The sequence below is a fragment of the Malus sylvestris genome, chromosome 5 (genome assembly GCF_916048215.2).
Source record: "Malus sylvestris chromosome 5, drMalSylv7.2, whole genome shotgun sequence".
NCBI classification, from domain to species: Eukaryota; Viridiplantae; Streptophyta; class Magnoliopsida; order Rosales; family Rosaceae; genus Malus; species Malus sylvestris.
This window is the reverse complement of record NC_062264.1, coordinates 24,861,327-24,933,415: the sequence shown is the minus strand read 5'-3', so window position 1 is coordinate 24,933,415 and position 72,089 is coordinate 24,861,327. Positions and strand designations below refer to the sequence as shown.

The following is a 72,089-nucleotide window of genomic DNA, read 5'->3' as shown; positions in this document are numbered from 1 at the left end:
TCAACGCTGGGAAGTGAGCTCTCCAAAAGCTGTCCAGACAATCAACCCTATTTACCTCCAACGCTTTCAACCTGTCGTTCCATGCATGCCCTCGATCCCTTTACGTACTGTGTGTGATTAACTTGCAGGCAGCTGCCTATTTCATTCTAGTTGAGGTTCTTGTTCGATGAGCCCAATCCAAGGCCCATCATATTACTGCCTCTCAAGGAATGTTTGATAGTATTAGCCATGCATATGGGTAATTTCATTTCAACTTTATTTTTTCATGTGTCGGTCTCACAATTTTCGAATGATCTTACAAAAGATATGGTGTTTTGCAGGTGTGCATGTTAACTAGTACACGGTTTTGCAGCTTTGCTGGTGCATGTTGTGCATTTTCGACAGGAAAACATCCGATAGATTGATTTGCTTTTACAGTTCATCACATGGATGTTCGCTTCTTTATTTGCCACTAGATAGTCCAAGAGTGGCAAAGTCACACAAAAGATTTTTCTTTTATTAATCTTAAATGAATTTGCAATTTGATCTCAATATCTTCTGAAAGTGTAACGTATTTGATGAAATATGTTGAAGAAGTGCCTTTCATAAGCTAGCAAATTCTGGGATACACATATTGGTTATTTTGGTACATTTATTTCAAATTTTTACAATGACAAATTTCTGATTCAGCCACAATTGCAAGTATATGTTATAATTATACGTGAATTGATATAATCAACTATTTAATATAGGGTGAATTTTTTTTAAACATATTTGCGCTATATACCAAGCCAAAAGAATTAGAAAAAAAAATACCTTTTTCTTTTATATTAGAGGGTTTGAACCCTTAGCATAGTTCACTCCTACTCATTATCCTACCTACCTATCACTAGCTAGGCTAATCCAAATACATAGCATAAAGAAATAAAGTACAACACCAAACTAGGAATGGCTACTTCATCACACATTCAAAGTTGAAACTGAATTTCATATTCCAAGTGAGTAGGACCTTTTTGTTACGATGGTTCAAGTCTTACTCTTCGAGGGTGGTCCCATAGAAATAGTTGAATTTCAACCATTTTCTGTTGCTCTAGTCAAATTACCACTCTTGTTTTTTGACATGAACCAACTCTTCTATGTAGAGTAGGATTTTCTCCCTTCCTATTCTCATTCTTTTCTCTCTTCTCCTCTCACACATTGATTTTTGTCTTATTGTTTCTATAAAAAATTAATATAAAATGTTGACGTGACTTAACCGTGATCATTCAAATAATAGAAGGAAAAAGAAAGGGAAAGAGATTATGAGGGGAGAGAATCCCCCTCCCTTCCTAGGAGATGGGCGCTTTAGTGAATGAGACTTAGGGATGGGCTGGAAATTTAGAATGATGGAGTAGTAGTGGCGTTCACAGTTTACGTACCCAACTTTGGCTGGAAATTTAGAATGATGGAGTAGTAGTGGCGTTCACAGTTTACGTACCCAACTTTTCAAAGTAGGAACATCAACTTGAAAAGATACCTAGCTAGCTTTTGCAAGTACACATCAACTCTTTTACTGTCATGAACCATTAGAAATTTGTTTCATTAACCACTAAAAATGGAGGCATGTGGACAAATGTATGCTAATAAATAGTTGGTGTTTTTCTTATACCAAATGCAATGTTTGGTTAAAGCTTAAATTTTAAGCTTAAATATAGAGTATTTTCAATCATTAGGTTAAATTACATCATGGGAGAAAAATTGGTTTTGGGCTTGATTCCGCACAAAAATTGAATTAGCAATAAAGGGTTGGCCCACCACTGTGTGTGAACGTGTTGGCTTTTATTTCATATGTGGCGCATTGACAAAGCCTTACCGTTGGGTTCCAACGATGACGGCCTTGTCAGCCACTTCTGACGAGCCCAACGTCTCTTTTTTTGATCCAACAGTTGACGACTTTGGACCATTGGTTGATCCAACAGTTTAGATTCAATTTATTTTTATTTTTGTTATAATTACATTACATTAAACGATTGAGATTGAATATGAGCAAATTTAATGGTAAAAAAAATTGCCGGCCCTAAATTAAACCCAACGGTTAAAACAGTTTAAAATAGTTAAATTAAAATTCATCAAAAAACTCTATAAATACTTAAGTATTTGTTCAAACATCCACACAAAATTTACCATAAATACTCTATAAATGACTAATTTAAACTCCACCGGTGTACTATTAAGGCATCCAAAGATTCAACTATACACAAACCTCCGAGCAATGAATTTAATACCGGAAGAAAAAAAAAAACTACTTATATCAAGACGACTATTCTGACTGAGCAATAATGTTAAAGAGAAAATATATTTTTGTATTATATTTGTATACCATATGATGTGATAAATGATGCACATAATCAACATCTAATAAGATAAATTTATTAACTAATATTATATGTATACATCACTCGTTATATCATATAATACAAACATACGATACACAAATATATTCTTCTGATATTTTTTTTTTCGAAAACATTGCTGATTCAGGTTCATGAAAGTTTCACAAAGGACAAAAAGAGATGTAGAACTTGAGAAATAGCATATTCAGTGGAGTCAATTCCTAATTTGACTGATTCAAAGATGCCATATAAGTATGATTTATTTGGCTACCTACCTCTAAAGCTCTAATCACGTATTAAACATAAGGTAAGTATAGGTCACAATTGTCCTGCCACACCTAACTGTAACTTTCAGCTGCCACCCATCCATCCATCCTAACTTAGAACTGTCTCATTACAGAGAGTCTCCATGTCTCTTTCGTTTTCAACTTTGACTGTTTTAGGCATGTCTTGTGCCATGTACGTGACAAATACAAAACCAAACCCTATGACACATTTTACACAGTGCTTTACAACAGTTATGTCCAATGGTTACGCACTACCACAAAGATGAACAAGTAATTATCTATTCTAAACTTGAGGAGTGAATTGACTGTAGCTTAGCTACAGTCATAGGTTTGACCCTTGATTGTGCTTTATTTACAGCACTACCATCAAATTAAGGGTGGGTTGGGGTTTGGGCCAGTCACATTTTGTGTGGTGGGCTTAGTTCATTTCTTGATATAAGCCCAGCCCTTAAGGAGTGAAAATGACGAGGCTGCCCCATCAAGGGTTAAAATTTGATAGTCAAGATGGTAAGTTAGTAAGGGCAATTTTGTCCTATGGGTTTGGGATGGGTTGGTCGTGTCATTCAGGGAGGGTTTGGGGATGGGAGCCATGCTACGTTTGAGAGAGAGAGAGAGAGAGTTGATTGCGGGATTGACGGATTGAGGGATTTTTCCTACTTTTCTACTTTTCGAATCTTTTCAAATTTTTATGTCAATCGATTTCGTCTTCTTCACTTTACTTTTCAGTTTGGTTTTGTCCCTCACAAATCTCCGCTTCTGCCTGTCTTCATTTCACTCTCTTCCTCTTAAATCATGTGTTCTTTGTTTTTTTTTTTTCATAGAATAGTCATGAGCAAATTTGGCTTTGGTATATTTAGAGATTTTGTCCTATGGGTTTGGGATGGGTTGGTCGTGTCATTCAGGGAGGGTTTGGGGATGGGAGCCATGCTGCGTTTGAGAGAGAAAGAGAGAGAGAGAGAGAGAGAGAGAGAGAGAGAGTTGATTGCGGGATTGACGGATTGCGGGATTTTTCCTACTTTTTTACATTTTGAATCTTTTCAAATTTTTATGTCAATCGATTTCGTCTTCTTCACTTTACTTTTCAGTTTGGTTTTGTCCCTCACAAATCTCCGCTTCTGCTTGTCTTCATTTCGCTCTCTTCCTCTTAAATCATGTGTTTTTTTTTTTTTTTTTTTTTTTTTCACAGAATAGTCATGAGCAAATTTGGCTTTGGTTTATTTAGAGATTTTGTTTCCAGTCTCCATTAGGTGCCTTGCTCCTATTGGCTATGCACTCATCATCAGTGACTTCGCTTGCTCAAATTGAATAATATTTTTCATATATGATCTTTAGATGATAATAAAGAGAATGAACACTTCCGACTATGATGTACAAACGATAAATATTCATTAATCGTAAGTGATTAGACACGTAAGTCCATGGAGCATTATTCATAATTTTCCTTACAGGTGCTGCATATATACCTGAATTTTGAGGTTGATTTTGTTTTCCCACAAATTTCCCCTTGTATTCTTTGCAGAAAAGATGGAGGATCAGTAGTAATCTTTACAAGAAATAGTCTAGATTCAATTTCTCCAAAGAGCAAGCTTGCCATGGTGTATTTGAGAGCACAAGATCTTTATTTTAAATAAGGGGATTCCCATGTGAAGAACCAAGTATACAACCCTTCATTCCTTGGCCTAGTTGTCTTAAACTGTTATACTAAAGCAATTATAGATTCAAGAATGTAGGGGTAGGGCCGACCACATAATAGTCGTCTATGACTTGAATGGTCGTCGAGTAAAACCCATTCGGAAGGCATTCTATCTTATCAAGAATACACTTGTTTCCATATTCATAGAAAATTATGCAAAGATAATCTGCTCCATTCTATTCAATGGTTTCAACATGATGACCATTATCTCGAGTATCCTTAAAGCTCAATAATGTTCTTCCAAAACATGGAGAATATAGGGTCCTTTTTACAGTGAACTCAATACCAATGGACAAAAGAGCAGTGCCAAGTCCCTCAATCAGGTTAAAAAGGTCGTACCCAGTGCACAAGGCTCCCGCGTTACGCATGGTCTGGGAGAGGTGTATGTCGGCTAGCCTTACCCCCATTTTATGGAGAGGCTGCTCCCAAGTCTCGAACCCGAGACCTACCGCTTAGATGGACATAAAATCGTTGTCATATGTGTCAACTTAGGTATGAATTTAGTAAAGTACTCATGCTCATGCAATGTGGTATGCGTCGTAGCACTATCAACTAGACAACTAATTTCCCCATAAGACATACCTAAGGATAAATTAATTGAATCGGTCACATATACAAAGAACTAAAACTTTGATATTCAATCAATCACATATTCGAGAAAAATATCCATTCATTTAAATATCCAAATTTACAACCAAAAGAAACAAACACCAATTCAAAATCCAAAAACATAAATTTGTTCATAAATTAAATAAAAACAACTTGGTAGTTTTGGCCACTATAGGCTTTATGTCCTAACTACGCAACTTCACGCATTCGCCACTAACGCTAGAAGTCAGATGTCTCCAATGCCACTCGACTCGGGCATAGTTTGTCTCATGTGCAAAGTTAGCCTCTCTAGCTTTTTTCGTCACTTAATAGTCATTGATGACCTTCTTGGGAGCGACACACCCGGGTATGGTGATTTGGCGCCCCACAACAGTAGCACATGTCAAGGTCGAAACAATCTTTGGTACCTTTAGGTCTACTCTTAAAGTTATGGGCTTTGGGAGAAAAGGGATCCCGCCTAGGGTGATTATCTCCCTTTTTTTGGCCGAAGTTTTGTCTCTCCCTGATCGCAGGCTTAGATTTGAGATCCTTGACGTATCCCTTATGTCTTTGATAGTGTTTCTGGCTATGAGTAACGATTGCATGTGCTTTTGGATATCTTTAGTGCCAGTGGGTCGGGACTGATGGTCATTCATCAACATTTTATTGTTCTTCTCAGTAATCAATAAGACAAATATGAGATCTAAGAATTTATGCTCAATATTGTTGTTGCAAGACAATATTCGTTGCATGGAAGGTCGAAAATGTCTATCAAAGAGATCCTATTTAGTCACTCTTCCTCACAATATTCAGCAGTGATCGAATTCTACATACTTTAGAGATATATTCTTTCACAAACTTATAGTCATGGAATATCATATTGATCCAATCGTGCCTAACTTCAGGCAAAGTGATCAACTTATGTCGACCAAATTGATCGACTAATGCTTGCTAGAGAGTTTAGGGATATTCCTCCGACAGATATCTAGTCTGTAATGCATTATGTATGTGGCAATGGATAAAGATAATAGTGGTTGCCTTATCAACTTCACTTGTTTGGTTCTTATTATTGAAGGTTTCTTCAATGGCACACCCAAAACTTTGGGTTCAAGATTGGAACGAACCTTAACTTCACTCAGCATGGATTCAAAACAATCGTACGGGAATACACACATATACATATACAACATAAAACAAATATAACATTACAATAGTATATGAAAGGACATACAGTATTAAAACACGAGTATGTGTGGTGTGGACTTCAAGCCCATTCCAAAACCATAGGGGTACAGAGTTAAACATGAGTTTGGAGAGTGCCTAGCCAAAACTAGGAGGGGCCGTCTATCAATACTCTATTGCCGAAGCACGGAGATCAAGTTTGGTACACCTAAGCAAGGTTCTAAAAGACGCTAGGTGCTAATCAAGTGACGGATTGGGGCCTAACGCCTATGCGGATTTAAGTAAATCTATTATATTTCGTGTAAATAAGTGTTTGTTTATGCTTAATATATATATATAATTTCATCATAAATTATAAAATAGAATGACATATATATTATAAAGTATTGGAACATAATGAAAATATGGAGAACAGACATATAATGTGTGTTCATTTAAGAATTCAACAAGTCTCTTACAATTTATTGAAAAAAATAAAATGCAAAATGAAAGTTATCTATTTTTTATCTAAGTTAGTCGTAACCTAGACGGATATCTAGGCGGTCTAGGCGAGTGTCTCAGCAGGTCTAGGCACCATTTCTTAATTTTCAAACGCGGAAACATTAATCGGGGCGACTAGACGGCGTTAGATGAAGATTTTTAGAACAGTGCACCTAAGCCAAAGGCTGGGCATGTAATTCGGTAGGCTCAAAGCAGGGCACTATGATTGTTATATCCCTACCAAAGCAGAGCATGTCATTCGATATCACAGCCAAAGCTGTCAAAGGTCCTTCCACCTTTGGGTTTTCGATGAAACCCAAAATCCTCTGGGACTAAGTAATCTCGATGTTGGGGGTAACGTGTAGTCCATGCTTTATAATTCTAAGATCTATAGACCTAGCTATCCCCGATGTCGTCATCGTCTATGATGGACGACGTTGGTGTTTAGACAGAATTTAGGTCGAAGATTTTGAGGACATTCTCGAAGAATCTCCTTGATTTTGTCACCGGGGTAATCCCCCATCACAACCTCAACGACTACATGCATCGGAGATAGGTGTCATCACAATCAACAACGACAAAAGTTGTCAAAGGTGGCTTGGGATCACAACCTCAAGAGTGCACAAAGCAGAGAGGTGACAACCATTTCAGGAATAAGAGACATGTCAAACGACATGCCGTATAGGCCTTGGTGAAGACTGGCGTGGCTCATCTCGAATCGCAACCGTGGCTTCTGTGATTTCAGGCTTCGGAATCCCTTCGTTTTTCTTCTTTCTCTATATACCATACATATTCATCAACAAATAACTTGCATATTACGCATAACAGTAATCATAGTTATCATGGTATAAATTAAATTGAAATAAAATAGATTAGAGTTTAGGATTACTTGGATGTTGATGAAGATGGTGAAAAATCTTTCGGGGTGTTTCCTTTAGGATCATTTCCTTCTCATAGAGACACATCGTGTTGATAACGCTTTGTGTAACTAATTATAAAAGTGGATGAGAGAAAGGGGATGACAAGGGAAGAGAAAAATGCTCATGTGTATGAGAATTGTGCCATCACCTTGTCCTTGTACTTTCATTTATACGAATCATCATGAATTTTCTTGCCTTGCAAGTAATACAAATCGATGAAGATTAGATCTTCAAATTCTATTGAGATTCAACCTTAAGTTTACACACACATTCCTAATTAATCATTCTATTCGCAACAGAGGCTACAAAGTTTTTTCATATCTAGGGTTTTTTGTTTAAAAGTTGTTGAGGGGTGTAATTTGTTGGGTCTACCCATTGTATTTTCTCTTATGGATTGTCTTTTACTTGTTGTTTTGGGCTGCCTCTCTCTTTAGGCTTTCATGCTTTATTTTTAGTGAAAATGATTGACCACATGGGAACAAATTGAAACGGTTATAGAACTCAGGGGGCAGTTGGCAAAATAACCTAAATAAAATGTCATATTACGAAGAGTGGTTCTTTTTACACCCATTATCTTTGAACATTCACATTTTTTTTAAAAGGCCATTATATACCATTGTTAAAGTTGTCAAAATATCTAACTAAATTTTAGGGAATAATTTTTATCAACAACTCATTCCCTCTTCTAGCCACTAAATAAAAATGGTGATCTCCATCGTCCCATGACTCCAACCCCATTTTTGCTTCAAATTGATTTCTCTCCCTCTCATGAGAATTGAAGAAACCACATCACAAATTTTCGTCTGATGAACCTGAATCCAATGAACTCACCTCCATCATCAAACACTTGCACCACAGCCTCTGCACTAAGCCTAATCTTCTAAATTGTGATCCATTTTTTTCTATGTGGTTTAGGTGTGACGATTTGCAGGCGCTCATGGAGTTTTGTGAGAGGAATGGACAAGGAAGAGGGAGAGAGGAGAGTGAGTCTGATCAAAATTTCATCTAAAGAGTAACGGAAGACAAAGGGTTGAGTGAAAAAATTAAGATTTGTTGTAGGCCTATTTAATTGAACTATTCTATGCGAATAGAGAGGGGGAGGCCGATGGCAATAAAAGAGAGAAGATAGAGATTTAATTGTGAGGTGTGTGTTGTATCAACCCATTGTGCCTTTATTTATAATAGTACGATAGGTTAAATTCTTACCCTTTTAAGATTACAACTCTGATAGGATATAAACTAATAAAGGGAATATTCAAAGATATCCCTAGATACACTAGGATTTACACAATTACATTCCTATTCTAAATATGACTGTAACACTCCCCCTTGAGTGTGTAAATACTCAAACAAAACATCGCATCATATCTTCAGCATATAAGGTAGAACAGTTGATGAAGTCGGTGGCACAACGAGGTGAATGCGAGTCTCAAATTTAAAGAAAGTATGCATTGGTAGTAAAACTCACAAAATCTCGCTATTGTAAAACCTAAGGCAGGTGAAAACCCATAAACTAAGGAGAAAAATGAAAAGTATGAATAATGTTTAAAACAACATCAAACAGGACGAAAGTAGTGAACTCAACGGAGTATGATCATCCCATGATGGGTGCCTCATCAAAACCTCGTTAGGTAGCAAAAACCCAGTGGGAAAAATGCTCCTAATAGTAGGAAAAAGAGTACATTAAGTTCAAATGAGTATGCTTCTTGATACTCCCCCTGAGTTAAACATAACTTCCAAATAAGAGAACTACAAGCAATTCAATTCAGATATTTATGTATACCGATTCCTTGGACGAACTTCTGAAAAGTAGATTTAGGCAATGACTTGGTGAAGAGATCGGCCACGTTGTCCTGGGAACAGATTTGCTTGACTTTAATGTTTTGATGCTATTGTTGCTGGTGAGAATAAAAGAACTTTGGTGCTATGTGCTTGGTGTTGTCTCCCTCGATGTAACCCTTCTTTAACTGCTCGATACATGTTGCATTGTCTTTAAAGATCATCATAGGAAAGTCAATGACAGAAGTAAGACCACTAATGCTTCAAATATGTTCCGTGACTGCTCTTAACCAAAAGCACTCATGCGATGCTTCATGCAGGGTGAGAATTTCAACATGGTTCGAAGAAGTTGCAAATAGCGTTTGCTTAACCAGGGTGAAACCTCCAAGATATAGCGGTGTCTCTAATAGTAAAGACATAGCCCGTTTGAAAACGTGCCTTATGTGGTTCAAACAGATATTCAGCATCTGTGTAACCAATAAGGCGAGAATCAACCCGAGAACCGAGGGGGGCGGCAACTACTCTCGAGGATTCATGGATGTAGAACAAGCCCAAATCCGCCATACCCTTGAGGTAGCGGAAAATGTCTTTAACACCATTTCAGTGTCTGCATGTGGGTGCATTGCTGTATCTAGCTAAAAGATTAACACTAAAAGAGATGTCAAGCCTAATGCATTGAGCCAAGTACAATAAAGCCCCAATTGCACTTAGGTATGGAATTTCAGGCTCTAAAATCTCTTCCTCATCCTCCTTGGGACCGAAGGGATCTCGTTTAACATCTAGAGTCTAAACGACCATAGGAGTTCTCGAAGGCTTTGTTTCATCCTCATTAAAATGTCACAACACATTTTGGGTGTAGTTCGATTGATGCACTAGGATTCCATCTGAATAATGCTAGATCTCCAGGCCAAGACAATATCGAGTGTTCCTAAGATTTTTCATCTTAAATTTCGATTTCAAGTGAATGACAATTTCCTCAAACTCTGTGGAAGTCCCTATGAGGTTCATGTCGTCGACATAAATTGCAACGATCACAAATTCGGAATGTGACTTCTTTATGAACATGTATGGGCATAATTCGTTGTTCACATAACCCTTACTTGTCAAATATTCACTTAGATAATTATACCACATCTTTCCGGATTGTTTCAATATGTAGAGTGATTTCCTCAATCTGATTGAAAGAGTGTTCAATGGTCTAGAACTATTCAAAACAGTCAATGGAAGTCCTTTGAACTTTCATGTATATTTTCGTATCTAGATCCCTATAAAGATACGCGGTTACGTCTCCCCGTAATCAATCTCAAGGCGTTGAGAGAAACCTTATGCTACGAGGCGTGCTTTGTATCGTACTATTTCATTCTTCCCATTACGCTTCTTGACGAAAACCCATTTGTAGCCCATGGGCTTCATATATAGTGGAGTATGACCTATAGATCCAAACACCTTACGTTTCGCAAGCAAATCGAGTTCGACCTGGATTACTTGTTTCCAGTTTGACTAATCCGTTCTACGTTGGCATTTATCAACGAAACGTGGTTCAATGTCATCGTTAAGCATTATGTCAGTATCTACTGTGTACATAAATGCATCGTCGATGAACATCTCATTCTGATTCCAAACCTCATCCAATATTGCGTAGTGGACCGAAATCTCACGATTCTTGAGAAGTCAGGTTGTCTCGTCTAAGATATCACCATAATTTAAAATAACCTTATGCATTAGAGCAGATGAGTGAGCGATGGTCAGATTCAAACTAGGGTCACTAATTGGTGCAAATTTCCTATTCTGGGGTTGTGAATCCTTTTAACTAAGGTATCTGCCACGCTTCAGGGTTGGAGCTGATGATTTGCTAGCCGTTAATGTACCAGGCTGTGTGGAAGGTGCTGCATCCCTACCTTCAGGGATGGTTCAGCCTTCCCAGGCAGGATTGTGACATACACATGGTGCGTTTATCCTTATAGGTGCGCTTTCATCATGTATTTGTGATATTGTAACCTTATCCAGATTAATAAAAGTATCTGGCATGCTTTGAGCAATGCTCTGAAGATTTATAATTTGTCGCACCTCAATTTCAGGCTAGGCAGTACGGAGATCTAAATGAGATATAGTGGGAGCATACCACGACAATTCACGGCGTTCTTCGGGAATGTTAACATGCTTATCTCCCCCTGACGACGGGAAGATTGTCTCATCAAAGTGACAATCCACAAAACGTGCAGTGAAGAGATCTCCTGTTAAGGGCTTTAAATAACGAATAATTGATGGCGAATCATAACCGACATAGATTCCTATTTTTCTCTAATGATCCATTTTGGTACATAGTGGCGACGTTATTGGCACATAAATTGCACACCCAAACACACGTAAATGCGAGACGTCAGGCTCTATTCCAGTTACCAATTGTAATAGTGAATAAGGTTGGATAGCGATCGGCCTCAGGCGGACCAGCATAGTTGCGTGCAATATTGCATAGCCCCAAACATATATCGGTAGTTTGGTTTGTATAACCAAAGTCAGAGCTATCAATTGAAGGCGCTTTATGAAAGCTTCTGCCGGGCCATTTTGGGTGTGAACATGGGGTACAAGATGTTCCACTTCAATCCCTACTGACATGCAATAATTGTCAAAAGTCTATGACGTAAACTCTTTAGCGTTATCTAGTCGAATTGACTTGATCGGATAATCAGGGTGTTAAGCTCTTAGCTTAATAATTTGTGCTAGGAGTTTTGCAAATGAAAAATTGCTTGTGGACAAAAGGTAAACATATGACCATCGTGTCGATGCATCAACCAACACCATATAGTATCTAAATGGTCTGTATGTTGGTTGGATAGGTCCACAAATATCCCTTTGAATCATCTGAAGAAACTTAGGAAGGTTGTGAATAATCTTTGTAATCGAGGGTTGAGTATTTAACTTCCCCAAAGAACATGCTTTACATGGCGGGAATCCAACGTAGGAAGGTAAATGACACCCATGTGATGATTTGAGGATACGACGCATCATTTCATGTCTGGTATGTCCCATATGGTCATGCCAAAGTAGCAAAGTGCTCTAGAACTCAGGCACAGGGTCGGCCACATAGTGGGCTTCTATGCTGCAAATGGTTGTGATGTACAACCCCCTAAGGAGACATTCCAACTTCTCGTGAATACACTTCTGGCCATATTCGTACGAAGTGATATAAAGAAATTTAGATCCATTATCTTCAGTGGTTTCAATATGATATTGATTATCTCGAATATCTCTAAAACTCAGCAACGTTCTTCTGAAACGTGGAGAATAGAGAGCCTCTTTAATGGTTAAGACGATACCATTATATAATATGATACGGGCATTTCCGTATCCTTCAATCAGGTTGGATGATCCTGAGAGAGTTGTCAGAGGTGAGTTCTTAGGTACACAGTTAATACAATAATGTCGCTCACGCAATATGGTGTGCATGGTAGCCCTATCAGCCAGACAACTAACTTCCTCACTAGATATACCTATAAATAAATTGATTGAATTGGTCACATGCATAAATATAATTCCTTTCATTTAATTAATCAATTTGAGAAATAATATCCATAAAATAACAATTCATAATTCAAAACAAACCAAAACCAAACAAATTATTCCAAATACTTACAAAAATTGTTCAAAAATTAAACCATAAACCTAGAAATTATGAGGGTCCAGCCACTCCTAATGGGTTCAGCCACTCCTAGTGGGTTGAGCCACTCCTAGTGGGTTCATCCACTAGGGGTAAACACCCTAAAAATATGTCTAGAAGAATAAAATTTATTCGTACATAGGAGATAATGCCTCTTGAAAATCTGATATCTCCATGGATGTAATAGCATCTTCGGGATGTTCCACATAGGCAAAGTTAGACTCACGACCGGAATGATACTTAGCAATAGCCTCAGGGGTAGCTCTGCATACGAATGACCAATTATCCTTTGATCCATAACGGTAGCATATGTCCATTTCAATGGAGCCGATTAAACGGTAGCCTAAAGTTTGGGGCCTTAGGGGTAAGGGGTTGGTGCTTTTAGGTCAAATTTCCTCCAATGGTGGGCCTTGGCTCTGTTGACCTTAGGCTCGTGGCTTGCCGCCCATTGCCATGACCATGATGATTTTTGTGTCATTTGTGGCTGCTAGAATTGGTCACATGCAAAAATTTGATGAACTGGTTATGTTTTTCAGTGAGAAGTAAAACAGAGATCAAATCCAAAAATTTGATGAACTTATGTGCCCTATATTGTTGCTGCATGACAATATTGGTGGCATGGAAGGTCGAATAGGTTTTCTCCAGGAGATCTGATTCGATTAAGTCCACTTTATAGACCTTAAGTAGTGATCGGATTCTACAAACTTCAGAGTTGTATTCATTCACGGACTTAAAGTCTTGAAAGCGAAGATGTTGCCGGTCGTGTCTTGCTTCAGGCAAGTAGATGTCTTTCTGGTTATCAAAATGGTCCGCCAGACTAAGCGAGAGGGTGCGTGGGTCCTCCTCAGCAAGGTACTCAGTCTGCAGAGCATCATAGATGTGTCTTCAAATGAAGATCATTGCAGTAACTTTTTGATCTTCATAAACAAGTTTGTCATCAGTAGATGCCTCGATGGTGGCTCTAATACCCTTTGCAGTAAGATGGAGCTTCACATCTTGAACCCACTTCAAGTAGTTTCTTTCAAATACTTCTAAAGTGATGAAATCGATCTTGTTCAAGTTCGACATATCCCTAACACGGAGGGTACAACAAAAACGTGGTTAGTCATATGGTAATCCATAAACATACATTGTAGAACATTCAGGGTTCTATAGATGTATTGGTTTAATTTAAGCATGAAAGCTACAGGTTTCATGTGGTAAGTTTTGAATGACAACTTCGGGTTTCAAAAGCATTAAATATGAAACTACAGGTTCAATTTAGTTTTATGAACGATTATTTCATAAATGAAAGGTTCCTGCAAGAACACTGAATGCAATATGCTGATTTAAATGTAGTGGATTTGAGTTGCTTTGGAAACTCAAGTGTGAGAGCTTCGAGACTACGAAAAGATGTCAACAGTTCAAAGTATAAAAATAAATTATTGAATCGTTAATGTCCAAAAGTGATCTTCAGGTCAATAATTTTGGATTAATTATCAGATTAATGGACTGTAGGTCATTTTTAATTAATTCAATAGATCGTGACCAAACGGGGTCGATCGTGGAAGTAAAATAAAGATAAACGGATTAAATTAGCTTAGATTGGTGATAAACCAAGTGATAATTAAATTAAAATTAATTAGCGTAAACCAAAGTACCCCAAATAAATATTTGGGCATGATTTATAATGCGGGGATGCCAAGAATTGGCATCGGGTCGAAAAAATAACACGGGAGTGGACCTTGCAGTTCAGTAGCAGGCTGATTGGGTCACGAGAGGGCTGCAGGCCTTTGGGCCATATGGTCTGGGGAGTCTAGCAGCCAAGGCTGCTAGCATTGGGCAAAGAAATTGAACTTGGGTGCAGGCTTAGCAAAAAGCTAGTCATAGGTTGGTCCGGGAAGCCCATCTAAAACTAGGTTCGAGTCGGGGCAAGCTATGCCCAACAACAAAGGCTGCAGGGGCTAAAGACTAAGGCGAAGCCCAGTTAGCTATAGGCTACTGCGGGCAGACCAAATCATGGGGCGAAAGTAATTCCATCAGCACTGAGTTGTTGGAGTTGGGCTAAGGGCTCGCAGGACAATGGGCCAAGAAGGTTGCAGGCTTTCTTGGTTGGGCTAAGGGATTTCAAGCTTGTTAAGCTTATTAGGCCGAATGCCTGGGTTGTTTGGGTCAGCACAACAAAGCCCAAAGGCTGCTACTGTGTGGTTTGAAGGTGTCAAAACAACACTGTGCCATGATGTGCTCCATGTGGCTGAGCTTTAGGCCAGCAGTGGTTCGGCGTTGGTGCCAAGGTGGTGCGACGGTTGTGCCGCACAATTCCTAATATATATATATATATATATATATGTGTGTGTGTGTGTGTGTGTGTGTGTGTGTGTATTTTTTCCGACTTTTCTAGGGTTTAAAAATCCTAAATTGCTTCTAATTTATTTATATGCTTTGACTCACAAATTCCACATAGCAATATAAATGCCTAATGCATGAACCATATATAAATTTACAAATATATGAAACATATACAATATAAATCGGAAGGAAAATATAAACATATGGGGTTCATGCATCACACTCCTACAAAAGTCCCCATTAGTGTCGGTTTAAAAATCGACAAGAAACCTATATTCCTGTTGGATTTTAAGCAAAATACAATAGAAAATGGATGCAGTGGCAGATATAATAAGTGACATAATTGCTCGCGTCAGGAAATGAATTTTCCGACAAAAAATACTCTAAAATCGACAGAAATTGTGTCGGATATAACCGACAGATAATATATTAATAATCAATGAATAAGAGCATTTTTTTCAGCTAAAACCGATAGAAAATACTAAAACCGATAGGACTTCTGTCAGATTCAACTGACAGATAATTTATTAATAAAAATAAATATGAGTATTTCTATCGGATAAAACCTACAGAAAGTATATTATTAATAAAAAAAATATAAACCACTTTTTGCATCACAAGAACCCCTCGAAAAACCTTCACTCATCAATACTGGTGTACACACACATACAATCGTTCGAGATTAGTGCATAATTTGAATTTCCAATCTTCGAGTCAACGATTGATCGCACAAACAAAATTCGAGCAATGCAATTCCGAATTCATCTAGATATGCAGATTTGAATCAGAAAAGCATCGAAAAAGAAATGATCGAATTCAAAATGTGCGCGATTCAAACTGAAAAATCAAAAAGCAAAAGCAAAAAAGCAGAACTAACGAAGAAGAAGAAGAAACTTACAGTGAAACCGAACTGCCGGCCGGCTTGCAAGCACAGGGAGATCCTTAAACCAATGGCTATGGCGGTCTCTAGAGAGAGAAAGTCGTAGTCGCAGAGTTTAGAGAGAGAGTTAGTCTGTATCACAACAACCACCGTGCCCTGCAAAACACAAATACCCAAATCAGATACCTTACAACCGAAACCAAAAATTCCAACTTTACAAAAATTGCTCAACAAATTTGTAAGATTATTAGAACAAAACCCAAATGATTCATCTTAACAATTTGGAAGAAACATCACAAAATTGCTCTCGTTCACTGCTACAGTTAGATATGCAAGGTCTGAACATTTATAAATGAATATCGTAAACCACCTCCAAAATATATATTTGATAAGACCTGCAAACAAAACGAATAAATCCACATATTACATGCAAGGAAATTTCTAATGTGCAATAATATAATATCCGTATGTGATTATACACAAAAAGAAACTGACTCTAGTATGAACAAACACACACATTGGTACTACATGAACAACCAAAGATAGGAAATTGAAAGTATTTCTCCAATGTGGGACTTGGGTGACGGTCGACCTTCTTGTCATGCATTCTTTAGCAAAATTATGCAAGAATCTAACAAATAGAAAGCATGCATATATACGTATATGTGTGAACCTCAAGACCGCCAGATAGTATAAGCTTTTGAACTTGGGATGATGCAGAAACAAGATTATTGACAGTGTTATTGAAGATTGCAGAAGAAATTAGGGTTTCAGGTGCAAGAAGCTTCAAGAAATTAGGGTTTACGATATGCATATCTGCTACAGTTATGCTCTTGATTCATCTCGATGAGGAATTGACAAGGTCTCTCCTTTATGTTGCTGCCTTTCTTCCTGTTTCTGTATTTGGGCTCATACAGAAGCTTCCTTTGTATGCGGAAAGGAGTAGGGGAGAAGAGAAAGAGAAGGAAATGAGGAGAGGAGAAAAGGGGGAAGGAAGGGGAAAGGGAGAAGGCACCAGATGAAGGGGTTTTTTTAAATAAAAAACCGACAAAAACATTTTCATTACTGTTGCTTATAACCGACAGAAACAAAATGGCGGCAAAAAAATCCCCCCAAAATTTTGTTACGATTTTAAAAAATAAAATAATAATTGTTTGGTTTAATAAATAAATAAAAAATATGTATTTAAATTAAATACGTTTTAAAAAATTAAATAAATAATTGTTTGGTTTAATAGATAAATAACCCATGTAAAATATGCGATAAAGAAACAAAAAGATAATTGTACAATGAAAATGTCATCACACAAACTAAATATTGTCTAATCAATACTTGAAAACATAAATAAAAATTTAGCACAAATTACTTTTCCCACTTCAAAATTTAGGCAAATTTAACGGAGAACGAAGATATGCATTCTACAAAACTAGTTTCCATGATCTAACCGTCAAACTTGTTTATAGATACTACAAGATCGCATATGTAAAAAATCGTAAAAAACAAACATTCAGAGATTTAAGTAACGGAACAAAAGTTTTCGACGGTTATAAATGAAAAATCACAATTTAACGGTTATTTTAGCTCCAAGTTTAATGATTTTTTATAGCTACACACCTTGACTCTATAAGAATGCAATGAATAAATTTGATCTTCAATTTAAAATATTTACACTAGTGGATTCCACAAAATCTTATTTTATACTTAATGGAAGTATAACATTAACTCTTAAGTGTTTATTTAATGGAGTAATTAGGTTTTCATCCTTATTTTTACTACTCTATTGATTAAAACCTTATTACTTTTCAATTTTTGATCAAGGTCCTTTGTATTAATAATATCATTAATTATTTCAATAATAAAATATTTTTTATTTATAAATATATTCATTTAATATTAAAAATGTTACAATTAGTATATTTATATTTATGGCTAAATTTTTTATCATATATTTTTATTTTTAGTTTGTACCAATTTTTAATTTGCAACCCTTTTTTAATTTGTACCAATTTTCCTTTCAATTTTAATTTGTACCCATATATTAATTTCTTTTTGTGCCCATATTTTTTAAAGTTTTATTTGTATTGTACCCATATTTTTTTATTTATTTGTACCCATTTTGAAGAATGTATCCATGTTTTGATACAATAATTTTTTGGTTATTTTTTATGAATGTACCCATGTTTACACACACACAATAGTATATTTATATTTTAATATTTTTAATCCCACAAATTATGTTTTTTATTTAAAATCTCATTAATATAAACAACTATAAATTTTAATTTTTAATTTAAAAAATATAGTAACGTACATAGAAATAAATTATCAATTAATTTTAGGGACTTGGATCAAAAATTGAAAACCAACAAAGTTTCGGTCAAAGATTGTTCATAACTAGGGACCGCATCCAAAATCTCCCTTATTTAATCTACTGTTTTGACACGATACACATTCTACGAAACTTTTTTCAATGATCTAACCGTCAAACTTGTTGTACATACTCCGAGATCGCATACGTAAAAAATCACAAAAAATAAACATTCAGAGATTAGGTAACAGAATAAAAGTTTTTTACGGTTATAAACGAAAAATTACAATTTAACGGTTATTTTAGCTCCGATTTTGATGATTTTTTACAACTACACTCCTCGACCCTATAACAATTCATTGAACGAAATCGATCTTCAATTTAAAATATTTACACTAGTGGATATCATAAAATCTTATTTTATACTTAATAGAAGTATAATACTAACTCTAAGTGTTTGTTTAACCTACCGTTTTGACACTGTTTGTACCATACTTAGGGCATCCGTATTTAGATCTCGTATAAATACTCGAGGGACTCGAATGTAATCATGTAATAAATGGAAGGGCAAATATTTAATAAGTGAGGAGCCCTTATTCTATAAAATTGCCCCCTCACCCTCACAAACCTAAAGCTCATCCTTACATAAGAAAGCCTCACTCTCACATTACAAAGCTTTTTCTCCCTCACCATCCTCTCACAAACAGAGAAATACAATATCAGTGTGGACGTAGCCCAAACATTGGGGTGAACCATGATACATTTTGTGTTCTTTACTTCTTGCAGATTCACGGTCGGATTTACGTTGTTCCAAGACCCATCCGGTTTTGTGCATCAACATTTGGCACCGTCTGTGGGAATCGACACGAAAAGTTATGTCGGTTCTCTCTTAATTTTTCACCTCCACCGTGAATCTGCAGAAACCAAGAACCCAAAACTTTTCCAGAAAATTCAACTTTTCAATCTTTTCAATTAACGTCCTTTCATTTTGCCGGATCAGCTATTTATTCTATCTTAGTATTTTCCAATTTAATCCCACAATTCAAAAAACTTGGTTTGAAAATTTCTTCAATTGGGTTGTTGAACAATAATGGCATCTGTGACCATATCGCCGGTGTTTACATCCCCAAGAGATGACGCAATCAGCCTCTCCTCCGAGCTCAGCGGCAACACCAAGAAGGCTGTACTCCTCTGGGTTCACGAACCCTCAACCTACGACGCCACCATCATCCTCTAGGCACTGACAGCAGAAGGTGTCGTGGACCTCAGAATAGCCACCGAAGTCATCTGCTCAAGAACCCTATCTCAGATCCTCCACTTCAAGAATTCCATCTTAACTTTAGCTATGGCAGACTCGTTAGGGATAACGCTGATCGATCTGATCACAGTAGACCCATCCATAGTATCAGCCTCCGCCTCCATAACGACGTCGTCGTCGGCGTCGACTCAGCCGACTCAGTCCTCTGGTTATGCGTTTTCGCCACCAAAAAGCAACGGTTAATGATGATGATTAACTATGTCTGTAAACAGTGGTTCGACTGTGTGCTGCAGATTAGGGGCCGATTCACGATCGACAACCACTCGCCTTTCTCTTTCCCTTGTCTTAGGTATCACATAAATTTCAAACACTTGGGAAAGTCAAACAGAGTGGGTGCAGTGTCGTTTTGGCTTCTTGTGCCACATATCTCTGTTCCAGCTTAATCTGCATTGCATTCGTTTCAGATCGATCGAAAACCAGAGTTGCTGCTTCATCTTTCAACATTCATCGAGCTCACTGCTGCGAGTCAGAAGCTCTCGGTCCAAGCACTAGTGAGGGCACAAGATCTGGCTAGAATGACTGCTAATTTGCAACAAGCACCAACTTTGAGAGCAGAAATTGTAGCAGACGGAGATGATCAGCAAGCACAAGCCAAAACCCAGGAACCAGATTGCAGCAATGGCAAAAATGGTTACTGCATCAATAACATCACCGATGCTAGTGAGAACCCACAAATCTCTGGAGCTAACTCTCTTTAAGCGGCGGCGGCAGTAAACCGGAGAGTCCAGAATCGTCGGAGATATGGCTGCACAACACAATGAGCAGGAAAAATGAGCTTTTCAGGCCCAAAATTGAAGGTAAGGTGGGCATGTATGTGTGCGGAGTTAAGAGCTCACAGCAGCCTGGCGCCACGCGTTGGCCAACCGAGCTCTCTTTCTAACTCTCTCTCTCTCAATAGACTGGTACACTTCACTGCTGGAGAAGACGCGGGTTCCCGAACCGTTACTCCAGAAATACGCCTTGATCTCAATCTTCTCGAAGCTCCAATCCACTTTGAAGTATGTAGACTCCGCCTCCAAACCCAATGACGGCTTCCCCTGCCTCGACCTCATCGTAAAAAGAGCTCCACCTTCATGGGCGGGTAAGTTTTCCGAATTCAGAAAACTTCGTTCTCTAGGGGTGGCTCAGTGAAGGATGTGCAGTCATAAAATGAGCTTGATAACTTGGTCTGGGTCAGATGTACGAGTTGTCCAGTAAGCTGAGTCTCCACCTCCGAGTCAACATGGTGGGGTATGATTATTCAATTTACAAAGAGTCTCTGGTGGGATTTCTTTTCTTGTCATCGTCTACTGGGAATGATTCTTTTGATCATGGCTTTTAACCGACCACCAAATACTTCTATTATTATAGCTACTCCATGACCAAAATACTGACGATGACAGCTACCGGCCTTCGTGGCCCATCATCTCAAGATGGAAAAAACAAAAGCAAAGTAGGAAAAAACAGAGAAAAAGCAGAAAGCAAAAGGGAGGCTTTCCTCTGCGAGAGCATATGGGGACACTACAAAAGCAAGGAATAAACACCCACACTGCAAAAGCAAGGAATAAACACCCCACCAAAATGATGTGATTTACTTTTCTTATTTTTGAATGGTGTGATTTATTTTTCTTATCTTTTGGAGACATCTGTATAAACCTCATCAGAGAGTAATAATAAAAAATAAAAAAAATACGGCAAGCCCAAAATAATGGGCTGAAATGTTATGTGGAAGGCGAATGCCCATATGCCCAAAAGAGCCAGGCCCTCTATTATCACCAACCATGTCATCAAAAGTACGTCCAATACTCCAAAATTATTCAACACCCTACCGGTACTATCACCAACCAGGTGATCAAAAGTAAGCCCAGTACTCCAAAATTATTCGGCACTTTGCCGCTACTATCACCAACCAGGTGACCAAAAGTACGCCTAGTACTCTAAAATTATTCGGCACCCTGCCGCTACTATCACCAACCAGGTGATCAAAAGTACGTCCAGTACTCCAAAATTATTCGCCAACCTGCCTCTACAATCATCAACCAGGTGATCAAAAGTACGCCCAGCACTCCAAAATTATTTGGCAGCCTGCCGCTATTATCACCAACCAGGTGATCAAAAGTACGTCCAATACTACAAAATTATTCTACAGCCTGCCACTATTATCACCAACTAGGTGATCAAAAGTACGTCCAGTACTTCAAAATTATACATGAGCATTACTCATGTCAATCATACATAAACATTCATGAGCATCACTCATGTCAATCATAAATGAACATTCATGACCATCATTCATGTCAACATCTATGAGCCTCAATCATGTCAACATTCATGAGTATCACTCATGTCAATCATACATAAACATTCATAACCATCATTCATGTCAACATTCATGAGCATCACTCATGTCAACATCCATGAGCATCACTCATGTCAATCAACATAAACATTCATGAGCATCACTCATGTCAATCAGCTTCGAAAGCTTTATTTACAGAGTTCCAGCTTCAAAAGCTTCATTTACAAAAACTCTAGCTTCAAAGCTTCACTTGCAAAGCTTCAGTGCAGGGTATACAAATACAGCCTCCGAACAACCGCCACTTTGGCCCATACATGGATTGAATTTAAAATTTCCAGCCAACAACCTTTATTGACTGAAGACTTGGGGGACTACACTATGTACCATATATTAGGCTTTCATAAATGGGCCTCATGAAAAATACTTGGGGGACTTAACCCATTATTCATGTATTGAGGAGCGAACCCTTATTTTATAAAAGGGACTCCCTCACTTTCATTAGAGAGCACCCATTATTCATGTATTAAGGAGTGAGCCTTTATTCTATAAAAGAGAGTCTCTCACCATTATTAGAGAGCATCGCCGCCTACTAAGCAGCCGCCTCGCCGCGAGCATCAACTCTACCCCATCTTTTTTGTATTGAGAAGCGAGCCCTTATCCTATAAAATGGACTCCCTCACCATTATTAGAGAGCATCGCCTCCTGCTGAGCAACCGCCTCACCGCAATCATCCATTCTAGCCCATCATTTATGTATTGAGGAGCGAGCTTTTATTCTATAAAAGGGACTCCCTCACCATCATTAGAGAGTATCGCGGCCTGCTGAGTAACCGCCTCGCCGCGAGCACCAACTCTAGCCCATCTTTTTTGTATTGAGAAGCGAGCCCTTATTCTATAAAAGAGACTCTCCCACCTTCAAAACGCCACAAGCCGAGCCAACCAAGGTAATATAAGCCACAAGCAGAGCAGCCTTGCAACATGTGCTACTTCTAGTTGAGCATTATTTCAGATTGGGCACTGCCTCATAACGAGTATCAGTTCTAGACGAAATCTAGTTACTTCGGTCCACACATGGACTGAATTTCAAGTCTCCAGCCAAAAGACTCTCTTGACTGAAAACTTGGGGGACTACTGTTTGTACCATACTTAGGGCCTCCGTATTTAGATCTTGTATAAATAGTCAGGGGACTTGAATGTAATCATGCAATAAATGGAGGGGCAAATATGTAATAAGTAAGAAGCCCTTATTCTATAAAAGGGCATCCTCACCTTCACAAACCTAAAGCTCATCCTCACATAAGAGAGCCTCATTCTCACATTACAAAGCTCTCTCTCCCTTACCATCCTCTCACAAACAGAGAAATACAATATCAGTGTGGATGTAGCCCAAACATTGGGGTGAACCATGATACATTTTGTGTTCTTTACTTTCTTGCAGATTCACAGTCTGATTTACGTTGTTCCAAGACCTCTCCGGTTTTGTGCATCAATAGACACGATATGCATTATGCGAAACTTTTTTCAACGATCCGACCGTCAAACTTATTTGTACACACTCCGAGATTGCATACGCAAAAAATCGTAAAAAACAAACATTCAAAGATTACGTAACGGGACAAAAGTTTTCGACGGTTATAAATGAAAAATCACAATTTAACGGTTTATTTTAGCTTTGATTTTAATGATTTTTTACAACTACACTCCTCGACCCTATAAGAATGCAATGAATAAATGTGATCTTCAATTTAAAATGTTTACACTAGTGGATACCACAAAATCTTATTTTATACTTAATGAAAGTATAACATTAACTCTTAAGTGTTTATTTAATCTATTGTTTTGACGCGGTACACATTCTACGAAACTTTTTTTTCAATGATCTAACCGTCAAACTTGTTTGTACACACTCTAAGATCGCATACCTAAAAAATCACAACAAACAAACATTCAGAGATTAGGTAACAGAATAAAAGTTTTCGACGGTTATAAACGAAAAATCATAATTTAACGGTTATTTTAGCTCCGATTTTGATGATTTTTTACAGCTACACTCCTCGACCCTATAAGAATGCATGGAACGAATTTGATCTTCAATTTAAAATATTTACATTAGTGGATACCACTAAATCTTATTTTACCACTAAATCTTATTTTATACTTAATGGAAGTATAATATTAACTCTAAGTGTTTGTTTAATCTACCGTTTTGACGTGATATGCATTATCCGAAACTTTTTTCAACGATCCAACCGTTAAACTTATTTGTACACACTCTGAGATTGCATACGTAAAAAATCGTAAAAAACAAACATTCAGAGATTACGTAACGGGACAAAAGTTTTCGACGGTTATAAACGAAAAATCACAATTTAACAGTTTATTTTAGCTCCAATTTTAATGATTTTTTTACAGCTACACTCCTTGACCCTATAAGAATGCAATGAATAAATTTGATCTTCAATTTAAAATATTTATACTAGTGGATACCACAAAATCTTATTTTATACTTAATGAAAGTATAACATTAACTCTTAAGTGTTTATTTAATCTACCGTTTTGACACGGTACACATTCTACGAAACTTTTTTCAATGATCTAACCGTCAAACTTGTTTGTACACACTATGAGATCGCATACCTAAAAAATCACAACAAACAAACATTCAAATATTAGGTAACAGAATAAAAGTTTTCGACGGTTATAAACGAAAAATCACAATTTAACGGTTATTTTAGCTCCGATTTTGATGATTTTTTACAGCTACACTCCTCGACCCTATAAGAATGCATTGAACAAATTCGATCTTCAATTTCAAATATTTACACTAGTGGATAATTTTTTATACTTAATGGAAGTATAACATTAACTCTTAAGTGTTTGTTAAATCTATCAATTTGATAGGAAATGCATTCTACGAAACTAGTTTCAATGATCTAACTGCCAAATATGTTTGTATATACTCCGAGATAGCATGTGTAAAAATAAAAAATAAAACATTAAGAGATTAGGTAATGGGACTGTGAGTGAAAAAAAATATTTAAACCATTTCTTTATTTATTTTTAATAAATATAACATTTTAAAATATGAAGCAAAAGAATTGAAAAACTTACAAATTGAGGGGAAGAGAAGAGAAAGATTGAAGATGAAGAGAAAACGAGTAAAATGAAGATGAGGAAGAAAACGAAATCTGAAAGAACAACAAATTGAAAAATGTTTGGCGTAAAGTGAATTTTTGTCGGTTATAACCGACACAATACTAAAATAATAAACGCCAAAATACTAGAATACTAAAATAATCAATTTCTGTCAGTTATAACCGCCACCATTAACTTAAAAACCGCCACAAGTAACTTAAAAACCCCCAGAATCTGTCAAAAACATTTTTTTTAAAATTTAAAAATACTGTCGGTTATAACTTCTGGCAAAAGCTTGTTAATAATGTTTGTAGGCCTATTTAACTGAACTATTCTAGGGGAATAGAGAGGGGGAGGGCGACGACAATAAGAGAGAAGAGAGATTTAATTGTGAGGTGTGTATTGTATCACCCTATTGTATCTTTATTTATAGTAGTAGGATATGTTAAATCCTTACCCTTCTAGGATTACAACTTTAATAGGATATTAACTACTAAAGAGAATATTCAAGGATATCCTCATATACACTATGATTTACACAATCACATTCCTATTCTAAATATGATTGCAACAAGATTATATTTGTTTTTTGGTTTTATTTTTCAGTAATGATAACTTGGGAATATTATAAATTACATGGGTGTTCAAAGAAATATGTAAACTTAATTGTGGATGTCCAAAGAAATAGGGTGTTCAAAAATATAAATTGGTCACGAAGTACTACAGTCTATTGATGTTTCTCTTCATTTGTAAATGAGAGATCTTAGGTTTGATTCTCACTAAAGACGAATTTAAACCATATTATTGTTAGTCCATTGTGAAGCTTAACCCACTCCCCCACCCCTTTAATGTAGATTAGTGCAGATAATGTAGTTTATTAAGAGAATATTAAAAAAAAAAGATATAAATTGGTTGTAAAAAAAACAACCATTAGGAAATGCTACTACAAAAAATTTCAATATTTGGTCATGAACAAGGCACATAAGCCTTTCAAACATACGGCCCAACCATAAGCAACAATCAAAGAGTAATAACCATAAAAGGGTTCCCGCAAAGAGGCCCAATTATAAGCAACATGAAATTTACATCCCATAAGTTAATGGTTCTAGCAAAAAAAGGAGACAAAGAAATCTAATTTTTGGTGTCTACTGAACTATGTGTATTTAATGAACTAGTGACAAACATCCTTTAAGCTCATTTCCAGCTCCCATCATCACAGTGAGAGCAACCCTCTTGTGCAATGTCACTGATTTGAACCTTTGTGTCATATATCATCCCGGGTTTCCAGTTAACGGGAAGCACATTCGGTGCCCAAACTGTCTTCCCATCGTACCCAGCCGTCACCACAAACCGGAATTGTAGCGCCCCAGCTGGAACCCTACTCGTGTCCCAGATCGCACCGTGGTTTCGAGATAGGAAACTCCAATTTGAAGATCCAACCTGAGCAACATCTATGCCTACAATTTCTGTCTGACCACCTTGGTACAAAAGTTTGATTGCCAAGTAATGTGGCTTTTGGCTTGATTCTTCCACACGTAAGGATAAATTTTGGTTCTTGTACTCACATGGTACCCTGTTACAAGAGAGGAACAAACAAAAAATTCAGTAAATTAATTAAATAACTTTAATATTGGGTACTTTTTTACTGTTACTAGCATAAATGTGCCTGAATTTTTTGTCTGGAAGGCCCTATTATTTTAATTACTGATCCAAAAAATGGGGTCGGTGCGACAAAAACCTATATGATTTTCTGGACAGGCCAAATTGATCACTTTTCAAATCTAATTTTAGGTAGGAGTTTTGATCAACTAAGAAGGTTTCTAAATTCAGAAAAAAGATTAATTAAGTTTCTGATTAATTTTTTTTTTCTTGGATACGCTTACCTCTTATACTCCACATCCACAATGCCACGTCGCAAAATGTCTTGGCCCAAACCCTTTTGAGCCATGGCCGCAAAAGCTCTGCTGCTGAGAACAAAATCCGTTTGGCTGCCTTGGTTCAGATCAGTCAAAGTTACTATAGTCCCTTGTTTTGTACAAAGAGTTGTGTTCTTGCATCTTATCTGTCAACAAAATCCAAATCATTAAAATGCGCATAGAAATTCAGTTATCAAAATAGGAAAATTGGTAGAGACTCGAGTTTGGCAAGTTTGCTAGAACAGTGTGTGCGCCTCTTGAACTTCAGTTTGAAATTTTCATTTCGTAGGATAGAGTAGTTCAGACTATTGCCTGCCTTACGTAAAGTAAGAATGTTGAGTTAGGTTTATGTGTTACCTGAAAGCATGCACCACAACCAGCTCCACCTTTGAAAAGGGAAGGAACACCAGCTGCAAGGTGTCCGCCACTAAATCCCAACGCCAAGGAGCCATACCCACAAGCCCCAGCTGCATTAAATCCACAAAACAAAATTAACCCACTTCATAATTCACAAAACCATCAACTGGGTTTTAATCAAAATTAGAATTTAAATAAAGGGTAGAGATTAGAGAGATTAATGATTGATCATGATATTACATGAAAGTGCAGAGGATTTGGAGAAGAAGGCTGCCTTGGATTGCTTCACACAGCGATCACAAGCGGTTGCAGAGGAGATTAGGAAGAAGAAGAGGAAGCAAATAAACACAGACATTGTATTCTTTTTTAATCAGAATTCAGAAGGTTATGAGAAAAGGAAGAGAAAGTTATGAGGAAGGAGGAGAAAGCCATGGGATTTATAGAGAGCACAAAGCTTAGAAAGGTGAGTGCAGTGCAGGACACGACTGTGGAGGACAGGTCAACATGTGCTATAAAAAGATTTGGAGTTTTTTATTATTATTTTTATTTTAAGAGGGAAAGAGAGAGGCAAATGCTGAAATGCAGGACAAAGAGCAATTGCACCGACTCTTTTAGGTCTTTGTTTGTTGTGTGTAAACATGAGAATTGTGCTGCCTATGCAGTTATGTGTCATTTATGCAGGCTACATGGTGGAACCCTATAGTTTTGTGAGGGACTGCACTCTGAGGACATTTCTTATAATTTTTTCCACTCTTCACATTCTCATACTTTTTGAGAATTGGGAAGAAAAAGGGTATTTTGTATATACAACCAATAATTGTTTATTTTTAGCTATGCCTTTAAAACTCTATTATTTCTTAAAATTCAAAATTCGTACTTTGACTTGTGGACTCTCTCTTCTCCTTGAAACTTATAGATCGCCTCCTAAATTATATGTGAAACGCAACACCCAATAAAACTATGCTGCATGTGCAATAAATTTGATTGTAAATCTCTATTATGTGTCTATGTCAACAATTAGAGAATATAAGTTTAAAAGAAATTAAAGAGATGAAAAAAATAAAATAGAAATTGATTGGCTTGGCTCACCCAATCTAAAGCAATGTGGAGCGGATTTCAAGTTTTCTAGAGACGACTTTCAAGTTTCATGGAGCAAAATGGGATAAAAATCGAGTTTCAGAGGGCAAAGGGAAGCGAATTTTGAATTTCAGGAAATAAAGTGGCGACGTTTGAGTTTTAGGGATCAAAATGAGATTAAAATTAAGTTTCAGGGATGTAGCTAAAATTAAGCCACCAATAATAAACATTCTAAATAATTAATATATATATATATATATATATAGTTTCTTGCATTTGGATTTGCATATATTTTTAGAGCCTAAATCTGAGGAGAGAGTCCTTCTGTCTTTCTTGTCACCAGACTGTATATACGTGATAGGAGATATAGTCGGCTGACAGTGTACGTGTGGTGGCACACAATATTTTGTCATGGTTGAGGGAGGGTGGCATTTTCTGTGATCTCATAGACATGCTTATGTGTATGCAAGGCCCCAAATTATGAAACAAAATGGAAATTTTATCCAAAAGAAAAAAGAAGAATATAAAGGAAAGAAACGTGTGAGATTAATTGATTAGATGGTCGGTACGATGATTTGATTCCTTTTGAGTGAGTGGAGAAGATAGGAACAAATTAAGGCCTACGGAAATCCCACTTGTCATGCAAGAAATGAATACTGCCAAGCCTATCGCAGCCTAAGGTTAACCGAACTATATAATATAGCAAAGGGAATTAGGGGGACCGCTTTTCTTGTAGATTAATTGATTAGATGGTGATGAAACAGATAACATGATGCATTGGTGAATATCATATGTCTCACAAAGTTAGAGAAAATATACATATCGTAATGAAACACCACCATTTAGTTAAGGGTGAAGCAGTGTATAAATTTGATGTCATTGTGGCCTTGTAGCCCCAAATTCGCTTCAAAATTTATATCAAACATACAAAGTTACGAGTAATTGTTCATAAACTTTTTTGCAATTGCCCCCCCTCCCCAAAATTACCAAATCTAACTCCATTGCTACGCATAGGTTGTTTGGTTCGTCAAAGCGACTAATACACTTGTTATGATTTATACATTAATATAGGTACACGTACACGTATTATAACGTCAGTAAATAAGTTATACAAATATTATTGAATTAAAATCATGAGTTTAGTTTCAAATTCCAAGGACTTAAAAATGCTAATTAAGTTGCTAACCACAGAGTTTCTTTTATTTTGCACCGTCACCCACCTTTCACCGCGTAATGTTCTTTTTTTTCCTTCTTCGAAGTCAACAGGTTGCGAGTATTATTTCAATCCATCCATTTCAAAAAACAGCTGCATATTGCATCGTCATTCATCATTACCCACTAGCCTTCAACGATGGGGCTCTCACTGTATGCCACTACGATATGAATCATCAAGCCAAAGCTGTTTGGTCCCACCTGCCTGAAAATGGTGCTTCTAATTAAAACTTAGGCATATGCCCTCAGTAATTCGTAAATTAACGATTAGATTTTAGGATTATATTAGAAAAATTAAATTTGCAAACTAATGATATTTCATTAAAGAGAAATAAACACGTACGGGTTATTTGACACATAATTAAGGGTAATGCTAGAGAGATCACATTTTTTTTTAAAACCAAATAATGTTGTTGTAAATAATTGGATTATTACATAAGTGTCGATTAACGTGCTTGTTTCTTATTGGTGACATATTATTTGGTTTACAAATTTAGTTTAAAAATTTGCTCTCTCTAGCATTACCCTTTAATCTATAATCCAATCATATACAACTACATCGTTTAGTTTGCAAACATGATTTAACAAATTTAATCTTTCTAACATTACCTTAAATTTTATATATAGAGATAATAATTTTTTGCACCACGGTTAGATTTTACATGAAATTTGTACCACTTAGTAGTATGTACTATTGTAGCTGGACCCTTCATATGTAATAATCTAATTATTTTCACAATATAATTTCAGTTTGTTATGTGTGTAAAAACATTTTCTTTTTAATTTAAACATGATTTGAAGATATATATGTCTAGAGTTCCAATTTTTTTTTTTATTGGGAGAGTTCCAGACTGCCGACTTATGGAGTGTTTACACGATGACAATAGAATAAAGTGGCTGTAAATGAAGGCGTGTGAGGCTCTTTTTCTCTGTGCGGGGATTTTACTTTTTACCAAGTGATCATCCGTAAAAGGTTTTTTTTTTTTTTTTTTTTAACCGTCTCTTTTAGCATGCCATGCTAGGTACCCTGTTTGAAGTTTTCTCAAGTAATGTAATCTTAATTTTTTTTTTCTTCCAAAAGTATCTTATTCATCTTCAAATGAAGGAAATGGTAGATAACAATACTTCTATTCATTAAATAACAATAGAAAATGGTGTTTTTTAATATTATTAAGGCAAGGAGAGTTCGAATTATTATAATAATTTAAAGGATGAAAAATTTTCAAATAAGATAAAAACCTAACACATGAATTAATACAATAATTTAAAGGATAGAAAAATATTGTATCATATGTAATGCTTCTAATTTTTGGGCACAACTTCGAAACGTCACAAACCATGTGACGTCTTGTGGAGGAAATCGCTGAATCAAATGTAATCAGATGATTGTAAGAAAACTAAACAAACTAAACTTATAAAATATGGGATGCAAGTTCATATGAAATTAGTGCTGCTTTTTTTTTCTTTCTTTTTTTTGCGTTGGACCCCCCTCTCTCTCTCTCTCTCTGAATTCGTATAAAAAAAACATTATGAAAATTAAGTCAAAGTCATGCTCTCAGAACATGATTTTAACGCCCTGGTCCACGCACATGTGCCAAAGTTCATAACCAGTGTGATTAAGAACATAATTATATATACATAACCCAAATTGGCATTGAACGAAAAATATTTGAATGTGACAGGCACACCGCTACATGATATTAATCGATATGTTATATACGAGTAGATGACTTGTGTAACAATGCGAATAAATTGTCACGTCCCGATCCCGACATACGTCTAGGATCGACACGTGACGACACCAATTACATGTATATCTAACATACCCCGCCTCCGGGATATGGGCAAAGCACAACTCGAGATCCAAATGTGTAATAATTTTTAGTATATTTTATGGCTGCATCTAACCTCCTCGTTAGACTGCTTACGTACCCTAAATATGAATTAAGCCATTCATAGTTCATTATTCACTACGCTCGAACATTCATCACATATCTCACTATGTCTCAACATAATACCACAATTCAAGCATGTAGCACCTCAAGGAATATTCAACGAAGCACAATAATATTCTCTAGTCATTTTGCCATTCACCCACACATATGCATGCTAACACCATCCAATAATCACACCAATCAATAACACATACAATACACAGAAATGCAGAGCTAGAGCCGCATGGTTTGGCCAAAGCCTACATCTTTGAAGCTGAAATCAAATCCAAGGAATCAACAAGTCAAATGATGCGATTTCGGACCACTCAACGAAATCCATCAACATCGGGTTTCAGACCACTCAACGGAACCAAGACACCAAAGGGGATTCCAGACCATTCAAAGGAATCCAAACCAGGATACGATTTCAGACCGCTCAACCGAATCATGGAGTAGAAGAGATTTTAGACCTCTCAACAAAGTCTGAGTGGATACAATTTCGGACTACTCAACTGAATCGCGAAGTACAATGCATATCAAACCACTCAATGAAATCCAAGCTGTATAAGATTCCGGATTACTCAACGGAATCGCGTATCACGAGGGATTCCGGACCTTTCAACGAAATCCAGACAAAGCAGGGAACTGAACCACTCAACGGAACCCTAACGGATAACCAGTTCCGGATCACTCAACGAAACCGAGCGGAAGGCCAAGGGACATATCAACCAAGCGGATTTAGGTAAATGTCTTGTATATTTTGTAAATAAGTGTATATTGACACATACAAAAAGTTATAATTGTATGAAATACATGAATAAAATAATAAAAGAATAATAAAATGCAAAAAAAATATTTAAGAAGTCCAAAATTTAAAAACATATTTAGCATATATACCATATAACTTAAGACATTTTAAATGACTATATCTAATTTTTAAAGATTAAAAGTAAAAATCCCATGGGTTGGGTGGTTCATAATAAAAAGAATTCAGAAAAGGTGCATATGCATCATTCCCCATTTCATAAAGCACCACATGTGTGGTGTGACCCCTTTCCTTCAACCCTAGTTCCCATCCGACCCATGCCTCACAACAACCAAGACAGTCAGAGACTCCCAAACCAAGGAGTCCATTTTGACGCCTTGAAAACCAAAAACTTCTATTCTTTTTTATTCTTTCCTTTTCCTCATCCTTTTCGTCTTTTTTCCGTTCCCTCTTCTTCTTCTTCTTCTTCTTTTCCATTTTTCCTCTATAAATTCTCCCATTTTTTTTGTTTCCTCTTCTTTGATGGATTTCAGAGAGAGGGAGTCGCAACAGTTATGAAAGTTGTGGTGTACAGAGAGAGGAAGTCGAAGCGGCGAGAAAGCTTTTGCAATTTTGGGTATCTATTTGGAATTTCTTCCCAGCAAGCCATTTCTTCCCAGACTGCCTAAGAGCACCTAGGCGCCTAACAACTCCTCGATTTTTAGAACACTGATATCAACGACTCGAAGAAACAAACATGAATCAAGTGCTCAATTTACAAAGGCTCAACGAAATGAAACAAATTACAAGTACTAAATTTAGAATGGGTCAATGAAGCGAGAAGTGAAACAATGAAATGGGATATGAAACAAGTTTCGAAGCAACAAACCCCATAGCAATGGGTTAACGGTCCACTACTAACCTTCACATTTCATCACATCATACCAATTATGCAAATCAACCTCGTTTCAAATATGCACGTCAAATCACATATCACAATCATCATCAATACATAGGCCAAATAATGTATAATAAACATAGTTCTATGGCTAAATATATAAAAATCACATTTATATAATCAAGTCATATTGACAAATAATATTAATATAAGAAGTCAAGATAATATCCATATCACATATATTCGAGTCATTCTCTAACCAATGTAGGCCTACTAGACTTCACTTAATATCCCGTAGTACTAAATTTAGTATTTAGAACGTTTCGAGACATGTTGACCAAAAATCAACCATCGGTCCACGGTAGGGTCCACAACCCTATGAAATTTAATCTGGATGATCCACACATCATATTTTGGATCCATAACCTCCTAAGGTCCACATTATGCTCATAGAACAGCATACTAAAATCTCATCACGATCCGACTATCGGATCTCCGCCAATCTCAAATTCAAGTGGCAGCCAACGTTTGATTTTACAAACTTAGAAATCCAATTCAGGAAGATCCGTATATCAGATTCCCAATCTGTAAGCTCTTAAGGTCCTCAAATATTACGTATAATAAAATATTAAAGTTTGGTGACGATCTAACGGTCAGATCGTTGATTCGTATAATGATCAAGCGATGTATCACAATGAAACTAGGTTCAAGTAATCAAATCATGTCATACGAATATCCATTATGAAATTAGGGCATGTAATTGGACTTAGAAAGACATCGTTGGTCCATTGGCCACGCACCGCCGCAGGTGGCAATCAGCTGCCCCGACTTGCCAGAAAATTCAACTATTTCAAAAAATTACCAAATTTTACAGGAATATAGATCTCAATGATTGGAGAAAGTTTCATACCTGTGACTAAGGACAATTTGACCGGGAAAAGCTCCAAGTTGTCTCGAACCTACCAGAAACCCTAAAAAAGGTGTGTTTCGATCATCACCTCCGGTGCTCTGCCACTCCCAAACCTATTTGGGCTTTGTTCATGGCCTCTAGTGGAGTGTTTGGGTGGTGGTAATTGAAAGAAAACGTTTAACATTTGGTGGATCACCGCCGAGCTCATTCGGACTTGTCGGTGGGATCCCTCGCAAAATCAAGGCCAAACATGTCGAGTTTGATTGAAAATTGATGGGAAAGTGGCAGGGAAATGATTTGGTAGTGATTGGGAGCTTCCATTTGCTCGGAAAACGCCACGAGGGCGTCGGAAATGGACGCTGGCCGAATCGGATCGGGGTGAAAGAAACAGGTCAAGGGGAAAGGTTTTTAGTTGGGTGCCAATCACCTCTCTCCTTTCCCTCCTTGATTTCCCCTCCTATTCATCCCCTATCCTTCTCCTTTATTTTTGATTGGCCCGTGTAATCCCTCATTTCTCTTATTTTCTTTCAATCCTAGTCATCCACCTCTTTCCTTTCTCCTTTATAGCTATCCACATGGCGCTTCCAGATTATGGTCAAATGACCATTTCGACCCTAACTTTATTCGTTATAACTCCGTTTCACAAACGGTTTGCGCCTACACATTCGTGAGATTGAGCTCTATTCGAAAATATAAATTGTGACCTCGAACGATCTACGAATTTTAAATGATTAATTTCTTAACTTCACTCTTCGTAATTAGTCTAATTTAAAAATCTAAATATAAATAACTTAATAAAATTTCCAAAATAATAAAAAAATCTCAATAATATAAATACGTAGATTATAACAATGAAATCCAGGAATGAGATTTCACATAAATTGTGAGCGGTTCGAAGTATTTCACATCGCATTTTCCTTACTCATGGTTTTGTCATTAAGTTGATGTATTTCGTCACCTCTACGGTGAGGTTTTATCATCAATTTAGTGATGGTCATCGCATTTCCATCCTTAGTTGGAAGGCTAATCGGGTTAGAATGTGTCAGTTAGGTATCGCTACATGACGGTTAATTACAACAAAGAAAACAAACGAGTACAATGCAAACTGCATATACAACATAGTTGAACCTCTTCAAAGATAGAAGGCGTTGTGACTTTAAACTTTCCATTTCAGAGAGTTCTAAGATGATGTCCAACTGTGCTTTTTCGAGTGCATTTGACAAATTTCAGGTTTCATCCCACCTGCCTGAGCAAAATTAGGCTTTCCACCCCCTCCACCACTACAAAACTTAGCAATAGGCCCTATGAACTTCCCTGCATGCATTCCCAACTGGACAACCCCTGGGGTGAATGCAGCAACCCAAGGACATATTTCCAATTTCGTAGGCCTTCTCATAATTGGTCTGATCAAGTGTTTTCGAGTTGTTCGGAACCTCCTGAAGGATGCGAGCAATACGCTCGAGGCCAAGCCCGGTATCTATATTCTTCTCTTTTTAAGGGCTCTAGTGAACCATCATCCTTCTTCTTGAATTCCATGAAAACTAGATTGTAGAACTCTTTAAGAATATGGTGTCATCGTTGAGATCCTGAAAAACAAATTAATCCTGAACGTAAGTAAAGAAAAAAGCCTACAAAGTAATTCAGAATTTAAACCTTTCCTTCCAACTAAAACAAAATTTTACTGAAAACCAACCACATACAGCATCTGATGTATCCCCTTTCTGGTTGGAAGTCAAAACACACCTCAGAGCAGGGGCCGCAAGGACCGGTGACCTCACTGTTGGATTATGTGGCCAAGTGGCCATATACTTTAGAATAAACAAACCAAAAGTGGACAACATATTTCCTTGTTTTGGGGAAGAAAATATGGGTTGCTTTTTTTTTGTTTACCACCCGTGAGTTTTGGCTCCTTAATAATGGAGGGTTTGGTTGCTTTCTTCCATTTCGGTTGTGTGGTAGAGAGAGAGAGAGAAGAGAGCTGCTGCCCTTTTGTTTTAGAGGAGAAAAATAGAGAGAAAAATTCAGAGAGCCCAAAAGGAAGAACAAGTTGCTGCTTCAATTGGTTAGTAATCATCCACCAAAGTAATTGTTGTTGTAATAGCTTTGAGCTATATGTATAGAGAAGAAATTATTCATTATATTTCTTTTTCTATTTGTTTCTTTGGTGTGTGAGAGCTATTGGGTGTATTGGGCTTTTGGGTTGTGAGATTGCCAACACTTTGTAAACTCCCATTTGGTTGATAGTGGATTATTGGGTGAGCTCCTACTGCTCCGAGGACGTACTCCAGTTACACTGACTGTGGAGGAACCTCGTTAAAATCTTGGTGTCTTTTCTATATTGTTCTTGCATTTCATTTGATATATTTTCTGTGGGTTACAAAGAGTTGGTTCTAAAAGGTTTGGTGCTATCCTAGCACAACAATTGGTATCAGAGCACTGGTTGCTCTTGGGTACTGTCTAGTTTCCAAAGATGTCAGACGGGCAAGATGAAAATCCTTTTGGAAGCAGCTCCGGGTTTGCCAGAACTACGGTGCAAAATGCAAAGTTCGAAGTGGAAAAGTTTGATGGCACAAACAACTTCGGGATGTGGCAATGTGAGGTAAAAGATGTGTTGGCTCAACAAGATCTACTTGCTGCTTTGGGAGAGAAGCCGGAAGCTATGTCGAAGCCGGAATGGGAGAAATTAAATTTGTGGGCTTGCTCTTCAATTCGGTTGTGCCTTGCAAAAACTCAGAAGTATTTTGTGATGCGGGAGACATTGGCAAGTGTGTTGTGGCAAAAATTGGAAGACAAGTATATGACGAAGAGTGCAGAGAACTGGCTACACTTGAAGAAAAAGCTCTACCGCTTCCAATACAAAGAAGGTACAAAAATGATTAGACACCTTGATGCTTTTAATAAGTTGATTGCCGACTTGTTAAATTTAGATGAGGATATTAAGGATGAAGATAAGGCCTTAATATTGTTGAATTCCTTGCCGGACTCTTATGAGCATTTTGTTACCACTATTATGCATGGTAAAGAAACTGTGAAATTTGAAGATGTGTCAAATGCCTTGATGAATTATGAAATGAGGCATAGAGATAAAAATCATGATAGTACCTCAGAAGCTTTATTTGTTAGAGGTAGATCATCGGAGAGGAGGTCATCTTCTAGCAGGAAAAAATCACAGTCTCGACCTAGAGGAAACTCTAAAGGTAGAAAACCTTTGGAAAAGGATGAATGTGCCTTTTGTCATAATAAGGGCCATTGGAAGAAAGATTGTCCTAAATTGAAGACCAAAGGCAAAGAAAGTTCTGAAGCTAATGTTGCTGAGGTTGAAACAGATTTTTCTGATTTTGCTTTAACCACTTCCTCATCATTTGATTGTGCTACTAAGTGGGTGTTGGATACGGGTTGTACTCATCATATGACTCCTCACAAGGATTGGTTTTCAAGCTTGAAAGAGTTTGATGGCGGTGTTGTGTTCATGGGAGATGACAATCCTTGCACAACAAAAGGGATTGGTACAGTTCGTTTGAAGTTGCATGATGGCATGGTTAAAGAGTTGACAGGTGTTCGGTATGTACCGAATTTGAAGAAAAATCTTATTTCTTTGGGAACTTTGGAAGCCAAGGGCTTCAGATTTCATTCAGATGGGCAGACATTGAAGGTGACTTATGGTGCACTTGTTGTGATGAAAGCTCCTCGATGTGGCCATTTGTATTTATTGCAAGGAAGCACTGTGACAGGTGAAGCATCTGTAGTCTCAGAAAATATGGGCACATCCGATTATGTTACTACTAGATTGTGGCATATGAGATTAGGCCATGCCGGTGAGAAAGCTCTACAAGGGCTTGTGAAACAAGGTCTTCTAAAAGGTGCCACGACTTGTAAGCTTGATTTCTGCGAGCATTGTGTCTTGGGGAAGCAAACTAGAGTGAAGTTTGGTACTGCTGTACATCAGACGAATGACATTCTTGATTATGTGCATTCGGATGTTTGGGGTCCTACAACGACTCCCTCTTTGAGTGGTAGACATTGGTTCGTGACCTTTGTTGATGATTATTCAAGAAGGTCTTGGGTCTACACTATGAAGCACAAGAGTGAGGTGTTAAGCATTTTCTTGGGTTGGAAGAAAATGGTTAAGAACCAGACTGGGAGAAAGATTAAGATTTTGAGATCGGATAATGGTGGTGAATACACATCCGATCCTTTCTCTAAAGTTTGCAAAGAGGAAGGAATTGTGAGACATTTCAGTGTTCGGGGAACTCCACAACAAAATGGAGTTGCAGAAAGATTGAATCGAACCTTGCTTGAGAAGGTTAGATGTATGTTGTCTCAGTCGAGTTTAAGCAAGTCATTTTGGGCAGAGGCAGTTAATTATGCATGTCACATCATCAACCGGTTACCCTCAGCTGCTTTCAGGGTAAGACACCAATGGAGGTATGGACTGGAAAACCTTCTTCTGATTATGACTATATCCGTATTTTTGGTTCACCTGCTTATTTTCATGTGACTGAAAATAAACTTGATCCTAGAGCCAAAAAGGCTATCTTTCTTGGTTTTAGTAGTGGTGTTAAAGGTTACAGGTTGTGGTGCCCAGAGATGAAAAAACTTGTAATCAGTAGAGATGTGACATTTGATGAAGAAAGTATGTACAAAGTCTCTGAGAAGAATGTGAAAGATGTCCAACAGGTGGAGCTTGAGAAAGTTGCCTCTGATACTTCAAATCCTATTTCCGCTGATGTCGAAGCCACTACAAGTGAAGAAGTTGGAGACCATGAGGATGTTGAAGAAGTTGAACTTGAAGATTCTATTCAAGTTGAAGAGCAAGTTTCACCTCAAGAGTCTATTGCCAAGAACAGAGGAAAGAGACAGATTACCAAGCCAGCTCGGTATAGTGACTATGTTGCTTTTGCTCTTCCTATTATCATTGACGATATTCCATCCAATTTCGAGGAAGCCATTGAGAGTGAGGAGAAGGAGAGGTGGTGCAATGCCATGGGTGATGAGATGAATTCTCTCTTGAAGAACAAGACTTGGGAGTTAGCTAAATTGCTTAAGGGTAAGAAAGCTATCGGTTGCAAATGGGTGTATGCCAAGAAGGAAGATGCTGATGAGAAAAGCAATGTGAGATTCAAAGCAAGATTAGTTGCTAAAGGGTATGCACAAAAGGAGGGCATTGACTACAATGAAATCTTTTCTCCGGTTGTGAAGCACTCCTCAATTCGCATTATGTTAGCTCTTGTTGCACAATATGATCTTGAGCTTGTGGAACTTGATGTGAAGACGGCTTTCCTACATGGTGATTTGAATGAAAAGATTTATATGTGTCAACCGGATGGGTATACAGTGAAAGGGAAGGAGAATTTGTTTTGCAAGTTGAAGAAATCACTTTATGGCTTGAAGCAATCTCCAAGGCAATGGTATTTGAGGTTTGATAAATTTATGAGAGGCCAAAATTATTCTAGAAGTCAATATGATCATTGTGTGTACTTCAAGAAGTTGCAAGATGGGTCTTTCATTTATTTATTGATATATGTTGATGATATGTTGATTGCCTCAAAGAATGTTGAAGAGATTGAAAAATTGAAGAAGCAAATGAAGAATGAGTTTAAGATGAAGGATCTTGGTGAAGCGAAGAAGATCCTTGGCATGGAGATCACTAGAGATAGAGAGAAGGGTTTGGTCAGTTTGAATCAAAGACAATACCTTGAGAAATTGATTCGGAAGTTTGGAGTTCATGATTCAACCAAACCGGTTAGTACCCATTTGGCTCCTCATTTTAAATTGAGTTCTCTACAGTGTCCTAAAAATGATAAAGAGAAGCTGCAAATGAAAAATATACCATATGCAAATTTGGTTGGTAGTTTGATGTATGCAATGGTATGCTCTAGACCGGATATTGCTCATGCAGTTGGCATGGTGAGTCGATATATGCATAATCCAGGTAAAGAGCATTGGCAAGTAGATAAGTGGATATTGAGATATCTCCATGGTACTCGAGATGTTGGTTTATGCTTTGAGAGGGATGACTCTGGTATTAGTCATTTTGCAGTTGGTTATGTTGATTCAGATTATGCAGGTGATCTGGATGGAAGGAAATCTACTACAGGCTATGTGTTTACTATGGCTAAAGGACCAGTTTGTTGGAGGTCCATTTTGCAGTCGTCTGTTGCCTTGTCTACTACAGAGGCTGAATATATGGCAGTTGCTGAAGCTATAAAGGAGGCCATTTGGATACATGGGCTGATTAGAGATTTGGGGGTTGATCAGAAGCAGGTGGAGGTACATTGTGATAGTCAGAGTGCCATTTATTTGGCTAAGTATCAGGTTCATCATGCGAGGACCAAGCACATAGATGTGCGTTATCACTTTGTTCGTGAAATTGTTGGTGAAGGGGAAATCATTCTCCAGAAGATTCCAACTAAAGACAACCCCGCTGATATGTTGACTAAGGTTGTTGGTGTAGCCAAGTTTGTTCACTGTTTGAACTTGGCTCACATTATGCCTATATAAAGAAGGCGTTGAGCAGTAGGAGTTTTGGAGCATTTGGCTCGGCATTAGTTGTTCTCTTGCTAGTGATTGGGAGTGTTTTTTTTTGTGTGTTGATTGTGTTGGTTGGCTTATCATGGCGTTTTCGGAACTTGGCCAAGGTGGAGATTGTTGGATTATGTGGCCAAGTGGCCATATACTTTAGAATAAACAAACCAAAAGTGGACAACATATTTCCTTGTTTTGGGGAAGAAAATATGGGTTGCTTTTTTTTTGTTTACCACCCGTGAGTTTTGGCTCCTTAATAATGGAGGGTTTGGTTGCTTTCTTCCATTTCGGTTGTGTGGTAGAGAGAGAGAGAGAAGAGAGCTGCTGCCCTTTTGTTTTAGAGGAGAAAAATAGAGAGAAAAATTCAGAGAGCCCAAAAGGAAGAACAAGTTGCTGCTTCAATTGGTTAGTAATCATCCACCAAAGTAATTGTTGTTGTAATAGCTTTGAGCTATATGTATAGAGAAGAAATTATTCATTATATTTCTTTTTCTATTTGTTTCTTTGGTGTGTGAGAGCTATTGGGTGTATTGGGCTTTTGGGTTGTGAGATTGCCAACACTTTGTAAACTCCCATTTGGTTGATAGTGGATTATTGGGTGAGCTCCTACTGCTCCGAGGACGTACTCCAGTTACACTGACTGTGGAGGAACCTCGTTAAAATCTTGGTGTCTTTTCTATATTGTTCTTGCATTTCATTTGATATATTTTCTGTGGGTTACAAAGAGTTGGTTCTAAAAGGTTTGGTGCTATCCTAGCACAACACTCACTAGTCCAAAAGTTGTCATCTTCGCCCATTCTCGTTATAGCTCAACCGGAACGCCCACACGAAGATAAAGAATTTTATTCATATTAAACGGGCGTATTAGCTCGAAAAAGACAGACAGAGCTTAAGATCAAAGCATAATGTCCATGTCCATGTACGTAAAACTAAGAATGAAAGAAGGTATAAGCAGAAAACGATTAACCAACAAGGTTAATATACAAATTATACATGACAGTAAATATAGATCGTGCCGTTTATAAACTTCAGCTCATAAGCATTTCTACTATAGAAGCGCATCAAAAACAACAAACGAACAAGGTTGATGAACAAAGTACGTGACTATTCATAAGCATCTCTACTCTTTCTCTCTCTCCTCATTTCTCTCTACAATTTCCTCCATAGTTTTATAACAAAGCTGTTTTTATCCCCTAAAAGCAAATCCTTGATCAAGTCGGAGGTTACTCGAACCAAGTGACCTAATGTTCTCAGTCCATATCCTGCTATCTTCCAATTATAGACTAACAAAATATGTAGTCTTTTCAAGTTATATAGTCATTTTGGCGATTTTGTAGTGTTCTTTATTTTAATTTGTTTTTCTACGTAATAAGATTCATAGATTTGTTTTTCTTTTCTCATATTTTAATTTGTTAACGATCTTTGCTTGGACTTGAAATCAGGACTTGCATATATTTCCAACAGAATCATCCCATTCTACAATTCCACAAAGGAAAATTAACATAGAAAACGAAAGAAAGTTACCAATTTTAAAGAGAAAATTTAATATGAAGTCAAAAGGAGTAATATTTTGATCTTTCATGTTTACTGTAAGATTTCAGGATTTCTGTGTTTTGTTATTAACCTTCAAACTTCTAACTTGCAGACCAAGAAACAAAATTATATAAAATTTAAGGTAAGTCATTATACGTATAAATAACGGGAGAGAACCCAGCAGTTTCTTTTGTATCTGTCATCAACATTTCTGGTAAGTAAACATGCTCTGAAAGAAAACCCATCAATTTTGAACTTCCCAATTCAATCCCATCTCAGGTAGGTTTTCCCTAAGCAAATGTGCAACTTTACAACTGGGACTGGTTACCTGAGCTGAGATTGATGGACCTATTTTCTATCCACGCTCTACAATATTTAACAATTTCCCCCAAAATAGACGTACCTGTATTCATTTTCCTACCGTATGACAAATAATAATTCTTTAGACTCGTCAACTAGAATCCTGATGAATGACTTTTAACTTGACTTTTCAACTGAGATGATCTCCGACCGAGCTGTTTCAAGTGCATTGGACAAATTGTCAGGCTTCCGCCCTCCTGCCTGAGCAAAGTTGGGTCTTCCACCCCCTCCACCACCGCACAAATTAGCTATGGGCCCTATGAACTTCCCGGCCTGTATTCCAAACTTGACAACCCCTGGGGTGAATGCAGCCACCAGACTTAACTTCTCGTCACCTGGACAAGAGCCCAGAATTACAGCTGCCGGATCTTCTAGCGTCTCAATCAGATATTCGGCTGCCTTTTTTAGGGAATCGGCATCAGTGTCTTCCATGGATTCAACTAGTACCCTGTGATACGATATTTTCAACAAAGAGTGCGAAAATATAAGCAAATAACAATGAGGAGGGGACTCAATTATTGAGCCACTTTTTCATGTTGGTTCAAACCAAATAAGTTAAAATAGAAAATGAGAATCAGGTAGAATACTAAATATAACTCGATTTTTACTTTCACAAGATTACGTGATTTCGTAGGCTACATGCATCCTTCAGTACTTCAATCATGAGTTTCTTGTCATTTGAAGGTAGGTGGTTCAGATGAGTAAAAATAGTAGTTAAACTCCCCTAGAAAGATGGGTGCTTAATTGATAAATGGATATATATTCACAAGGCCTATGTAAATATGTAGTCAAATATGTACCTGACTTTTTGTGAAGTTCCCACAGAAATCGCTTTGCTTGCCGTGATTGATCCTTTGTAAACTGCTGCTTTTTCTCGTAAGGTAGAAGCTTCGTTTCTTTTCATCCGTAACTCCTCTAGCAGATTATCTGCCCTGTTTGTTACTTCTTCAGCTTTCACCTTCACAAAGGCAACATTAAATAATAAAATTTATTGTTCCATTAATAAGGGAAGTATTAAGCACCAAACAGCATTCGTAAACTGGAAAAGAAAAGTGAAAGAGAAAGGAAAAAGAGAAAAAAAAACACTAGAATCTAAGAGTAAAGGAAAACATACTTTGAGAGTGGAACATAGTTGTTTCATGTAATAATCTCTGGCATTGACATATTCAATAAAGGCATCACCTGCCACAGCTTCTATCCGCCTTATTCCAGATGCAATACCCTGTTCTGAGATTATCTTGAACCCGCGTATTTCAGAAGTATTGCTCACATGGTCCCACCACAAAGTTCCATGGATACGCCAGGAGCCTCTACAACTCATACCTGCAGCAGGTCATAGTTAAGTGAAAAGTCACCAACAAATTTCACTCTGCATCGTGTTGAAATAAACACATTGTTTACGGGATCAAGAGAAGATGTGAAGCAGATTCAATATTAGAGATAAAGTAGTAAACTATACAAGTTACAGCAGTCCCGTAATACAAAAGACACTCATACCTCTTCACCATATTTCTCTCCAAACATTGCAATAGCCCCTGCTCCTTTGGCATCAGCAAGAGGCATCACTTTAGTTTGTAGCGGTGTTGCATCCCCAACCCATTTATTAACCAGACCTTCAATCTCCACAAGCTCACTGTCAGTGGTCGATGAAAGTTGAAATCAAATCTTAGACGCTCAAATGCCACCAACGAACCAGCTTGTGACGTTTCCTGACCTATAACTTTCTTAAGTGCAGACTGCAGCAAATGAGTAGCAGTATGATGAACCTGCAGGGAGCTAAACATAGTTCAGATTGCAAGCTAAAACGCCTCAGATAGAAAATATTCTAATTGATTAGTGAATACCATATAATAGGTCCATATATTGACTTTTGTAGTTGCAATTAATTCAGCTCAGAATATACCTCTCGTAGTTTTGAAGCTTGTTTAATGTTCATTATTTAGGAGGAAAAACCAATCCTGCATGTATGTTTGTACCTTAGCTCGCTGCCTTAGTTTTGCATCCACTGAGGCTTCCACTTCTCTGCCAACTTCTAGAACTCCCTTTCGGATTGTACCCTTGTGAACAAATATGTTACCCAAAGATTTTTGGACATCTATTATCTCCAAAACAGCCTTGTATTGGTTTTCACCTTGCGGAATATATAGAAATCCATGATCTCCAATTTGACCTCCTGATTCTGCATAAAATGGAGTCCTGTTCAGCAATACTTCTACTTCACTTCCTTCGGAAACTTGTAGCCTTGTAGGACAGGGTTCCCATTAACTTAAGACTTTCCACTACAGCTGTTGCAGAAGGGGTTTCGTATCCAAGAAATTTGGTGTCTGCAACATCTGCACTATTTCCCAAGGAAAGTTTAACAGCACTATGTGCAGCCTGGGATTGACGCCTTTGGTTTTCCATTTCAATATCAAAACCATTTATATCTATACTTACACCACGTTCTTCAGCCACTTCTGCTGTTATTTCGAAAGGAAACCCATATGTGTCATACAAAAGAAATGCATCTTTTCCTGACAAGCAAGGTACAATCCCACTTTCTTTTGCACTTGATAATGACTCAACTATCATTTGGTCAAGAAATTTTTCTCCCCTCTCCAGTGTCTGCACAAATTTAAGTTCTTCCCTTTTCAACTCCTCAAAAATGCGGGGCATTCTGTCCTTCACATCCGGATATATGTGGGTGCTCAAATCTATTACTTTTCCTGCAATGGCTGGTAAAAATGCTCCTTCAAGGTTTCCCTGACCATCTCCCTTTATACCAAGTATCCTGCCAGTACGAACGGCCCTTCTAATAAGACGTCGAACGACATAACCTCGTCCAATATTTGATGGAACAACCCCACCCGATATGAGATATACAACTGCACGCATGTGATCTCCTATAATCTGAAATAGGAAGAGCATTCCTACCAATGTGTTTGCTGAAAATACAAACTTAACAGATTGCAGTTTCTTAAACAAGGGCATACTTTGAGGTTCAGTTTTGACTGATCATCAGCTTGGTCATATGGTACTTTTGCCAATTCTGAGGTTTTCTCTATAATTGGATAGATCAAGTCGGTTTCATAGTTGTTTGAAACCTGCAAGAAAATCATGATTTAATTGATAATTATTGAACAAATTCATACGATACTTTTGTTGCAATCAATGCATGCTGCAGTTAACGACATGCTCTGTTGGTTTTCTTGTAAAACAGTAGAAGTATCAATTTTGCAAAGACATTTATATACATTATCATGCAAAACCAGCAAATCAACTGATACCTTCTGAAGAATGCGGGCCATACGCTCCAAGCCAAGCCCAGTATCTATATTCTTCTGTTTCAAGGGTTCAAGGGAACCATCATCCTTCTTGTTAAATTCCATAAAAACTAAGTTGTAACTCTATAAACCTCGTATCATCATTCAGAACCTGAAAAATTAAATCATCCCAAATGTAAATGAAGGAAAAATCATCGCTGTAAAGTAGTTCAGAATTTAAAACTTCTCCCCTCCAAAGAAATTTTTTGAAAACCAAATACGTACTATATCAGCATATCCCCTCTCAGGATGGAAATCGTAATAAATCTCAGAGCATGGACCACATGGACCAGGAACTCCACTAGTCCAAAAGTTGTCCTCTTCACCCATTCTCTTTATACGCTCAACAGGAATGCCCATCTGATTCAAAAGCCATGCTATGTCACATTCTGTTCTTACATTGGTTTAATTTAACATCAGTTATAGAACTAGAGATACACTTTAACAGTGAGTAGAGAACAAAAAACACCGAGTCTTATATGATATTTGTGATTGTGATACCAGAAGCATACTGCAAAGATAAAGAAAGATGTCCGTTTCATCAGAAGATACTGCATGTGGGCATAAAGGTAAAAAGAAAATGTGTGTACATTATAAAACCAACCATAAATGTTGAAAGTCAGAAGGAGATTTATCACTGGCTTGGTTTAAGATAAATGCAACATGTACATGTAAGTATAGCTAACTTGATAAAAATATGCATACTCATGAAAAGTAAAGCATAAATGAAATATAGAAGAATACCATAGGACTATTGCTAAAAGGAAAACGAGAAAAAGTACAGTTTGAGATGGGGCTTTTTTCATAGAGCACGAATGGGAAATAAGAAATCATTTTTATAACAAGGAGTTAAGATTCTTTGGAGCTTCTGTTTGCCCAAATGTAATGTATAAAGTGAATTAGGTGACAATACTATGGCTAACTACTATTCAAAGAATGAGAACAGTGATCATTCTTGAAACAATAACCAGAACTTATAAATTAACATAAATGAGCAATAAACAACATTAAGTTTTTGCATACTCTACAGTTGAAAGCTCCCATGCCCATTGGATTGCCTCCTTCTTGAAGTAATCTCCAAAACTAAAATTTCCCAGCATCTCAAAGAACGTATGATGTCGAGTTGTTCGACCTACATTCTCCACATCATTTGTACGTATGCATCTCTGTGCAGTTGTAGCACGAGGAACTTGTCTAGGAACCTGAACAGGATCTGTGAGCACCATTAGAAAAGCTAGAGATTCTCTTTCGAAAAATGTAAGAAAGCAACAAGATCAGGATGAAAACTAAACAAATTCCACACAACAGAACTATAAACATAACATAAACTAATATAGCGTACGATGTATATCACAGTACAGCAGTTCAAAAAAACCCAACTTTGGGGTTCTAATATGACGTTGATGATACACCAATAAACTGCTTTTATTACTTTACGAAAAATTTTAACTTCACAACTAACGCTGTTATGATTTCAATTGATATAATAACTATCTCATGACAGGTTCTAGAAAGTCTGTGTCATACCTGACCAAGAAATATAGGCTTGAATTGGAGCATTCCCACAATTGTTAGTAGAACTGTGGGATCATCTGGCACAAGAGAAGCACTTGGAAGAACCTTGTGAACACAGGTAGCATAAAAAACAAGGAACCGACAGTGTATGGAATCCCCACTCACAGAGAGATCCTTGGACTTACCCTCCACCAGTCCATCAGTTGCAGACTGTACAGATGCTGAAAAGTATGCAAGTAAAAACCATATCCTATGAATATAAAATCTCAACAATAATTAATAAGCTCTTAAAACAAAAATTATATAATTAGCTATGATGCACGGATACTTCTGTTTGGTCCCGTATCCCGTAGCCGATACTTGATCGGATACGATACTTGCCCGATACTCTCGGGTACTCGTCCGACACGTATTCTGGTTGATGGACACGAATTTGACATGATGGATATGCGTATCCTACATTTAGGATACACGTATCCTGCTTTTAAGATACATTTACACTTTCAAAAAAATGGTAATGAGGAAGAGAAAATTAATAGGAGGCATCTATAATTGAAAGTTGCTAAATACAAGGAGCTTCCCTCTAATTAAAACCATGAATACGACTCTCACACTTCTTCTATTGTATAAAGAGGATTAGATTTCGAAAATTTCTTCTCTAACAACTCAAATGTACTTGAATTTGAATGATGAATTATGTTTTAAAATGTATATTTTTGTTGCTATATACATTTTTATTTGCCGTATCCATAGCGTATCGTATCTTAATTTTTGGAGATTTTCCGTATCACCGTGTCGTGTCGTGTCGTATCGTATCGCTGTATCCGTATCCGTATCCATGCTTCATAGATAATTAGCCAAAGCAACCTGGTGTACTTTTAGTGCTAAAATGCATGCTCTGAATTGGTGTGACGGCACAATACCTGCAGGGAAAGATATGGGAAGAAAAGAGAGGTACGGTTGCTGTGGTAATAAAGCCTGAAATTTTTTCCAAAACACCGATGTTCAGAAACTAGTGTGTGAACATGAAGTCAATGTAAAGCACTGAACCAAACACAATGCAATAAAACATATAAATTAAAAAGTGGGACCTCTCATTGCTGATGAACAAGAATTTTTTTCCGTTTACTACATGCAGGCAAATATATAGGTTCCATATGAGTAACAGGCAAACATTAGAGGCCTCCATATAAAGGTAGCATATGGTACTCACTCCTAAAGTCCTAATACAAGAAATTGAATAACTTGCAAGAAAATGCTCCGACTACTCATCTCCTTTCAAACCTTCATTCCGATGATCTCATGTGAACGAATTAACAGAACAAATTCTCTATATATGAAATCCAAAATATATGTAAAAGTCAAGAAAATAAAATGGTTGATACATGTAACAACATCCCGGACCAATGTAGGTGTAGGGGGTCTAAAGATATATAACAAGAGCTAATTTGCGGCAACCAAAACCCATGAACAATTAGGGGATTTTGAACGAAACAAAAAGGTAGAATCAAATAGGAAAATTTCTATCAAAAGAAACTTTAAATAAAAATTAAGTGCGTGCAAAAAAGAAATCTTACGTCAAATAACAAATAGATGCTAATATAGTAATATTGCAGTGAATTTGAAGGGCAATATCAAAAGACAATCTTGCACCCAAAAAAATGGGAATAATAATTGTTCAATAAAAAAAACTCCATAGTAAGAGAGCTAATAGCACCACAAATCAAGCAAAAAAATAAAGAACTGTAAATGGCAACCAATTTGGTTTTCGACAAGGACTGAATAACAGCAGAAAGCTCAGTAATTACTCTGAAAATCTCTGAGTTGAAAGCAAAAGATTAGAGCAGAGTTGAAGAAGAAAGTACCGGTGGAAAGGCCCAATTTACGATTTGGGTAGATGAGGAAAGTTGAACTGGGAAACAAGCTAGAAGTGGGAAGCGGAATGAGAGCTTTCCAGCCATGGCTACCGCACAAAGGCTGTGAAAGCTTCAAGCTTTCCATGGCTGCCCTGCGACTGGTGCTGAGAAATTTCAAATGGGCGTTTATATACGTTGGGGACAAGGGAGAGGATAAGGCCTTTGTAGAGTTCCACGTAATTAAGCTTTCAATTGATTTTGGTGGATTTTGGTAATGGGCCAAGGCCCAGAATAGAAGTACCCAACACAGAAACGAACTCGATCTTTTAACTTGACTCAACTCATTCTTCAAATGAGCTTCAACTTATGTTTGGCTCAACTTAAGGAAATAAAAACACAGTAATATATATGATATCCACATTCAAACCTTGACACCGTCTATTTTTTAAATCTTACTTAAAAAATATATCTACCAAAAATCACTCAAATCTGAAACCATATGTTCGGTGGATTAAGGGTTTAGGGGTTCTTTGTGGAACCATATTCGTCCATTTTCTTCACTTCAAATGAATGTCTTAATGGTTTTGGATTTGTCTATGTTTTTTTGCTAGAATGATCTATGAATGATGTTCTAAAAAATAGACGGTTCAAATCGTTAAAATATATTACGAAGTAGGCCTCACAAAGACGTGTGTCAAAAGTTATGTAAAAAAAACAGTGTCACGAGTTCACATCTATAAGCCAAGCTTTAATGTAACATCTATAAGCCAAGAATGAGCTGAATCTAATCAAAACTTGAGAGTTGTTGCATGAAAAGATATGAATTGCTTGCAAATTATATGAGCCGAAGATGCTAAAACTCAACATTAACTCTTTCTTTTTTTTTTAAAAAAAAAAAGCCTAATATTCTGTTGAAGCTCGGTTATTTGACTTACTAATCGAGCTTGAATGAGCCAAAAGACTAGTCAAATACAAACCAAGCAATTGGACCCGTTATTGTTTGTATAAAATTTACAAATTGTAATTAATCTATTTGATTATAAGCTTTCATCTAGCGGTTCAAATGAAAACAATTGGACCCCAAATTATATAGTCATGAGGCTGTTTGTACAGAATTTACAAATTCTAATCTAATTGATTATAAGCTTTAAACTAGCAGTTCAATTCAAAGTAAAATAGATATCATATAATGTCATACTAATCATATTAAATGGACTTATAAATTATAATTAATCCCAAGAAGCGAATCCATCAGCATTTCCATTCCTTTGCGTAAAGCATTCAACCAGACAAGGAATGCGTCGGCTTAGGCCTTTAAACCTGTCTATTGATGCGTCCTTTTCTCCTTGACCTATCTTCTTCTGTTTTGGCATATAACTGAGGGAACTCAGTAATTAGTTTTTGTGTTTGTTCTTAGCAGTGGCCCCTATATCTTTGGAATGAAGCTTGTGTATTTAGTAATTGGTGATGTTAAAGAGACTATCAACTTAAATCATATTTTGTAAACCACATTTTGTGGTGGTTGAATTTCTTTTTTTAAATCATTTAAAGAAGGAAACCAACCATCAATCAACTCATCACTTGGTCTATAAAATAGGAAATTGCATGGGTGACCGTATTTTGTAAATGATGTAGCGGTTGATGGTTGGATTCAATTTTTAATCATTTAAAGAAGGAATCCAACTATTATCCGCCCCATCATATTGTCTACGAAATATTGTCTAGAAACATGGTCTCTTTAGCATCACCCCTACAAAATATGATCTAAAAAATGGTCACCCTCACATTTTCCTTCGGTAGTAGGAGTACAGATATTTTAGTTAGGGAGTTATTGGAAGCTATAAATAATGAAAACTTTCATCGTGTGATAAACGAAAGAACGGAAGGCGTGTGGGTAGGATGATATTGTGTCCCTCTCATGTGTAACGTAGATTTTCACCGTACAAACATTATGATTGAAACCGCTCATTTTCTTTAATTTAATATAAAGATATTCTCTGTAAAAAATAATTCAATTTAGAGATCGTTTAACCATTAAAATGCATAGACTGAGAGCCTAACGTCTCAATCTTTTAGAACCTTGACAAAAAATATGTGATCTAAATTTAGTCTGATCTAAGAATATAACACTATATTTGGATGATGAAATTTAAGATTACTAAGAAATTTCAAAATGACGAAATTTTATTCTTTAGAATTTGTGAATATTCTTGTTTGGATAACCTAATAACAATGGAATTTAAACGGAAATTTTATTTTTAAACTCCATGCGTATAAATTGGAAATGACACCTAGTTACATATAATTTAAACTTGGGAATTGGAGGTTCCAAATTCCAAATTTTTTTTTCATACCAAATTTCTATGTTTATGAATCCAAACAAGGGAATTGGTGTATGTCAATTTATAAATTCTCACTTTTATCTCCATGTTTATCTCCCTCGTCCAAACATACAGATTTATCTCACAGCATAAATTTGACCAAATAATATCAATTGTAGGTATTAACACAGCCTAAACCCTTATCTACCAATCAAAACATGCACAATATCTTCACCTAAAAGGATATGTACAGTCAATAATAACATTCTTGAGATGATAAAAAAGGAAGATAGTTTATAATATTCATCGTTCATTTCTTGAACTTTAATGTATAAAAACGTTATTAAACTAACCAACTAGTGGTTCAAAGACTCGACAGAGTAACAAAGAAATTAAAATTATAGAATTGATTAATTAGTTTTGTTTGATTCCTTCACCAATAAAATAATACAACACTGTTGACATTCCAACTACATATCAAAAGAACCATGTACATATGTGCATGTAAACATATGGCTGTCGTAATTATTCTGGTTTTAATTATCATGTACAGATACACCATATGTCACCCTTCATATCTTCCATATATATGTTTACTTCCTGTGTTCTAACGCCGAAGAATTAGGCCCAACTGAGGAACCTCCTTTCATAACAAGTCACAGACTCAAAACTTATGCCGAAAAAAAAAAATCTAAAAAAAAAAAAAAATATATATATATATATAACAGGTTGGCCTCCTAACATCGCCTAAATATCAAGCCTGTGAACATTGCACGTCGCTGTCGAAAGCATCTATGCATTATTAAACCTGCAACTAGGGTTTACTATCCTCCAGTGACCCAATATGCTTGCCAATTGCAGTATTGCAAAAAATAAAAAATTATTGTAGGGTAGCTGTGTATACAGCCGGCAAATTAGAACTTTCTTTCTTTGATGACCATATGTACTTGGCATGCAATACCATGAGACATTCATGCACCGAAAATTGCAAGGAGAGAAAAGTAATACAATTGAAATTAGATTAAAAGTGGTTAAGGACGTTGAGCAAACTGTGCACGTTGTAGTAAGTACTTAATTAGGAAGGAGACATGTATTAGCTAGTCTGAGTACGTTAGCAAACCTTGTTAATATGATGTTACGTGGACCATTTTTCTTAGGTGTAACTTAAGCAACCATGCAGAAAAGGACGACATGTAATAAACTAAGAAACAGAGAAGCTTGAGCCAAGAAACCCCATGCTAATAAGTTTTTATCAAATTTAAAACTAATATATTAAGGTCCCAAGTCTCAAACTTTTGGTTACCAACTACATTGGAATGTGATACAAGAGATATCTGCGTAGGTCCAAAGAGGTATTAGTGAAATGCTTAGGGTCTTGAAACAAATAGAGATAATAATAAGGGAGATGCTACAGAGACCATATATTAAAACTACATAATATAGTAGTTGATGGTTTGATTTCTTCTTTAAATTATTAAAAAATCAATCATCAACCGCCACATTATGGTTTACAAAATATTGTTTAAAAACATTGTCTTCCTAGCATTTTCCTAATAATAATGCCTCTGGTACTACTTTGTTTTGATAATCAACTATGTATAGTTATTCAGAAATTTTTTTAAGGTTATTTCAGACAACTCCCATTTATTTATTTAATAGAGATGATAGACCACTTTGAAATCTAAAAGCTTGTATTAGTTAAACTGACACACCCCGACCGAGATCGAGGCATGCTGGCCGTCACGTGAGGGTGACGTAGCCATATGCACAGTGTGGAAGCAATAAGGATAAGAAATATACGAATAAATAAAAACCGAAAGCTACTAAAGTGCACTAATAAACAAGAAGTGTTAGGAATGAGATACAAGAGTAGATATTCCTAATCAGAGCATAGAAAGTCTAGGTGCAGTCCAATAGGACAAGTACTCATTATACAGTACCATAAGATGTCCTACAATATTTTATTATGTCAGAACCGCCGAAATCCTCGTACGCCGCCAACAGCAAGTCTACCTAAAACCTGGAGGGGTGCAAAACAGAAAATGTGAGTGGGCAAAAACAAATGTTTTTCAAAACCATTTCATCATTAAAATGCTCTAACCCTCGCCGTAAAACATGTATAATTTTCTCAGAAATAGAATATAAACATATGCATAAATATATATATGTAAATATCTCAATTCAAATCATGTTTCTCATAATCATATTCATAAGTATGCCATGCCAAAACATAAAAATATAATAAGTAACTCAGGTGAGAATAAATTCATGGAAAATAACATATTAGTCGAACCCTGGTAGAAGTCTGTACGGCTGAATTCATAGCTCATTATTTAATCTAGCCGGAGTCACTACAATGACCTATACAACACTACACTGCACATAAGTCAGAACTACTAAAAGGGTCTGTACGACAAGACTAGGTGTAATATAATTATGCTCAATACTACGCTCTCATGATAGCTGGGCGATAAATCGCTAGTCACCTACGAGTCGGAACCACCTATGATGATCTGTACGATAAGACTGAGTGTAATATAATTATACTCAATACTACGCTCTCATGATAGCTGGGCCATAAATCGCTGGTCACCTACGAGTTGGAACCACCTATGATGGTCTGTACGACAAGACTGTGCACCTAAATTGGATCTAATGTGAGCATATGGTGCGGGAGGTGACATTATAAATAGGCATGTGCCACATCTCTGGCTAAATCACAATCACCCTAGGTGCAGGTTTATGAGCTCAAAGTTGCTTAATCACATGTCACATTATCGATAATTCACATAACAAGACATAACTCACCTGGTACTTACCTGAGCGTCCACAACACCACAATTATATATATATATATATATATATGCAAACAATTCAACTCATTGTTTAAGAATAGGCATGGCATTTTCAAAGCATAAATCATTTAAATGCATTTTCTGGGAAAAACATCAAGTGTATACATATATACTTAAAACCAAAAACCCACTCACTGGTATGTCGAAGGGTCGTAGCCCCTGAGTCGCTCTTGACTATGCTCGTCCTCGGGATAATTCGTGTTCCCTCAAATATTTCAACACCAATTTAAGATGTCTAACATGCTCTGCTATAGTCTTAGAGTATATCAGAATGTCATCAATAAAGACAATGGCAAACCTGTCCAAATACGGCTGGAATACCTGATTCATTAAATCCATAAAAGCTGCTGGTGCATTAGTTAACCCGAATGGCATCACAAGAAACTCATAATGACCATATCGAGTCCTGAATGCGATCTTAGGGACATCTTCACTTCTAATCTTCAACTGGTAGTAACCAGACCTCAAGTCAATTTTAGAGAATACACAGGCACCTCAGAGTTGATCAAACAAATCATCTATATGGGGTAACGGATAACAGTTCTTAATTGTTACCAATTCAATTGCTTGTAATCAATACACAGCCTCAAGGTTCCGTCTTTCTTCCTCACAAATAAGACTGGAGCTCCCCAAGGTGAAGTACTAGGCTGAATAAAACCTTTATCCATTAATTCTTGTAATTGAACTTTCAATTCTCTTAATTCAGCATGAGCCATTCTATAAGGAGTCAAAGATTTATGATTCATACCTGGAAGCAAATCAATAACGAACTCCACATCTCTATCTGGCGGAAATTCGGGCAAATCATCAGGGAACATATCCGGAAAATGCCTGACCACACGCACATCTTCCACACTACTAGGAGCATCATCATGCAATACTACATGAGCCAAATATCCCTGACAACCTTCCGACAATAATCTTTTGGCTTTCATGGCATAAATAATACTATGCCTCACCCCGCACAGTTCTCCTACAAATGTAACTTCAGGTAATCCAGGACGATGAAACGTGACTGTCTTACCATAAAAATCTATTTTGGCACGATTATAGTGCAACCAATCAGTGCCCAAAATCACATCAAAATCCACAATGTCCAACGACATAAGATTAGCTGGCATAACAACATCATCCACCATCACTAGACATCATGGATACACCCGATCCACAAAACATCTATCTCCTCTAGGCATAGAAAACTCTAAATCATATCCTAGAGGTGTAGGATGAGGTTGCGTCAAATGAGCAAATGTATGAGAAATAACAGAATGTGTAGCACCACAGTCAATCAATACTCTAGCAAAACGACCAAGAATATTTAACTTACCCAAGATTAAATCAGGATTGTTATGAGCATCTTGCAGTGTCATGTTATGGATACGTCCCTAACTCTGCTGTCGTCCACCATGACCTCTGTTAGCATGAACACCTCGTCCCTGTCTTGGCTGACCAGGCTGCCTTGAAGATCTTGCACTGCTAGCAGCAATCTCTACCTGCTGGGGCTGTCCCCCCTGATACCACTGGGATCCACCTGCTGAATATGGCTGATATGGTTGATATGGCATAGAACCTCCCTGATACTGAGGGTAACCACCCTGATAATAAGGATCCTGTGAGTACTGATACTGCCATGTAGCATAAGGAACGGCATCGCCCTGATAATGACAAACACCTCCACGACCAGACTGGCCATAACCACTAGATCCTGAAGCTTGCTGGGTTGGTGCAGGTGGTGGTAAGGGAGGTTGTTGAGGCCTCTGTTGATTCTGAGGGCAATGAATAGCCCTATGCTCCATCTGTCCATAAGTATAGCATGCACTGCTGCCTCTCCTACACTCTCCAAAATGCCTATTATTACACATGCGGCATAAAAAAGCACCTGAACCACCAAAGTCCCTCTGTCTCTGAAATCTTGGTCCTCCAAAGAATCTACCACCTCTCCTCTGTACATTAGAGCTCAAACCTCCACTAGAAGAGCTAGAACTAACACCACTTCTCTTAAAGTTCTGGGTCTTACGAGGTCCCTAAGATGCTTGACCTTTACCTTTATCATCTCGCCTTTGGTTCACATTCTTTTCTTCTTCATCTTCACTTTCACTTGGCATGTTCTCGGAGTCCTCAATCCGTAGTAAAACCTTATAAAACTCCTGGTAAGTGGCATAGGGAGTCGATGTCGCTATAGAACGCCATTTCTTCTTAGTACCCAACCTGAAACGATGAAGCATCTCAACCAGATTAACTGCAACCTCTAGATCATATCGAGACAAATAAGTGAACTTCCTGTAATACTCATTCGTTGACATCTTTCCTTGCTTCAGATGCGTAAACTCTTGTTTCTTGCGATCAATGTACTCAGGAGGAATGAACCTTTTCCGAAACAACTGTTTAAACACTTCCCAATCGGCTACTACCTCTGGTGGCATCTGATATGACTCCTGTCTCCACCAGGATGCAGGCTCCGGACCTAAAAACCAGGTAGTCGTCTCGACCCACCTATCAGGAGAAAGGTTTCCCTGACTCTGCATCACAAGGAAAGTCTTCTCAACATGATTAAGCCATTTCTCCGCTCTTTCATGTCATTCATTTCCCATGAAGTGATTCAACTTCAGATTGTACACAGTTTCAAGAGGTGTCCTCTGAGGAGGACAAAGAGAAGACTGAATGGCATTAGCTATAACTTCCCCTAATTGAGCAATATCAAGGAAACTAAGCTCAGCTGAATGACGTGGTTCTCTACAAGGCGGCATAGTTCTGACAGAAGACATCACAATGATTAGATCATTCACAAGATATACATGACTGCTAAACCTAGGCTCTGATACCAAACTGACACACCCCGACTGAGATCGAGGCATGTTAGCCGTCACGTGAGGGTGACGTAGCCATGTGCACAGTGCGGAAGCAATAAGGATAAGAAATATATGAATAAATAAAAACCGAAAGCTACTAAAGTGCACTAATAAACAGGAAGTGTTAGGAGTGAGATACAAAGGTAAATACTCCTAATCAGAGCATAGAAAGTCTAGGTGCAGTCCAGTAGGACAAGTACTCATTATACAGTACCAGAAGATGTCCAACAATATTTTATTATGTCAGAACCGTCGAAATCCTCGTACGCCACCAACAAAAAGTCTACCTAAAACCTGGAGGGGCACAAAACAGAAAATGTGAGTGGGTAAAAACAAATGTTTTTCAAAACCATTTCATCATTAAAATGCTCTAACCCATCGCCGTAAAACATGTATAATTTTCTCATAAATACAATATAAACATATGCATAAATATATATATATATATATATATATGTAAATATCTCAATTCAAATCATGCTTCTCATAATCATATTCATAAGTATGCCATGCCAAAAAATAAAAATAGAATAAGTAACTCAGGTGAGAATAAATTCATGGAAAATAACATATTAGTCGGAACCTCTGTAGAAGTCTGTACGACTGAATTCATAGCTCATTATTCAATATAGCCGAAGTCACTACAATGACCTATACGGCACTACACTGCACATAAGTCAGAACCACTAAAAGGGTATGTACGACAAGACTGGGTGTAATATAATTATGCTCAATACTACGCTCTCATAATAGCTGGGCGATAAATCGCTAGTCACCTACGAGTCGGAACCACCTATGATGGTCTATACGACAAGACTGGGTGTAATATAATTATGCTCAATACTACGCTCTCATGATAGCTGGGCCATAAATCGCTAGTCACCTACGAGTCGGAACCACCTATGATGATCTCTACGACAAGACTGTGCACCTAAATTGGATCCAATGTGAGCATATGGTGCGGGAGGTGACATTATAAACAGGCATTTGCCACATCTCTGGCTAAATCACAATCACCCTAGGTGCAGGTTTATGAGCTCAAAGTTGCTTAATCACATGTCACATTATCGATAATTCACATAACAAGACATAACTCACCTGGTACTTACCTGAGGGTCCACAACACCATATATATATATATATGTGTGTGTGTGTGTGTGTGTGTGTGTGTGTGTGTGTGCAAACAATTCAACTCATCGTTTAAGCATTATTCAATAGGCATGGCATTTTCAAAGCATAAATCATTTAAATGCATTTTCTGGGAAAAACATCAAGCATATACATATATACTTAAAACCAATAGCCCACTCACTGGTATGTCGAAGGGTCGTAGACCTCAAGTCGCCCTTGACTGCGCTCGTCCTCGGGATAAGTCTCCCTTATATACGAAACAACTATAAAAACGTTAATTTAAAGCACATAACCAATACTAGCTAATAACTTCTCGTACATTGCTCAAATGGGATGTTTGAATATACCAATGTGATCTACACAACCTCACGAACATCCCCATATTTTTAGAAAAAATTTTCAACCACCCACGCGCCGCCTACGCGTAGGCACACTGACGGTAATCCTAACGGCGTTAGGGAATATTCCGTCTAAAAGCAAGCATATTCCGTTAATTATTAACGGCGTCATCTAATGCCATTAGAATATTTCGTCAAAACTGACGAAATATGCCTTCATCTTCTCCGACGATTCGCCAGACGCCGGTGACTTCGCCGGTTTCTGGGTTTTATTTTAAAACCTTATATCTCTCTTGATTTAACACCAAACTTCATGAAACTTGGACCATTTTGAAGATCTCACCAAGACGAACAAAACCATAATTGAGTTGAGCCTTGAAACCACCAGAAACCCGCCGGAAAAAGCCTCGATATTCCGGCAATTCTTAAAACTCGTCGTTCTCAATAGTCCGACGTCCAAAATCTTCCAACGAACCACTCCTGGCCTTGTGAGGACCTCCTTAAGCTACCTATAAGCTTGAAATCCCCAAAAACACATGATTTTACGATTGTATAAATAGTGACATAAATCGGGTTAGGGTTTTCACGAGTTTTCGAAGAAGTTCGTACCTAAAAATGGCACCATTCAACTCGTATGAACCTCAGGAACACAATGGTGTCCTCTGAACCCTCGATCTGCGCGTGAAAGGTTGGTTTTGGAGTTCGTCCATATGTTTTGTACGGATTTTCTGAAAAATCCGAGAGGAAGGAAAGAGAGAATGCACGGGAGAAAGAGAGAGAGAGGAAGAGTTTGTGTGTGAGTGGTCCACATGGGTCACCAACCAAAACCACAAAAACTAAGTTCTAATTTGGTCCAAAAATTAAGGAAAAATATAAGTTTGGACCACCACTAACATGCATAATACACACCACAACACTGACGTCCAAGGGTAAAATAGTCAACTCACTTCATCGATAATTTATTTCGGGACAGACTGTGACATAAACTCCCATGTTAATGAGCCTAATGTACTTTTTTAATAGGTCATCATAAGTTTTTGAAATGAACGTGACATTTTTTTTACTAGCCATAGTTTTTAGGTTCATACCAAAAAGAAGTAGAGAACTTGTGAAAAGATGGTCAAAAGTTCAAACCAATTTATTTCACACACACACACACACACACACACACACACACACACACATATATATATATATATATATATATATATATATATATATATTCGTATGAAAATAAATAAAATAATTTGTAAAAAGGAGATCTCAAGTCTGAAATAATTATGAACACAAACATTTTGAATGGAAAATTTTACAAAGTTAGGATGATAGTTTCAAAAAATTAATATGACAAATCGCTTAATATAGAAGTGTGCTATTTACACACCCTTTTTTACTTCTCACACACTCTTCTAATTTTCGATCATCGGATCGAGTGAAATGAAGAAGATCAAATGATAGAAATTAACAAAAATGTGTTAGAAGTTAAAAAAAAATAAGTGTGTGAATAGCACATCCCTTAATATATTAGTTCACATTACATTTCAAAAAATTTCTTTAATTATGTCTTGAAGTAGAAAACTTAACAGCTAGGGACCATGGCTATACTTACCTTAGGATTCAAGGCACATAATGCAATGAAACTGGGGCCCCGTCCCTAAATATTATAGTATTTTATAATTTTAGAATGTGAAATTACGAAAAATGCCCTTCGAGGCAAAAACGTTGACTTTTGTTGACTGTCTTATTTGTCATGTAAGATCTGTTTCCTTGGCGTATTCTTGTAGTACTTGTCGCTACTAACGTGTGGGCGCAAGCGGAATCGAATTTGGAGTTATGATGAACGTTTTACAGAATCACGAATGTGATGGGCAATTTGGTAATTTTACTTAGGAAGATATTTTGTGTGTGTTGTTTTGTGAGCCGTGGGGCCTACACCTCAATTCCCATTCTTCCCTATGTCATCCCCCCAATCTCTGGAACTCTCTCTCTCTCTTTCCCTTTCTTTCTCTTCTTTCCTCCCCAAGTGAACACTCTCGAACTCTCTCCCTCCTTGTCTCCCTCCTCTCATCTCAAAACTTTCTCCACCTCGAGTCACCCTACACCAGCGAGACTATGATACTCTAACTTCATCATCACTAGCCATTCATGCGACCTAAGATGATGGGACAAGCCCTAAGCTCGCTGGTCTTTTTCCCCTACACGTTGACTCACTATTCATCATCTCCGGCGACCTCTCACCGTTGTCGACATAGGTAAGCTTCGAAAACATTCTAAACCTTATCCTCTTATTCTCATTATTCATTTTGTATCGTGTTTGGGTGTTTTGAATGACGGTATCGCACAAAAACAGCTAGAGGAAAGTTCCCCCAGATTTTTGACGAAAAACCTGACTTTTGCAGGCATTTTCCTGCCAATCCTGACCTCAGCTTAACCTCATTTTGGTATGGCCATGTTCCTGATCTCCTAAGCTTCAATTTGACTTTTATTTCATGAAAAATAGTTAAGAATCGAGCTCCAACGGAGATTGGGAAGTTTCCCGGCCAAAATCCCAGGTCCAACCTTCTTCTTCATTGGGTTCAGTGACCCATGAACCTAACTAGGTCGACCCAACCCGCAACCCAAAATTGGCCCAAACCCATAATCGATTAACCTTAACCCAAACCCAACCCAGCAGATCCGACCTTAACCCAAACCCAGCTTCCTGGGCCGATATATGGCCCAAACCCAGCTTCCTGAGTCGATATATGGCCCGTGCATGGAGCACACGCGCCTCCGCTAGAGGTATTGTACTCCGCTGACGTCCACGGCGGCGCCAGCGACTTTTTCTGCAACTTATCTCAGCACGTGGCGATGCGTGCAGTGGTTAGTGGTCTTCCGAGCAGCCGCCCCGTGGCTACGCATCGGGGAACTCGAGGTCTCTCCTTAGGTTTTTTCGACGTGCCAAATCCAAATCCGCAGTCTGTTTTCTTAAATTTGATCATTTTAGTAGAGTTTCATTAAATTGCTTCTATTTCTGCTTAGGTGCGTCAGTGGGAAGCGACATCATCCTTTCTAGTTCGAGAGGCTCCCCGGCAATAGAATGCCGTGAGTGGACCCTTTCTTAAATTGCATATTTTTATAAAATATTAGGTTCGCATGCATTGCATATTTCATGAATTATGCATGTTTTATATCATGTTTTACGGATTTATATATTTATGGTTATGGAGAATTTATTAAATATTTATCATTTATCAAATTTAGGTTTTACAAAACGTCGTGAATTATTGTATTTTCGTATATGTGATTCTGTGGATTTACGAATATGATTTATCATGGAATTATGAGATGAGGCTTTGAGCTTTTGACATTCAGATTTGATATGAGATTTTGAGATATGTTTTCGTTGCTTATCTAGTGGGATATCATACAGCACATCCACACAACACGGGTATGTAGACATATATCGCCATAGGACACAATTGAGGATATTTATGCCATACCCCCAACTTCATTGGTAAAACCAATGTCGGACAACTTCACTAGCCACGACTAGTGTCGGTGTAAGATGCTATATGTATATGTTTCTTCTCTGGTGTAACTCAGAGCCATACAGCTTCATTTTTGGGTGATGAGGCCTACCTTGTTTCTTCACTAGCATAACCCAGTGTCATACAGCTTCACCTTTGGGTGATGGATAGGTTATGCCTTTGGGTGATTATAATACCCCTAGTGAGTACATCATTGATGAAATTTATGGATTTGCCTTCGGGCGGCGATAACACCATTATTGAGCATTGTTTTACGCGTACATGTTTTACTTTTTATGGCATGCTAGAGTTTTCAGGAAACGTACTATGTAGTACTATATATATATATATATATATATGTTTTCAAAACAAGGGGTTAGTATGTTCATAAAGAAAATGGTTTTCTTATTATTAGTACCATTATTATAAACTTTGGTCCACTCACTCTTTTGGTTTTGCGCCCCTTTCAAGATTTAGATTCCAGGCACACGATCCCGGCATTAGGGTATTTTTGTTTCGGCATCTTCGAGTCTCCTTTGTGTAGGACCCTTCCTCGATTCGTACCTTTTTATAATAAATTTTTCACATTATTCTTGGTTAGTTGTATGCTTTGAAAACGGTTTTGCATTAGTATATTTCTTTCTGATCACATATTTTAATTTGTATGCATGTTAAAAATGGCTTCGTCAACCTCAGGTATCGGCCAGCACGTGCCTATCCTGGTATTTTGGTATATCAGGATTAGGGCGTGTCAGTTTGGTATCAGAGCATGGTTTGTTTAGAGCATACTTAGGATATTCTCCTACTCTAGTGGTGCGTCGGCCTTGATATCATTTGCATGTCACGGCTTCTGTTTATTGATGTCCTTCGACAGGGTTGTGCAATCCTCATTCTGCTTGAATAGTCACATCCTATTTGAAGCTTAAGAAATTCATGTTGGGATTATGCCTCAAGTTCGAATTAACTGATTGACGAATGACTTTCAACATCAGACCGATACTCTGCGTTATGCATTCCCTAGGAATAGCAGGCAGAGTCGGTTTTACATAAAAGTGACGTGAATTAGAAGAAACCTTAGTGGGATGAAGACTAGTTGGGATTAGTTGAAGATTGGAAACGATGATGGTCCTTTGCGACATGTGTTCCTTAGGAATGGTGGCAGATGCATACCTATTGGGAAATCACTTATGACATCCAAATTTAGCGTTGGAGAAAATTAAGGAAGCACCAGTTGTAGGTGAAGTTAGTAGGTATCTGTAGGGTAGACCGAATTAGTTTCCTCGGATTTGTTGGTTCCACTAAGGGAATTTGTGTGGATCCTCAAGAAATTTCTCAACGATTGTTTCACTGATAATATCCTTGTCTACTCCAACCACGAGGTTAGTTTATTAAACATCAACATCTAGTTTTATACCGAATTCCTCAAATGTCGACATTTCTTAAATTTAGTACCTCTCTTGGGAAAAGTGAGCGTGGTAGAAGATATCCTTACCAAATCCAAAGTTGTGATAGTTGGAAATCGAAAATCCTCTCAAGGGTCGTGAATTACGAAATACCATTGGTCTTGTTGACTTCTATTGACAGTTGCCATTGATTCTTTGACCATAACCTAAACCCTCATCTTCGGCTTGGAAACAATTTAGTTTTGTTCGAGATGTTGTCTCACTCTACCATTGTTTTTACACTCTTCGATGACACCAATAAATTTCAAATCCGACGGTGATGTCTACTGAATGATTTGATGTGCGCTGATGCAGCATGATCGAGTAACGTTTGTGTCTCTTGACGGTTGGACGTTGAAATACACTGTAAAGTTAAACTTATATACAAAAGTGTCCCGCAAATAAAATTATTCGAGAAATCTCTAAAATGAAGCTTAAGTGAAGATAATGGTATGTCTGTGGGCGTTCTACAGATTTTTGGTTCACTATGGCTTACATTAGCCAACAAGGACCTGAGGCTTAATGTTTTGGTCCAAGAATTAACAAAACGAACGAAACATAGACCTAGTCCAAGTTAAGAGGATAAAAAGATAAGAGCATATTAATCATGATAAACAAGTCAGCAGTTGGCTGGCCCTCTCAGTTTACATCTTGACCCAAAATTTAAGACAGCATGATATGACCATACAGTGAAATATACCTAATAATTAATATACTATGGCCGCCAACGTATAGTTTTAATTATAAGGTTGTTAGTTGCTTGTTATATAAACATTAATCTTGTCGTATCTTTTTCCAGTGGATGAGAGCAATGATTAGTACCCAAATATAAACTAATATTAGTCAAAAAACTTGTACTGAATTCTATTCAATTCCAGCTGTGTACAGTAGTACCAAAATTTATCCAATGACTCGTTGGATGGAGGTCTCTATATATAGAGACCAGAGTACTAGTTAATGTAAGTGGCTAGCTATATTTTTGGTGAGAAATTAAGGGAGAGGAGAAGCTAGAAGAGCTAGCAAGTGAGTTCTTGAAACAAAATGTCTGAAACGGGAGGCAGTGAGATAACAACAGCCCCAATAACACCGCAGCCGCCTACACCACCCACAGAAGATCCTCCGGCGTCTATGTCTCGAGCAGCATCTGCGGCTAGGGTACCACCACTGCTGATCCCGGCTCCAACCGCCACGACCACCACCGGTGGCGGTGACCAGATAACATTAAAAACCCCAAAAGCTTTAACTCCGAAATCTCGTACTCCACGGTTCATGACACCAATAGGAAGCCCCATTAGGAGGGCTCTCCACCTCACAAGGCTTGACCCTCAGGATGCTTGGCTTCCAATCACTGAGTCTAGAAACGGTAACGCTTACTATGCTGCTTTCCATACTCTCTGCTCTGGCATTGGAATTCAATCTCTTGTTCTTCCTGTGGCCTTCACTTATCTTGGGTGGTAAGTCAACAATGTATATGTTATGAAAAAATTTCAATTCATTTAACACCTTTTTTTTTTCAATTAAATTAATAAATAAAAATTTGATAACTTAATAATATTACTTTTCAGTGTCCTGTATTATGGTACTTTCTTAAATATTTGTTTTGGTTAATTACCGCAGGACATGGGGTGTTATATGCATGACTTTGGCATTCATATGGCAACTGTATACTTTATACTTGCTGGTCCAGCTTCATGAATCTCCTAAAACAGGCATACGTTTTTGTAGATACATTCAACTGTGCAATGCAACTTTTGGTAAGAACTACCGTTTGATATGTTTAAGCTAAATGCACAATGTTCGGAAGTGCTTACACGTAAAAAAAAACGCTTTTAATCAGTAGTGTTTTATATAAAGCTAATAAAATTTTGCTCTATATTCAACTAGGAATTGTTTGTGAGGAAGCATAAAAAAGTGATCTCTAAACTCTAAAAGCACTTTTGTCTATTTCTGCCAAACACGTAAGAACACATTTTCAAATAATTTAATATTATTTTGGTTTTGGTTCAAAAAATTAGTCTCCCTAACATTACCCTTCCAAAATTACTCCCAAACAGGTCAAGCACTAAGAAATTTTACAACCCCAATATATATTCAGAAGTAACTTTTCCTAAACCATCCAATTTTCTCTCTTTATCAGGCGAGAAGATATCAAAGTTCTTAGCCTTGTTCCCGATTTTGTACCTATCTGGCGGCACGTGTGTGGCACTGATCGTCCTTGGAGGAGCAACATCAAAGTCGTTCTTCCAAATTGTGTGTGGAGCTACATGCACTGCAAAGCCATTGACACCAGCAGAGTGGTACTTGGTGTTTACATGTGCCGCAGCGATCCTGTCTCAGCTGCCGAACTTGAACTCCATCGCTGGAGTGTCTCTTGTTGGTGCCATAACAGCTATTGGCTACTGCACAATCATATGGGTTGTGTCTGTGGATAAGGGTAGACTTCCTAATGTGTCTTATGATCCCTTGAAATCCAACAAAAAATTCATTCACTTTTTTGATGTTCTAAATGCACTTGGAATGATTGCCTTTGCCTTCAGAGGCCACAACCTTATACTTGAGATTCAGGTATGTCCATTAATCTCACAATTTCAAGTGTATAGTAGTGTTATTAATTAGTACTCTTGTTAAACATTTCAGATATATATGACTGTTTGTCTGTGAAACATGATTAATTTAGTGTCCTCTTTCAAATTTATATCTTATTTTGACATTTTTAATAAAATCACTATTGTTTCGCTTCAAAATAAAGAAAATTGATTTAGAACTCGACTCAATCATTTTTCTACTTAATTAATAATTACTATTTGTTTTAGTAGTATAGAGTTTCCACTTTGTAGAAGATGTTGAGTTCATACATCATATAAGAGAGTTTTTTGGAAGAAAAAAAAAATCGTATAAAAAGTTCATAAGATTCATGATACATTGCGGGACCTATACATCTCATGACGAGAGAGGGTGGATACAAAGAATTGGAAGTTCCTAGCATTTATTCTTTTGGTTCAATATATTTTAAAATAGTATATACTAATTAGTCTAGAGTCAAACAAGTGGATATGTTTAAATTTCTTTTGTTCCAAATCTTCCTAGTGTACCCATGTGAACAAATTATTCTAAGTCATGATCATCCAACTTTTAAGTTAATAGCAAACTTATATGGTGTGGTGATGAAACTTCAACTTCAGTTGATTTTTTTTGAAGCAAATGATATGCCAAATATTTTGCAAATATAAAATAACGGACAAGCAATGTCTTTACTGATGTTCATATATGTTATGCTGACTTTGAACCAATGATGTTGAAACTGCAACTTGATCGAATAGGAGTTCTGACTAATTTTCACTTGCCTTCTAATTGAGGTTTTCTCTTCCATTACAGTCCACAATGCCATCCAATGAAAAACATCCATCACGCGTGCCAATGTGGAGGGGTGTCCTAATTTCATACACTCTCGTAGCAATGTGCCTTTTCCCCCTTGCAATTGGAGGCTACTGGGCATATGGTCAAAAGGTACCGTATCTAACTTATCTAAGCTCAACTTCATTATTTGTCTAAAAACAAACTGTTCAAACATATGACATTTAATTTTCTCTCGTCTACCATGTTATATTACCAGATTATTCATTCGAATAATTAAAATTAAAAGTCTAACAACACATATATAATATGTCAAATATTTAATACAAGAAGTTAACTAATTGTGACAATACTAATATGCATTCGGTTTACAGATACCACATCAAGGAGGCATGTTTGCAGCCTTGTTCGGCTTCCATATGCGTGACACATCCCGATTGGTTCTAGGACTAGCAAGTTTGTTTGTCGTAGTCAATGCTTTGAGCTCGTTCCAGATCTATGGCATGCCGATGTTCGACGAGATGGAGTCACATTACACTAGGAGGTTTAAGAAGGCAGCTCCATGGTGGCTTAGGGCTATCATGAGAGCTATGTTTACTTATGGATGCTACTTCATAGCTGTGGCCATACCCTTCTTGGGAAGCATAGCTGGTTTGCTAGGAGGGATTTCATTGCCAGTGACATTAGCTTATCCATGTTTCATGTGGCTAAAGATGAAGAAGCCCAAGAAGTACGGTCTAAGTTGGTGGGTAAATTGGGTATTAGGGGTTGTGGGAATACTTCTGAGTATACTGTTGATTGCTGCTGGTGTTTATGTTGTAATTGACACTGGTATTACGGTGAGCTTTTTCAAGCCTCAGTGATTCAAAAGCAATGTCAACTGATGATATGTTGTGTCCACTATTGTAAACTGTAGTAACTTATTATTTTCTCTTGAGCCAAAAGCTTAAGTGGCTAGCATACGTAGGTTTGGTGTGGATGTTTAAAACAGAAATGAATATTACAGTGAATTTGTTTGCACATAATCGAGGCCAATGCACACTACTTACGTATTTGGAAATTTGGGCATAATTATTTTTTACAAACTAAACCCGAATTGGTAAATTTCACTAGTGTCCAATTTCGCCGTCTTTGAGTCAAAAATAAAAAATTATGGCATAAGCATTTTCTTTTTTAGTTACATTAAAAAAATCGAATTCTGAATCCTAACCTATTACCACTTGAGCCAACTCCGAGAACTTGTTCGATTAGCATGTTTAATCAATGAGATCCTCATACCGATACACGAGACGTGAAACAAAATTCCAACGGTGGCTTCTTACTCCACCCAACAAGTTGTTATGGCTCATAATCTGTTGGCGTGGAGGATCTTAACTAGGGTTTTGAACCTTTGGGATTTTGGTTGCTGCCAACCTCATCTAAACAGAATTCGATTAACTTTTTTAACCAAAAGAAGCTGCTCTAGTTATGAAAGATGAGAACTACATAAACTTATAAAATCACTAATCCAAGGACATATTGTAATCATCTTCATATAGGCACACCATCACTAACCCTTCTTTTCTTTGTTGAGATTTTCTTTTCTTATTGGGTTTGAACATCATCTTCAAACAAGGAAAGAGATCCTCTCCGGATTCCTTCCTCCTAATCCACCAAGTCCGAGGATCCGGGCCATTGAAATTTGATCCAATACATGATTGGCAGCATTTGCGCTTCCAAGACTTTAAGTCTGTGAATGAATATAATTATGAAGTTTGTCGAATCCAATCACTTCTCAAGCTTTGTAATGAAACTTTAACCGAAGAGGATCTCCTGGAGAATACATATTCGACCTTCTCTGCTACTAACATTGTCCTGCAGCAACAATATAGAGCTCAGAAGTTCACTAAGTTTTCGGACTTGATCTCTGTTTTACTTCTCGCTGAAAAGCAGAATCAGCTATTGATGAAGAATCATCAAGCTCGGCCTACTGGGGCAACTGATGTGCCTAAAGCACACTATAGCACAAACCAACGCCCAAAACACCACAAGTGGTGTGGTAGGGGCGGCCAAAAGCCACCTTGTCAAGGTCAACAAAGCCATAACCTATCTAAGGGAGGAAACAAAGCCAAGAAACGCCCTAACCTCGCTCTCAAGGCCCCAAGCTTCAATAATAAGGGCAAAGCACCTGAAATCATGGATGCGGATATGTGATATCGCTATGGTTCAAAAGACCATTGGTCCAGTGTTTGCCGAGCTCCCCAGAAGATTGTAGCTGAGAGTTCGAAAATGGAGGTTTTTGACTTTCAAGAGGCTGTTACCCCTATGGAAGATTAGAATCTTAGACATAAACTATTTTTCTAGTTGAAATAAGACAATGGGGCCAAATTCCACAGTAATGGCCGACCCCCCTTTTGTTTTCTGGTTAATTTTGAACAATTTGCCCTTATGTTTGGATTATTTGTTAGTGATTTGTTTTTTAGATATTAAGTTTTTAATTAATTTCCGTCCTTGAATACTTAAAATTATTTTGAATGGATATTTGTTTTAAGAATTTTTATGCATGTGACCAATTCAAATGAATTTTTCATTCTAGGTATGACTAGTAGGGAAGTTAGTTGTCTGGCAGATAGTGCAACCACGCACACCGTTTTGCATGAACACATCTATTTCACTAACTTCATATCTAAGAATGCACCTCTGACAACCCTCTTAGGCCCATCCAACATGATCAAATGATACGGTAAGACACGTATAATGTTGTCTAATGGTGCAATCTTGATCATTGATGAGGCGCTTTATTCTCTGCGTTCCGGAAGAACGTTGTTGAGTTTTAAAGACATTAGAGATAACAATTACCATGTTGAAACCTATGTAGAAAACGGAGTTGAATTTTTGTGCATAACTTCCTACGAATATGGCCAGAAGCGTATTCTAGAGAAGATGGAGCATATCCTGAGTGGTCTGTATACTATGACTATACGTCCTATAGAGAGCCAGTATGTGGCCTGCCCTACCTCTGGGACTGCACACGAAATTACACTTTGGCATAATTGTTTGAGACACCCTAAATGAATAGCAATGCGTCGTATCCTCAAATCATCACACGGGCATCCACTAACCCGAAGCTTAGGTTCGATTCAAGGAATCGCATGTTAAACATATTCAATGGGAAAGCTTATTACTAAGCCTTCTTATGACAAGATTCGTTTGAATCCTCCTATTTTTCTACAAAGGATTCAGGAAGACATTTATAGACCGATTCACCCTCCATGCAAACCATTTTAGATATTTTATGGTTTTGGTTGACGCTTCTACACGTTGGTCACACGTGTGCTTGTTGTCCACAAGGAACGCTACATTCTCCAAATTGTTGGCTCAAGTTATCAAGTTCAGGGCTCACCACCATGATTATCCGATCAAATCTATTCGATTGGATTATGCTGGAGAATTCACATCTAAAACTTTTGATGACTATTGCATGTTAGTTAGGGTTGAAGTTGAACATCCAGTGCCCCATGTTCACACCCAAAATGGTCTGGCAGATGCATTCATTAAGCGCTTACAAATGATTGCTCGATCACACCAAGATCCTGATTGTGGCTTGGGGCCATGCAATATTGCACGTAGCCATGTTGGTCCACCTGAGGCCTGTTGCGACCAAACTATACTCGACATATCGCGTTTGCGCATTTTTTATTGTGTTGTATATGTGCTGATTTTGCTACCCTTACGTAATAGGGCCTCAGCAAAATATGGGAATCTATGTCAAATATGATTCTCCTTCGATCATTCGATACTTAGAACCCTTAACAGAATATCTATTTACTGCTTATTTCACAAATTGTCACTTCTATGAGATAGTCTTCTCGTCGCTAGGGAGAGATAAGAACGTCAACGTTCATGATGAACAACGCGAATTATTGTGGACGACTCCTACTTTGTCTCATTTAGATCTCTACACCACTCAGTCTGAAACTGAAGTGCAGCGCATATTAAATCTTCAGAGCATAACCAATCTAACATGAGTGACAAGATCACATATTCCAGCTGCGAATGTGCCTGCAAAGATGGATGTACCAAATGTACGACAGACTTCCCTCTTAGAGGCCCAGGACGCCAAATTTGGTAATCCACGTATATTAACGGCTAGCCAATCATTTGCCTCTACACAAAAGCGTGGCAAACCTCTTGGTTCAAAGGATTCACACCCCCGAAAAAGGAAACTCATGGCATAAGCCCCTAAAGAGCCTACCGTGAATCTGAATATCGCTTACTCATTCTATCCAACTCATGAGGAAATTCTAGATTATGGAAGCGTCCTTGAAAAGACGAATCCACCTCGCGAGAATTGTGAGATTTTGGTGTATTATGCTAGCTTAGATGATGTGTGGTGTAGAAATGAGATGATCGTCGATGATGCATTAACATATGCAGTAGCTACTGAGATCATGTTGAGCGATGACATTTGATCATGTTCCGTTAATGAATGTCGATGTAGAACTGATTGATCAAATTGGAAACAAGCAATCTTAGTCGAACTCAATTCATTTGCAAAATGTAAGGTGTTTGGACTTGTAGCTCCTACTCCTCCACATGTGAAGCCCATTGGTTACAAGTGAGTTTTAGTTCGGAAGTGTAATCAGAAGAACAAAATTGTGTGTTACAAAGCTCGTCTTGTTGCGCAAGGCTTCTCACAACGCCTTAAGATTGACTAGGGCGAAACTTTTCGCTACCTTATCAATTTGGTAGTTTTCGAAAACTTGAGTATGCAGTTGATGGATGTAGTAACTGCGTATCTCTATGGGGATTTTGATACGGAAATTTATATGAAAGTTCCCGAATGACTTACATTGACTGGATCAAATATTTCATAACCTTAGAATACACTCTCAATTCGGCTGAGGTATTCACTCTACGATTTGAAGCAATCCAGAAGAATGCGGTATAACCATTTGAGTGAGTATTTGACTATTTGACTAGTCAT

General features: G+C 37.4%; 2 protein-coding genes and 1 pseudogene across 2 annotated transcripts; 1 reads left to right on the top strand and 2 right to left on the bottom strand.

Annotated features, from left to right (window-relative positions):
- Positions 1 to 26,122: 26,122 nt before the first annotated feature.
- Positions 26,123 to 27,889, bottom strand: LOC126624460 (expansin-like A2). Its single transcript, XM_050293519.1, has 4 exons — positions 27,698 to 27,889; positions 27,458 to 27,567; positions 27,068 to 27,246; positions 26,123 to 26,757 (listed from the first exon to the last, which is right to left on the bottom strand). The coding sequence occupies exons 1-4, from the start codon at positions 27,810 to 27,812 to the stop codon at positions 26,379 to 26,381; spliced, it is 783 nt and encodes a 260-aa protein (XP_050149476.1). The 5' UTR covers positions 27,813 to 27,889; the 3' UTR covers positions 26,123 to 26,378.
- Positions 27,890 to 42,397: 14,508 nt separating this feature from the next.
- On the bottom strand, positions 42,398 to 49,513 carry LOC126622686 (alanine--tRNA ligase, chloroplastic/mitochondrial-like; annotated as a pseudogene).
- Positions 49,514 to 64,664: 15,151 nt separating this feature from the next.
- LOC126624270 (lysine histidine transporter-like 8) lies at positions 64,665 to 68,148 on the top strand. Its single transcript, XM_050293306.1, has 5 exons — positions 64,665 to 65,223; positions 65,387 to 65,523; positions 65,907 to 66,334; positions 67,145 to 67,276; positions 67,498 to 68,148. The coding sequence occupies exons 1-5, from the start codon at positions 64,811 to 64,813 to the stop codon at positions 67,984 to 67,986; spliced, it is 1,599 nt and encodes a 532-aa protein (XP_050149263.1). The 5' UTR covers positions 64,665 to 64,810; the 3' UTR covers positions 67,987 to 68,148.
- Positions 68,149 to 72,089: the final 3,941 nt, after the last annotated feature.

Coding starts and splice junctions, on each gene's coding strand:
- LOC126624460 (XM_050293519.1), bottom strand. CDS start 27,812: ATGTCTGTGTTTATTTGCTTCCTCTTCTTCTTCCTAATCTCCTCTGCA. Junction 27,568..27,697: donor CAAATCCTCTGCACTTTCAT/GTAATATCATGA, acceptor GATTTAATGCAG/CTGGGGCTTGTGGGTATGGC. Junction 27,247..27,457: donor GTTGTGGTGCATGCTTTCAG/GTAACACATAAA, acceptor TTTTGTTGACAG/ATAAGATGCAAGAACACAAC.
- LOC126624270 (XM_050293306.1), top strand. CDS start 64,811: ATGTCTGAAACGGGAGGCAGTGAGATAACAACAGCCCCAATAACACCG. Junction 65,524..65,906: donor ACTGTGCAATGCAACTTTTG/GTAAGAACTACC, acceptor TCTCTTTATCAG/GCGAGAAGATATCAAAGTTC. Junction 67,277..67,497: donor ACTGGGCATATGGTCAAAAG/GTACCGTATCTA, acceptor TTCGGTTTACAG/ATACCACATCAAGGAGGCAT.